The 60,948-nt window shown below is 55.1% G+C and overlaps 1 protein-coding gene across 3 annotated transcripts; it reads right to left on the bottom strand.

Annotated features, from left to right (window-relative positions):
• Positions 1-1,201: 1,201 nt before the first annotated feature.
• On the bottom strand, positions 1,202-43,691 carry LOC138829573 (DENN domain-containing protein 3-like). Of its 3 annotated transcripts, none has more exons than XM_070025923.1 (23): positions 43,463-43,691; positions 35,301-35,580; positions 34,251-34,366; positions 32,768-32,910; positions 31,391-31,502; positions 27,546-27,665; positions 26,588-26,806; positions 22,876-22,997; positions 19,656-19,811; positions 18,228-18,324; positions 15,643-15,746; positions 14,710-14,909; positions 12,954-13,475; positions 8,705-8,964; positions 8,310-8,480; positions 7,499-7,628; positions 6,503-6,610; positions 6,135-6,274; positions 5,529-5,686; positions 5,178-5,311; positions 3,977-4,095; positions 3,769-3,906; positions 1,202-3,136 (listed from the first exon to the last, which is right to left on the bottom strand). In XM_070025923.1, exons 1-23 carry the CDS (start codon positions 43,562-43,564, stop codon positions 2,936-2,938), a joined length of 3,852 nt encoding a protein of 1,283 aa, XP_069882024.1. In that variant the 5' UTR covers positions 43,565-43,691; the 3' UTR covers positions 1,202-2,935. The 3 variants fall into 3 exon arrangements, with proteins under 3 accessions (XP_069882024.1, XP_069882025.1, XP_069882026.1); XM_070025924.1 differs by having other exon boundaries at positions 3,769-3,903; XM_070025925.1 differs by lacking the exon at positions 43,463-43,691 and having other exon boundaries at positions 32,768-32,890; positions 35,301-35,446.
• Between the last annotated feature and the right edge of the window lie 17,257 nt (positions 43,692-60,948).

The raw sequence follows: 60,948 nt of genomic DNA, 5'->3' as shown, positions 1-60,948 counted from the left end.
AAGCTCTTAACACTTGAGACCAGCTCCCCTCCCCCCCCTCCCCCTTGCTGTCTACCCACGCAAGAGTCTTGCATTCTTGCCTGAAGTCCGTCAGCCTTGGGCCACAATCTTCCTATCTATAGTCACCTACAGCTGGGATTACAAGTATGAACCACCTCACCCAGCTTCTCTAGTGAAGATGGAGTCTTGCTAGCTAGTTCCCCAGTCTTGCCTCTCCCACCCCACCCCCGCCAGCTTGAACTCTGGGCCTGGGTGCTGTCTCTCAGCTCTTCAGCTCAAGGCCAGCATACTACCACTTGAGCCACAGCGCCACTTCTGGTTTTCTGGTGGTTTATTGGAGATTAGAGACTCACCAACTCTCCTGCCCAGGCTGGCTTTGAACCATAATCCTCAAATCTCAGCCTCCTGAGTAGCTAGGATTCTAGGCATGAGCCACTGGTGCCGGGCTTATTAATTTTTGAATGTTTAATCCATCTAGTATTTTCGTAGTACCTGGGACTAAAGGTATGTGTCATCATGCCTGGCCGCGTAATGGACATAAATTTCTTGAAGGTCACTATCCTGGCCCACGCTAGTGGTTTGTTTTGTTATTTGACAGGATCTCACTATGTGGTCCAGGCTGCCCTTGAACTCTCAATCCTCCTGCCTTAGCCTCCCCAATGCCGGGATGACAGGCATGTACCATCACACTCGGCTTTTCTTGCTCTAAATACTGTTAGGAGAGTCCAGAGAGTCCAGGACAGGCGCCCTGGCTAAGCAGGCCCTGGTGTCCCAGGCTGAGGGGGACCCGCCCTGCCGTGGAGCTGTAACCAGCCAGGCCGGGCCTTGGGCCTCACGACCCTGCTGCCTCTGTTCCAAGGTGCAGAGCCCCGCTGTCACCCGGAGAACCAGCTGTCCCGAGCACCGCCCTCGGTGCGTGGCCTCAGCGCAGCGAGGAGGTCCCCTCGCTGCTCAGCTCCGCATGGAGGAGCCCCTTACCCTCCTGGTGATGTTGGTGGGGGTGAGGCGGGGCGCTGCCGTACCCCCCACAGGCCCACAGCTTGGTTAGCGCTGGCTGCGGACAGCTGCTAGGGCTGCATTTTCACCCCGTAAGCGGGGTGCCAGGTGGTGGGAAACGGAGGCCTCCCTGAGGCCCCCCTCCCAAGCGACCTGACAGCGGCCCCGAGTGCAGGCTGGCGCAGGCGCGCCGGGTGCTCCGTGCCTCCGGCCTCAGCCCCACAGCGGAGGGTCGGCCAGTCCACAGCTGCCTCAGACTCGGGCCGTCCCGGAAGCACCAGCCCAGGACGGGGCCGGCTGGGTCTGTGGAGAGGCCTACACGCATCCTCCAGCAGACAAAGCCACGGACGCGCGGGTCACATGTCATGGCCACAGCTAAGTCCAGACGCTGACGGCTCCCACCTGCAACCCCAGGAGGCTGAGCCCTGAGGATCACGATTCAAAGCCAGCCCACGCAAAGAAGCCTGTGAGACTTTATCTCATTACCCAGCGGCAAAAGCGAGAATGGAGGTGCGGCTCAGGGTAGAGCGCCAGACTAGTACAAAAGAATGAGGCCTTGAGTTCAAGACTTAGTACTAGAACCAAAAAGCACCTAGACAGTGACCGGCGGCGACCATTCTCACAGCCCCCAGCCAGACACTGAGGCCCGCGTGACACGCGCTGCAGAGCTGTTAGCACGGCCCGCTTCCCCCAAGGCAACACTGGGCACCAACTTAACTCACGCTGCTAGAGCCAGGCACAACTACGCTCACGCCTGCCCTTCCTGGGGCTCCTTCAGAGGCGGTGGAAGCCCCCCAACGCGGCGGGGTCTCCTTACCCCTGCCCTGGTGAGAGTGCTGCTCACCATGCCTCCTCTTGAGGAATCTCACACTCACACACTCACACCTACACACACAATCACAGACACACCTACACACACACACCTACACACAATCACACACACTGACACACTCGCACATACAAACACTCACACTCACACACACACAGAGCTGCTGTGCCCTGGCAGCTTCAGTGCTGCTTCCGTTGCTGGGAATCGTGTCCAGGATGAAACTCGAAAGTCTGTCTGTCTTGAAATAACTTGACGAGGCGAATCGGGCAATCCACACCGGCCTTGGGTCACATCCAGAGCGCTGCCCACTGGCAGTGGCTACAATAAGGAAGCGGACGTGAGCGCGCGTGAGCTCAGACGGCTAAGCCGCCCACTCAGAGTTTCAGGGTTTCCTGGTGCCGTGGATTGGCATCGAACGATGCTCACGTGAGTCTGAGGCCTGCGCCGCGGGGCTCCGTGCACTCAGCTAAGCCCCGCCCTTCGCAGCCACCTTCCTGCCAGCCGTGAGTGCTCCCACGCAGAGACCCTGGTGTTCCGGGGAGCCAGCGCCCCCACAGCCACCCCTGGGAGAGGGGGGTCGGCGGCGAGCACCATCCACCATCAGCAGCGCTCCTTGCAGGCACCATGTGCCCGGTCAGGGACGGGCGGGCACCGGGCAAGTCCTCTGCAGCTCCGCCCCGGTCTGCGGGCCACGTGCTGTCCAGCGGTGAACGGCTCCTGCCTCGGTGGCAGCAGCCTGCAACACTGGGACACGTGGCAGTCGGGCTAACAGCAAAGCGCCGCTCACTACGCACGCGTCCTGCGCAGCATGCGACGCACCCGGCAGGGAGGCGGCCGCACTGGGCGCACTGTGCCCTTTAATAGAAAAGCCCGGCGCTTCGGTGCCCCGGGTTAGGGCTCGCCAGGACGTGAGCAGCCACCACCGCGCCGTCAGGTCCAGGTGTGTGAAGAACAAATGCTGAGGTCATGTGATGCAGCCAAGATTGTGGCTCCAGTGCAGGCCCTGCTTGTGGATTCTGGTACATTCTGGAAAACCCACTGGGTAACTGCAGCTGAGGCCGCATCTGTGAGCGGAGGCCGGCGGGGCGCGGCAGGCGGGCGGGCGGGCACTCACTCCACCTTCCAGATGGCGATCTTGCCCTCCTCCGGCCCGGACCCGCTGAGCACGTAGCGGCCCTCGGCGGAGCACAGCGTCCGAACGCAGTCCACGTGCGCCAGCAGCTCCTTGGCCACCGTCCTCTGGTCCGCGTCGATCACATAGATCTTCCCCCGGGGCCGTCCCTGCGACGGGCCAGCGCCGCCCACCCAGATCTGCAGGGAGGACGGGCGTCAGTCAGAGGGGAAGGGGCGCCTCAAAGCCGATGCTCTGCAGGTTCCCCAAAGCACATGTCCTTGCTGGCCAGGTCTCTGCTTTCAAGAGGCTGGGCCTGGAGGACGGGGCTGAAGCCCAGAGGCCAACATGACCCGTCAGTGCTGGACGGTGCCTGGGGGCTGCTGAGAGGAGGGAAACTGTTCTTACACTAGGACTCGCACGCACACACACACACACACGTGTGCGGGACAGGCGAGAAGCTGGCTGTGGCGGTCAGGTGTGGACCGCGCGTGAGAGCATCCAGTGGCCGCAGGAAGCACGCCCGTTCTCGTTAACTACAGGCCGTGCAGCGGGGCTCGGGAGGGGCTCGAACCTCCTCCTCCCAGTGGACGGTCCCGATACCAGCGCCAGGGGGAAGCCAAGGTCGCCGGGGTCGCCGGCAGTGCTGGGACTCAGAGAACAGCAGGGGACGCCTCCCCCCGCCCCGCCCGGGCTGTGAACTCCACCGCCCACAGGGCCTGTGAGGCCGTGGCGACCCCGCGCCGCAGTCACACGGGAGCCCGAGGCTGACAGCCCACACGTGCCCACCCCGGGGAGGGGCCCGGAGCACGCAGTGGGGGGCACGGCGCACCTGCCTCTTCACCCGGATCATGCAGCTGATCTCGGAGCAGTGTGGAAGGCGGACGCTCTCGGGGGGCCGGCCCAGGTCTCCCAGGCTCCAGATGTACAGCTCGCTGTGTCCCGCGCAGGCCGCCCACAGCTGCTCCTGCTGGACAGACAGACGCCACCGTGGCACCGCGGCCACGGCGCCTCCCACCCGCCCCGCAGGCCCTCAGTACCTCAGGCAGGATCTGGAGGCCCAGGAAGGAGGCCTGCACTTCTGGGTGGCCACCGTTGATCCTCAGCTGCTGCCGCAGGACGCCGTGGGCCGTCACCTCCACGATGCTGCTCCCCGCGCCTGCAGAGCCGCGGCCAGCCCAGCATGGGCGTCCTCGCCTGACCCGGCCCCCCGTCCTCCCGTGACCACCAGCCCCACGCTGTCACGTGTCCTGTGACTGCCACACCCCACACGTGTCCCCTGCCCCGTGTGACTCGGCACGTGCTCCCCCGTCCCATGGGACTCAGCACGTGTCCCCTGTCCTGCGGGACCAACCAGCCTCAGGTGACAAATGAACCCCTTGGTCCTCAGCCAGCCTAACCACTCAGACGCTAGCCTGAGTTTTCCTCCCTCCCACTACTAAACACAAGGAACCCCTGCCCTCTAGGCCAGCACTGGGGGGGGGAACCCCTACCCTCTAGGCCAGCACTGGGGGGGGGGGGTGCCTGCGCACGGGGCAAAGCCCTGGGTCGGGAAGGGCTGGCTGCCGGGAGGGGCAGCCACAGCCTGAGCCTCAACTGCTTGGCACCGTCACCGGCCCACCGCACTCACGCAGCGCGGGCCCCGCACACAGGCGACGGCGTTCAGACTGGGTGCTGGCCAGGTAGGTGCTGGCCAGATGGCCAGATGGGCGTTGAAGAGCACAGCTGTGAGTGGGCCTCGCCGTGTCCCCAGCCGGCCCCACACTTGGGAGAACCACATGGGAAACCTAAAATCACTGTTGGAGCCGGGCACTGGCGGCTCACGCCTGTCATCCTAGCTACTCAGGAGGCTGACACCTGAGGATTCAGGTTCAAAGCCAGCCCAGGCAGGGAAGTCCATGAGACTCTTATCTCCAATGAACCACCAAAAGGATGAACGTGGATCTGTGGTTCAAGTGGTAGAGCACCAGCCTTGAGCAAGAGAGCTGAGGGACAGCGCCCAGGCCCCGAGTTCAAGCCCCAGGACAAGCACACACACAAAACGCCCCACAGTTGGCTGTGGCTCAAGCTCTGAGTTCAGGGGCGGGGAGGGGGGGTAGCTCCCCAAGGGCGGACCGGGGTGGTCTGCACTCCATAGGAGGGCAGGAGTCTAGGGGAGGCCCAGGGAGGGGAGGCCCGGGGAGGGGAGGCCCGGGGAGGGGAGGCCTGGGGAGGGGAGGCGGTGGCGGCGCGGGCACTCACAGCACCAGAGGCGGCTGCTGTGCAGGCTGATGGCCGTGAGGCCCCCGCAGGGCAGCTGGAAGCGGCCGGTGACCCGCAGGCTGCTCACATCCCAGGCCAGCACCGTCCCGTCCACACTGCAGGAGTACAGCTCGCTGAGGGTCAAACACGGCACAGTTAATGACGGGGGGGGGGGGCCCCGCAGGGGGTGGGGGGGTCGCCCACACCAGGTGCCCAGCCCAGGCCGGGGGGGGGAGGGGCGGCTCCCCAGGGCTCCGCGCCTCCACCCAGGGCTGAGGTCCCCCGCGGGTCCAGCAGGAGCACCGCACACCTGGGCCTCCCCGCCCCAGCGCCCCGCTTCCTGCGGCCGACCTGGGCCTCCCGCCAGCCGGCGCGGCAAGCCCGGTGACGGCCGCACGGTGCTCGGTGAGCTGCTTGTTGCAGGACACGCTGTGGACGTTGATGATGTAGATGACCGCGTCCTCCGAGCCCACCCACACCTGGCTCTGGTCTGCCATCACCATGCAGTTCTAGGGAGAAGCCCGAGTCAGCCCACCAGCCTCCCGCCTGCGGGGGCGGGGGCGGGGGCAGCTCCCCACCCCCCCTCCGCATGCCCCCTCTCCCTCCCCCCTCTCCCCCCTCCCAGCTCAGGCCTGGGGCAGGGTTAACGGGCTGAGACAGGGTCTTGCTAATTACATTTTGCTTGGGCTGGCCTTGAACCTCAATCCTCCCAATCGCTGCCTTCCCGGCAGCTGGGATTATACATGTGCACAACCACACCTGGCCCATGGTGAAAGGTAAGATCACCCACCAAAGGCACAAGAACGTGAAAAAATGGGGTACCCAGGTCGCCACAGAAAGGACACCTGTCAGAGGTTTGAGGCGGTCTTCAGGTCTCCGTCTTCTGAGTGTCTGGGACTGCAAGTGTGAGCTGGATTCTGGGTGCTCCCGCACACAGCCAGCAGGGGGGTCACTTACCACCCTGGAGGAGCCCACTCTGAAGCAGTGCTGGTGCACGGTCCAAGAGGACGCGTCGAACACGATCACTTTGCCTCCGCTCAGGGCACACCACAGCTTGGGGTGAGCGTCCTCCACCTTCTCCGCTGGGTCCAGATGCCCTGGGAGCCAGCGGCGGCCGGTCAGACAGCTGAAGGGACGGGGCCTAGCATCTGCCGTAACCCCTCGGACCCACCCCGGGCGGGCTCAGCACCCAGAGCTGTGAGCGGGAGGCCACGCTCCGGGTGAGGACACGGCTGCAGGCCCGGCGCCCTGCGAGTCACCAAGGGCCTCAAACCTGCTTCCACCCACACGGCCGTCCCCAGGCCGGAGCAGACAGGAGGGCTCACCTGGCGTGTACAGCAGGACCTCCACAGCCTGCGGGCCCGTCTCCCCGGCCGACGGGTTGATCTTGTGTTTTAGGGTCTCCGAGGTGGTCTTGGGGACCTCCAGGGGCACTGGAGCGCAAGACCACTGGTCAGTGGAGGACGAGGACCGCGCTGGCCCCTGGGGGAGGACTGGGAGGAGGACTGAGGGGCAGGCTCCCACGCAACATGGCGTCACTGGCAGGAAGCCAGCGAAGGCTTCAGTCTCCAGCCCCGCCCCACCCGCGGCGGCTGGGCCCTGAGGCCCGTGACGTGAGCAGGGTGGACACCAGGCTGGGTAATGGAGCCAGGCGCCCGCGCACCCCAGCAGCCCCTCTGACCCAGCCCCGGGCCCCCCAGCACAGCTGAAGCCTCCCCCAGAAGTAGAGTGCCGCCCTCTTCACCCCGCCTCTGGTTACAACTAGTTCCCAACAAACAGCTGCATCCACTCCACCCTGAGTCCACTTGCGGCGAGGTTAGGAAGGGGACGCCGGGAAAACGGCAGACAAAGCAAAGAAACACGCGGGCCCCGGGCCCCTGGCTCCAAGGCCCTGAATCCACCTGTGGCGCCCAGCCACGCACAGGCCGAAGCTGCCGGACCACAGCGCCCAGCGGCCAACCACTTGCATGCACCACCTAACAGCCTTCCAGAAGTTTCTAGTCGGCTTGCATCAGCCAGAGGAATTTCTGTCATTAGTGAGAAGAGGACCGGGGAGACCCCTGACAACGCTCCGCAGAAAGAGCAGCAGAGGGAAGCGGCGCAGGGCGCCACGCAGACGCAAACTGCAGCCAGGTGTGCGCCCGCGGGCCGGGCAGCCCGCGCTCGGGAGGCTTGAGGCAGGAGGACAGAGAATTTGAGGCTGGCCTGGGCTACAAACAAGCCTCTGTCTCAAACAGAATGAAAGGTATACAAACAAGAGCTTGGAGATGGGGCTTTGCCAGTGAAATCGAGGCCCCCCAGTAAGACCCGGCGGCTCTTACTTTCGGTCCGCATCTTGTCGAAGTAGGACAGCTTGGAGGCGGCGTAGATGGCCCCGGGGGACTGCAGCGTGCCCACCACGGCGTCCATGAGCAGGACGTTGGTGAGCGCTTGCTGGACGAACTGAGGGTCCTGGTGGAAACCGCGATTCAGTGCCGTCACAGGCGCGCCTGGCTGAGCCCTTGCCAGGCGGCACAGTGGGGCCGGCAGCGGTGGTGATGGCTCACGGCAGGCCCAGCACACTCTCTGGAGAGCCAGGCAGAAGAGCTCTGGCTGAGGGGCCACATCATGCCTGCGGCCACTGCTGTACATCCAGAGTCAACATGGAGGCGGGAGCTGCAGGCGCTCCGGGCTGCACAGAAGCCAGTGCACGGGGCCTGCACCGTTGTATGGTGCCGCCACGGGCTCAGGCCCAGCCCACAGCAACACGCTACCAAGCCTGGCGCACCCAGCCCCGGGGGCCAGGACCAGCCGTCCCAACGGCACCTGCCCGCTGCGCTGCGCACGCTCAGCTCGCCACTCGCCGATACAACGCCCCTCACACCCCTTCCTTGGTGCCCAGCCCCCGTCATCTCTGCGAGCGTGTCATCGGGTGACTGGGGGAAATGAGTGACACGCGTCCCCAGGGCAAAGCCGGTGCCAACTCCACGCAGTTCCTGATCACGAGATGTGGGAGGCTGAGGCCATTTGCTCGCCTGCCCGCCGGGCAGATGGGCGCAGCGCAGCCCAGCCGGTCTGCCACCCACTCTCCAGGCCTCCCGGCAGGGCTGGCAGCCAGCCCTCACCACCCACCCTGTGCCCGCGGCTGCCCACCTTGTAGTCGTCGGCCAGCTTCCTCCCGGCCCACATCTCCTTCACCATCAGATGCCACAGGTCACACTCGGACTTCAGGTTGGCCTCAAACACTTCTTTCTTGGACACCATTTTAATTTTCAAGGTGGGGATTCTCAGGAGGAGGAAGGCCACCATGCTGTTCTTCACCTCCTGTGCGGGCACAAGACCCACCATGATGAAGCGCCCGGCTCCTGCCTGGCTGGAGGGTGGCGGCTGGCCTTCCTTCTCCCTTTTCAGCCAGGGAGGGGCTCTATGCCTGCGCACGCCGAGCCTCCTCCCTGCTCTCCCCCCCCGGACAGGAAGCAGCCTCGGCCAGCAGAGGCCAGGTACAGGAGGCCAACCTTTGTACCCTGAACCACCCTAGGTGAGCTTACCTCTATGTTCCTGAAGGTAGAAATCTCCACATAGCCCGGCCTCCCCTCTGTCAGCAGGAAGAGGCGCTTCTGGGTCATGGCAATCTTGCCCACACCGTGGCTGGTCTTCACAGAGCTGGACAGCTTGTAAACGCACTCGTTCTTGTCCAGGTGGTCCATCACCAGCGAAGGCAGGCTCACCTCCTGGGCCTCTGCTTCTGTCTCTTTCCAGCAATTATAGAAATCCTTGAATGTTTCTGGGTCAATTTGCTTCTGCTGGCCTGTGTTTTATAAGAAAAAAGATGACTTAGGCCACATGCATCACCTTACGAAATAGCACAATGCCCAGAGTCAGGCAGCAGGTGGCGCTGGTGCTCAGATAGTTCGACCTTGGCCTTTCCAGACAGCAGAGGGGAGGGTTCTGTGGTCCAGGACAGGTTGTCATGGTAACCCTGGAGAGGAAACACTGAGATCAGGGCACTTCTTGTGGTGCTGTGACCTTCACCACTGGACCAGAGAGAAAGTAACACTGAAGAAATCAGGATCACACCTTGCCTGAAACCAGCCTACTCTGCTCTCTGTAAGTGAATGATGTATTTGTTTTTAGCCCAGATCACCTTAGCAGATGCAGTCTGTAAACACTGAGTAGTCACCATGCCCTTGGGTGAGAGGGAGCCCCACGCAGATGCCCAGCTTCTCCTCAGCCCTGCACACCCCACCCCTAACACCGGCTGGTCCCTGCACCCACCCCGGCCCGCTCCTGACTTCCATGCCTCCTGAGTCTGCCGGCCCCTCTGGCCTCGAACCTGCAGTACTGGGAGATGCAGACACAGCTTGGGGCTCCTGCTACCCCTGCCACCCTCTGCGGGGTGCCTAGCCAGTGCCAGGACTTCTCTAATGTACAATGGAGTCCTGATTCCTTGCTAAACAGGGGACTGCTGTCCCACTCCAGCCCCAATGTGGCGCCCCCAGGCAAGCCTCCACCTTCCACCCTCCATCTCAGACAAACCAGGTACACCCCAGACACCTCTGCACCTGACTACCCATCCAGAAAACACACGCTTATCCTCAACACCCCGTGTGTATGTAACCGTCTCCAACCAAGTGGGTGAGCATGGTTGGGACCAGCAAGTTCTGTACAGAATCACTGCTCACGGTCACCACTGCGCACCAAGAATCACACTCCACATTGTCCAGTCCAGGGCCCTCGTGACAGGCAGGCTTGGATAGAGCTGGGAAACTGGGGCATGAAGAAAGCCAATTGCTAGCTAGGTGCCAGTGGCTCACACCTATAATCCCAGCTACTCAGGAAGCTGACATCCGAGGATCATGGTTTGAAGCCAGACCAGAAAGGAAAGTCCATGAGATTCTAGCCTCGTGCAACAAAGCTTAGCAACACTTCTGGCTTTTTCTAAGTAATTTACGGGAGATAAAGAGTCTCACAGACTTTCCTGCCTGCACCTCAGACCTCAGTGTCTGGAGTAGCTAGGATGACAGGCGTGAACCACCAACGCCGGGCTATACAGATCCCTTTGATGTGAATTTTTTCTTTCCTGTTTGGTTTCAGTGACTAAAAGAAATGTGGCTGGATGTAGCTAAGTGTGCGCGCTTGCCAGACATGCATGCAGCCCTGAGCTCCTCCCCAGCACTGCCAAGAAATAGCTGTTAACTATACATGATGTCCAGCCACTGTGAAACACCTTAAAAATAGAGGGGAAAAAAATAGCAAAAACATCGCCACCTGGTGGAGACTGACACGAACATCGGGTACCAGTACCAGTGTACATAGTGCTCTGTGTGGAAAACACAGACGTCAAAGAAGGCTCTAGAACTTGCTGCAGCACCCACTCCCTGCACAGAGCTGTCCCTTTCTATGTTGTCCCAATGCCAATGTAACCACGATGGAAAATGCTCCAGAGTACATGGCTGCTGATCCTGTTAGTGGACAAGAGCCAGGATGCCTGGCTGGGACTTTGGCCTCCTCCGATCCGGGTTCTTGGCCCAGCTCCTGCCTGCGTCGCAGCCAGCAGGGAAGGTGACCTGCGAACACAGAGGCCCACGTGCTGCCAGCAAGGGGCTTGTTGTCGGTTTTGGTGCCAATCAGTCCTGAGGCTTGAACCTAGGGATTGGGCACTTGCTAAGCAGCAGCTAAATCCCAGTCCCCTTTTTACTCCTTTTCAAGAAAGGATCTTCCTTTATTCACCAGGCCTACCTGGACTTTGATCCTCCTACTGTGCATGCCCATGGTCACACCACTGCCGAGCCATTGGCTGAGGTAGCCATATCATTTCATTTTCTCGGGCTGGCCTCAGATTGCAACCTACCAATTTTTGCCTCCCAAGTAGTAAGGACCGCAGCCTTGAGCCACAGTACCTGCCTTTAAACGTATTCTACCTCACGCGTTTATTCCAAGCCAGCGACATCTGGCATTGAGGAAGACTGACATTTTTCGACACAGCCATTTCGCCAACACACAGATTAGATGCTGCTCTATCCGGCAACCTCAGGCGCCCAAAGGGATGGCATTTCTGGGCTGATCTGCCATGCAAACCAAACAGCAGGGCTGGTGGGAACCAGCCAGGCCTCCCAGTGCCTTCCTGCATACCCTTCCGGTCCCATGACCACAGGTAGCACAGCCAATGCGAGCCTGGTCCCCATGGCGCCAGCCCTCCAGGGGCACAGGCTCCTCCCGAGGCCTCTGAGCCCCACGCCTCCAGGGCTCTGTCCACGCCCTGTGCTGCCTGCACCTGACTCCTGCCCACCCGGCATGGCCTACATGGGAATGTGCCCACTGCACCCGGCTGGACAGACCTCACATCTTACTCTTCAGAGCGTGGCATGGGGAAGTGACCACCCGCAGTACCTATGGAAACTGGCCCCAGACCCCACAGCCCCAGCCTCCGCTCACGCCCGCCCCTTCGCGGCGATGGAGCCACGTGTTACACACGCACCGACACCTGCAGACACCCAGGCCACACTGCTGCGTGGTCTCCAGCATTCAGTGCTATGTGGGACTAGTGTGCAACAATGTCGGGCAGGCCCACGTGTCAGTATAGGAAAACCCTGATCAGCGTGGAATAAAGCAGACCCCATCACCCAACCTATGGACAAAACCCACGTACTGTTCTGACGCATCGAACTGTAGTCATAGCAACGCACAGCAAGAGGAGAGCAACAGCCCCCTTGTGGTGGCGACAGCAGGGACCCCAAGCAACCTGGGAAGCGAGGCCAGCAGTAAGTGGGAAGATGAGGCGGTTGTAGATGTGCTGAGTGTGTCACACTGAGTGCTTTGTGTGCTGTGTGTGTGTGCACGCGCACACATGCATGCATGTGTGTATGTATTGTGTGCATGTGCTTGCTTGTGCATGTGTGCACAGCACTTCATCCTAGCCAAGCTGTCCAGATGACGGGTCACCTCTTGAATTGAGCTGAGCATTGCAGAAAGGGCCTGCCCACCTCCCAGCCCTTCCTGCATCCTCCCAGCCCGTGATGCATCCACCTAGAGCCAGCCCAGGGGCGTGTACCACCACGCTGCCATGGGCTCCATGACCTCCGCTGCCCGGCCTCCTCCTGTCACCACTGTGTTTAAGCACAGCCAACTCGGCATTTGTGGGGGACAGGTTCTGGGAGCCATGGGGTACCCAAATCCCAGACAGTCAAGCACAGTGTGCAAATTGGCGTGTGCTTCCCACTTGCATGCCTGCCCGCGTCTCAAATGACTTCTCACCCCGAGCACAGTGGGGCAGCGCTGTAGTGACAGGTAGCATGGCTGCACTCACTAGCACAAACACAGAGGGTTTCTTGGTAGCCTGGCATTTGAACTCAGGGCCTCATGCTTGTGAGGCAAGCATTCTGGGCACTTGAGCCAAGCCTCCCACCTATTTTTTTCCTGGTTATTTTGTGGCCAGGGTCTCATACTTTTACCTGCTGCTGGCATGGGACCAAGTCCCTCCAACACCCAGCATCCTGCAAATCTAGGATTAGAGGTGTGAGCCTACCCACCAGGCCCAAGTCATTCCAGGTTTATTTTCAGTTTTGGTTTTTGTTTTGGTAGTACTGGGAATTGAACCCAGAGTCTTGAACATGCGAGGAAGATATTCTACAGCTACACCCTATCCCCCATACACAGTTTTAGAATACGCCTTTTTTTTAGGTGGTGCTGGGTTCTTTCCTATCTATTTTTTTCAGTGTGCAGCAGAATCACTGGCACAGGACCAGGGCCACGCGGGCGCCCGTACTTGAATAGGAAGCGGTGGCGTGGAAGTCTTACCGACAGTGAGCGCGGTGAACAGGCGGCAGATGATGTCGGTGTCCTTCACGATGCCGGACTCCTGGACCCTCTTCACGAAGTCGTCCAGCTGCATGTGCTTCTTGGGCAGCTCGAAGTTCTTCACGGTGTCGTCGGCCTTCGGGGCCTGGCCGAGCTTGTCCAGGACCTCGGTGATAAGCCTCTTCAGCTCGGGCGTCCGCTCGGCCTGGGCGCGCTCGGCAGTGGACATGGCTGCCATTGTTCCCTTCACAAGGTCGGCCGGGAAAATCCCCAGGTCTGTCTTGTACAGGTTCTGGAAGTCCAGGAGGGCGCTGAGCAGCTGCCCCTGCATCAGGTGCATGATGCCCCGCAGGTAGAAATACCTGGCCAGGAGCAGAGAGTTGTCGGGGGCCAGGAGCCCCATGGCCTTGCTCAGCAGGCCGGCGAAGTCTGCGTAGTAGGCCTGCACACACTGCCTCACCAGCGGGAAGTGGATTTCTGGAATCTTGAAGGTATATGTGGACTTAGGGGCCACGTTCAGGGCTGAAAAATCAAGGGACAATAGAAGGTGATTGTCAGGCATGGACCTTCAAAGTGAACATCTACACCAGTCATGTCAACACTTTTTCCAGAATGTTCTGTGTACCTTGAGAGTTACAAGAGCCCCTCACTACCCTTCTAGAGTGAGAAGAGGTAGCTTCCACTCAACAGCTTAATCTGTATAACCACCCAGGCCGCGTGGAGTGACTGCTCTACAGCCTGAGGGCAAAGCTGCATAGGCACAATGCACGTGCAGGAGGCCGAACCCCTCAACCAGCAGCTGTGGTGTTGCACGTCTCCCATCTTATATGGAAGGCGAGGCTGTGGAGCTCTTGCGGGCCAGGGAGCTCCCTGAAGAGGCCCAGAAAGCAGAAGGTACTCCCCAAGCTGCACAGGGGGTCAAGGGGCTGCACAGGGGGCCTCGCACCGGCATTCACCTCCACGGCTCACTGGAGCGCTGACGCTCCGCTTCACACCCTCCCCCACCAGATCGCAACCCTCCAGGGCCTCAATGGCCAATCACAAGGCCCCAGGCACGGACCCCGCAGCCGGGGCCAGCAGCCACGAGAAGCCCACGTGCAGGGATCTCATAGGTCTTAGCCCCTAATAACCTCTCCTGTCCACGGAGGATGGGGCAGAATTGTACACTGGAAGTGCACGGAAGAGCCCAAGCACAAGGACCACACAAATGTGGAAATGAGACAGGAGCTTGCACACGTCCAGATGTGGACTTAGCAATTCGTGCACTGGAAGACCTCCAAGCTGACATCTTTCCCAGCACCAGGGCACCTCCACTGCCCCCTGCTGGAGAGCCTCTGCACAGTGGCCTTTCCATTCAGCCTCCCCTGCATTGAGAGCCCCTCTTGACCCTGACTCCACTCTACCCCAACGTGTGTAAGGAGAGCAGGGCACTCACGGGGGCCTTGCTGTATCTCACAGATATCTACACACCTGAGTATGTACTTCATACACACACATTCCTGTGCACGTGTGCGCACATACAGACTTCCTCCCCCAGGCCTTCTCGGGCGATGTGAGCTGCCCGTGAGCACACACATGCAGGCACACACACTTGCAGGCATACACACACAGGTGTGCACACACACTGGTGCACATACATGTACACAGGCACACACATGCACACAGACACACACTTGCAGGCATACATGCTCACAGGCATACACGTGCAGGCAGGCACACAGGCACATGCTCCCAGGCACACCGTAAACACCCTCACCCAGGCTGCTGCTCTGGCAGTGTGAGCTGCCCATGACACGAAGAGACAAGTTCCTGGGTGGCAGCTCGGGCAGGGCGATGTCCTGCAGGTTGGGCATGCTGACCACCATGCGCCGGTGGGCGAGGGGCAGGGCTGGGGGCTTCCGCAAGGCCATCTTCTCCACCGTGGGTCTTCTGGGGCTTATCAGCATTCCGTTCTCCCTGGACAGAAGAAAGCAAAAGTGCACTTGGGAGACGCCATGACGCTTCACTGTTCCTCCCTAACCAGAGGGGGAGAGCAAACCGCGGCAACAACTTGAATAAATCCCACCTTCCGCAGACCCTCGGGGAAGGACAGCCAGCGGGTCTCACAGCTGAGCAACCCCCAGGCATCCTCTGTAATGAACACATGCCCGAGGCTAAGAGAAGCACTTAGAAAACAGGCCGTGTGACGGGGAGCGTGTGAATGAAGATAGGGAGAGAGGAGTGGGCAGAGCAGGACTCGGCACAGGGCACTGGTGGCACACGCACCCCAACAAGCAGGGACATACAGGGCTTGCCTGTCCCCACCTCACTGTGACTGTGTGTGTGATGTGTGTGTGTATGTGCCAGTTGTGAGGCTTGAACTCGGGGCCTGGGCATTATCCCGGAGCTTCTTGTACTCAAAGCTAGCTCTCTACTACTGAGGCACAAGTCCACTTCTGGCCTTTCTGGTGCTTAACTGGAGATGAGTCTCACAGATTTTCCAGCCCGAGCTGGCTTTGAACCATGAGCCTCATATCTCAGCCTCCTGAATGGCCAGGATCACAGATGTGAGCCATCAGTGCCTGGCTCTCACTGTGAATTTCCTAGTAACCGGCGCTGCCCACAGAGTATATCATTCATCATCCGGATCAAGCTGTCACCAGAGCACTGGGACCCTGAGTCGTGTACATGACACCCCAGAACAGAGCACCTGTCTTCTTCCGACTGCGTATCGCGGTCCATCCGGGCAAAGGCATCCATCGTGCGGCTGAGCCGGGCCTTCAGGAAGGAATGGAACATGTAGGTGTCCAGGACCTGCGGTGGACGAGAAGAGGTGGCCCCATGGCCTCAAGCCCCGCTCCCGCCTCTGATCCAACCCCTGGCAGCTACCACCGGTCCCAAGGGGCAGAAACCCCTGGAACAGGAACATCCACACTCTGATTGCCTCTGTTCAGCACCCACACTCACCTATGGGTCTCAGATAAGCAGCTGCTCTGCAGCTGGAAATCCTCACACGCAAGAGCAGAGAACCCTAACACGGAGACGCCTCTGTGTGACAATAAACTCAAGCAAAAGGGGCTGGGACACGGCTCAAGAGGTGGAGCTCCTGCCTGGCAGGTGACACCCCAGGACACAGGTGTGCTCTGGGGCTCCCTGAAAGCTCTCCTGCCCCAGCGGGGGCAGCGGAAGCAGAGGGGACCACCACCAGGAGCGATGACATCAAGAACGTGATGGGAGGAGCGGTCTGGAGAGGAGGCACTGCCCCTGCCGTGCCACGCTCCCCTCTGCTTTGTATTTCTTTGGCTCCCCAGGTCTCCTGTCGTGTGAGCACTGTGTGACAGTGTCCTGAGTTCTCATGGCCCGTGGACCGATCCACCGTGCAGTGTTGGGTCACGAGTGGAGGGAGGGAGAGCCAGCAGCTAACGTCTACGTTTGGCTGCAGAGCCCACAGGCTGTGTGGAGGAGGGGAGGGGGGCGTGGCGCATCCCGGAACGTCAAAGCCCAGGGGAAGCCGGGACGGGGAGGGGACTGGCTGGAGGCCAGTGGACTGGTAACGTGACGGGTGTGGGGGCCATGGTGCAGGAGGGCTGAGCCCATCGGAAACGGCCATAGCCTTAGGTCAACATGTCACCTGCGGTCACGAGGCATTGTGCGAGCCATGCCCGCTTGTGAGCAATGCTGCCCTTCTTATTTCATTTTCCCAACAGGAGCATGGACTCTGGAAAACTGCTGAGGAATGAGAGAGACAGAGACAGAGAGAGACAGAGAGGAGAGAGTGGAAGAAGAGAGGAGACAGAGGAGAAAGAAGAGATAGGAGAAAAAGGAGACTAGAGGAGAAAGGAGAGAGGAGAAAGGAGAGAGGGGGAGGCGGAGGGCGTTCACCACGCGGTTCATACGATGAGTAGGGTGCACGTGGGCATCTGTGCCGTGCTGCCCGGGGCTCTGAGTCGGCACATGGCCTCATCTTCCGGGGTCCCAGCTGACAGAGGGGTGTAGAAGCCCCACAGGGAAAGGCCTCCCCAAGAGGTGGCAGTTGGGACCCAACAGGTGAGAGGCGCCCCGGCACGGCCTCTGCACACTCCCCACGGGCTTAAAGGTCATTCAGGTGCCTGCCAGCCATGCTCAAATGTCCCCTAGGGCCAGCCCCTCTCCAAGCTCCACGCAGGCCCAGCATCACGAGCTCCACACTGCCACCCGCGTGGGACACCGGCACCTCCACACGGCCCCGAGATGCCTGCAAAGGAAACTGCGCAGCCAGGTAAGGCTGGGAGCGGCGGCCTCCCCAGCCCACAGGGGAGCCAGCGGGCCTGGGAGCACCAGAGGCAAACCCGCAGAGCCTGGAGAGAGGCAGCCTTCACCCCTCACCAGGGTCCGCACAGGAGCACGAAGCCCAAGACAAGCACCTTGTGTGACGGACGAAAACAAAACCCCCAGGGCTCCTTGCTGGAGTGGACATGGTAACAGAGCTGCCTCCAGCCAACCCCAGAGCGCCGCCAGCACCGAGGGGGAGACGCAGCTGTGGAGACACGTCCCAAAGAGAGGGAAGGGGCTGGGGGAGCTCCGATCAGGATGACGCTGGCAAAGGACCAACCTTGTCCCCAGGGACAGAGGCGTCACAGGCTGCTCTGGGATGACAAGGAGGCGCACTAGTAACATCACACAGGGGTGCCCAGGTGGAGGACATGGCGCAGCTGTGCCCCTCTGCCAGGCTAATGAACTGTAATCTGAAAATGGCGTGTCTTATTATACATATGTTATACTCTAAAAGATGACTTAAAGCAAGATAGGGAGCCAGGCACTAGTAGCATCTGCCTGTCATCCTAACTACTCGAGAGGCGGAGCTCCAAACAATCACAACTCAAAGTCAGCCTGGGCAGAAAAAAGTTCGTGAGATTCTACCTCCAAAATAACCAGGAAAAACTGGAGTAGAGGTGTGGCTCAAGTGGTAGAGAACTAGCCCAGTGTGCTCCAAGCCCTAAGTTCAAACCCCACTGCCACGGAAGTAGCACTATGACTCAAGTGGTAGAGTTCTCGCCTTGAGCTGAAGAGCAGAGGGACAGCGCCCAGGCCCAGAGTTCAAGATCCACAACTGACAAAAAAAAAAGAAAAAGAAAACCCACTGCCAGCAAAAATAATAATAATATAAAAAGGACCCGTATGAAAACAAGCTTCTTGAAAAAGCAAATATACTTCCTAAAATATGAACAGATCTTGAAAACCTGTATTTGAGAAATATTTAAGCAGAGAAAAGCTGGCCAGACTAAGCAGCAGCGACCTGCTGCGCACACCTCTCACCTGCCTGTAGAACGGCTGGTCCCCGGCCGCTCTGGTCTTCAGAAACTCTTCACTGTTGAAGACTCTGTGCTCATAGTTCAAATGATTCTTCACTTCCCTAACAAAGACAACGACAGCCTAAGTGCTGGGTGCTGGAAATACATGAAAAAAACATCACTTCTAGAAGCAGTAAGAACAACGGCAGGAAATACACACTCTGGAAGCCTGTCCCCCCAGTGCTAACGTGAATCCCGAGGCACGAGGGTCTGGTGAGCAGCTTGGTCAGACATGACTCTCCCTGGCTAGAGAAGAGCCCAGCTCACCAACTTCTTCCCCTTGATAGTCAGCCTCTGTGTTGTGGAGTAGTAAAGTGCAAGGGGAGGCTTGGGGTCATGACCCCCAGCCAGCCGCCCCAACAAACCCCCTCACCCTGCTGTGCCCCTGCTCCTCCTATGACAGTAACCCCTTGGGGGTCTCAGGGTACGGCCTCCCGGGCCTAAGGTGCCATCTACAAACAGGACTAGCACCCTGCCAGGACGTGGTCGGTGCAGGCCCTGGGTCTCTCTTCTTTTACAAGCAAGCAAATCATTCCATCTAGGGGACATGAAATCTTATAGTCCACGGCCATATTTCTGTGGGCTGGAGGAATCGCTCAAGCAGGAGAATACATGCCTAGCAAGTGTGGGGCCTGAGCTCAATCCCCAGGCCTAGAGAAAAAAAGGAGCAGAATTATATTTTCTTTTCCTTTTTTAGGTCCAAGACTGGGACCTTCCACTTTTGCTCATTGGCTACTGCTCTACCAACTGAGCCATGCCCCCAACCCCTATCACTCTATTTTCTTGCTTTTTAATGAACTCATCAATACTGTAAAGTATTTAAACAACAACAATAAAAACCCAAACCCGTCATGGAAGATTTGTTTCTAAAGAACACAAGCAAACAGGACCACACTAATGACATCACTGTGAGTAGTAGAGGTGATGACGCCTGCCTGTGAGACACCATCCTGCCTTTCCCTAGAAATCGTGTATTTATGTAAGTCATGACATTAAAAATCTGCTGTAGAAATGACCACACAAAGTACGGTGAGTGGGCAGCGCCACAGAGCGGACGAGGGCTGGCGCGGGCACCTTCTTTGCTATGGGCCAGCAGAAAGCAGTGAGGAGAGAGAAAGGACACTGCAAGAGAAAGAGGAGAGCGCGTGGGGCGAGAGGAAAGGTCTGCAGGCCCTCCACCCGTGAGCGGTGCCCGCGTGTGACACAAGACCTTTGAGTACTGCAGAGGCCGAACAGCGGCAGCAAACGACTCCACTCCTCCACGCCACCCGCGCAGGACGCGATCCCACACTAGGGGCGGCTCGGCAGCGACTGTGGCAGGAAGTCTGCACCTCCAGGGGTGCTGCAAGGGCACGGCCGGCCTCGCCTACATGCCCGAGCCCGTGTGAGGTACCTGAAGATGCTGACGAGCAGGTGCAGGGTGATCTGCTGGACGCGGCAGTTGAGCGTCTGCTGCCAGGCGCGCCTGCGCGCTCGGCCCTCGTTCAGGTCTGTGCTGGAGCTCAGGTGAGCAAGGTGCAGCTCCCGATGCAGCTGGAGGCTCTGCACCCTGGGGGAAGGAGACGAGGCTACAAGGCCCAGCACAGCCCTGGGGCTCCCCAACACGAGCAGCCGCAGTGGGGAAGGTGGACGCCCTAGAACGCCGCAAACGCCCGGCCACAGCAGAGGCCCAGGTCAGCGGGTCCAAGATTGTTCACCTCCAAAACTCACAGCACTGACGTCTTGTCCTAGGACCACACATGTTTTTATCTCAGGTCTGTCACTTCAACCCTGGGGCCTACCTGGATGAGAGCAGGCTCCCTTCCAGGACCATCAAGGGGAGCTTCCGGTTCAGGCTGCTCTTGTCTTCCATGGCTGCCACGGGGGCAAGCCTGGCTCCCAGCAGCTCCCCCTTCACACGCGCTGCCCAGGCAGGGCCAAACGCTCCTGGGAGCCCTGCTCCCAGCACCAGAGGCCGTGGAGGGGGCGCAGTGAGCTTGCAGTGGGACCAGGTCCCGGGGCCACCGCAGCTCCTGCAGCCCGCACAGGGCTCCGCATCCTCCACTGGGAAGCCAAGAAGCTGCCCTAGTGTCTCAGTAACTTTTGACCAAAAGCTTGCCACAGCTCCTGAAGTTAAGGCTGGGGACCCCAGCACAGAGCTGGGCTGGCCAGCGTGGCTCCTCCCCTCTGGCCAAACACGCACATGGATGTGGACCCACAGCTCAAGACACCGTGAAGAGACCCTCCCAGCCACAGCCTGGGGGTGCTGAGAGGCTGGGACAGGCCCCCCACCCCACCCACACAGAACAAAGGAGCCATGGTGAGCTGTCCCACAGCCGTGCTGGAGGACCCACCAAAGGGGCCCCATGTACATTTACATCTAGAATGCCAATAGCACAGGCACAGGCAAAAATCTTTGGCCAAAAGAACCACCAGGAGTTGCACAGAGGGCAGCCACGGCCTTCTGGAATGCCTGAGCACCAGGGGCGGCCACTGCTTACCAGGAAGTAAGCAGACAACCAGGCATGTCTATTTCCCCTCCTCCTAGCCCACAGGGAAGTCCCTAGCAGAGCTGCCTGCCACAGCCCAGACCAAACTGTCTGAGAAGCCTGACCAAGCCCCCAGGCTTCTCCACTCTCAAAGGGTCTCAGTTTGGGGCCCCTTACGGTTATTATAATAGATGAAACAAGGATAAAGGTGTACCCCTATGTCGATGAGGGCCCCGTCACATGGTCGCAGCACCTGTATGTGTAACTCAGCAGTAGGCACATGCCTAAAAGAGGCCCTGGGTTCCATCCCCAGCACCACCCAAAAAAAAAAAAAAAAGCACAGGTCCATAAGTGTTTCAAAACTAGATGTCAGCGGGTGCTAGTGGCTCACACCTGTGAACCTAGCTATTCAAGAGGCTGAGATCTGAGGATCACAGTTCGAAGCCATGAGACTCTTATCTCTAAGTAACTCGGAAACCAGAAGTGGTGCTGTGGCTCAAGTGGTAGGGTGCTAGTTTTGAGAACAGTGCCTAGGCTCTGAGTTCAAGCTCCCACAAGTGACCCCCCCCCAAAAAAAATGCACACACAAAAAAACCAGATGTCAGATTTGGGCTCTTTGGGGGACGTCATAAGACACCGTAGGAATGGAAGCAGGCTCTGGCTTACGTCTCAGCACAGCTTCCACACACAGACTGACAGGGATTGTAGGGACACTGAGGTTTTGTGTGACCTGTCCCACAAGGCCCAGTGTAGAATTTTCCACTGTGGTATCATGGCGGTGCTCAACAGAGCTGCGATTCTGGAGCACTGAGAATTTGGCATTTTCAGATTAGGGATGCTCAGCCTGTATTTTGCAAAACCCATCCAGGAAGAAGAATACCAGCACTGAGGTAAGCCTGTGGGAACGCCCAGTTCAAGGAGTCCCAGACCAAAGCTGCCTGTCCTTCCCACCATCCCCTGCTTCCGCTCACTTGGCTTCTGACCCCCAACAGGAAGACACAAGCAGAGAGCTAGCTACCTCTCACATCTGCAGACACTCCCAGGCTGGATGTCTGCAGGGCCTGAGCAAGAGCAGCTGCTGTTTCCTTGCCCTCCCCCACCCAGGTCAGAAGACTGAAAAGCAGGATCTCTCCTGCCACCATTTTAACACTCAATGAAAACAGCACCATGTCAGCCAGCAGAGGGCGTCTGGTTCTATGACTGGTGGCGGTGTCCACAGCGACTGTCACAAGAGGAGCTGGACCCCCGCCTGGACCAGGGCCAGGTAGCCAGAGCCCTAACACAGGCCTCACCCTGACATAACCAACAATTCATCTCTCACTTGCTCCCCGGCCCCGGGAGCACAGGAGGACAAACAACTTTCCAGCCTCTGCCCCACAGACCGCAAGCTCTTTTTTGATCTGTCCTTTCTTGGAAGAATTGTGCTGAGCCCTATTGTGGCTAACAAAGCTGCGTATTCAAGATGGAAGAAAACAAAAACATAGGAAGAAAAAAGAGAATGCTCAGGTGAAAAGAGCCAGTGTCACAGAGCAGAGCTATTTAATAAATATTTAATATCTGTATTTAGTAAATATTTAATATTTAATAAATATCTGACATGGTGCATGAATGAGCGGTTGGATGGATGGGGAGACCAATGAATGAATCAATGGATGGATGAGTGGAAGGATGTGTGGATGAGTGGATGCATGGATGATGGATAGATGGATGAGTAGATGGATAGCTGAAGTCGATGGGTAGGTGAGTGGACACATGGATGATGGATGATGGATAACTGGATGGATAGATGAAATGGATGGATGCATGGAGAGATGGGTGGGTGAGTGGATGGATGGATACATGGATGGATAAGTGGATGGATGGGTGATGGATGGATGGATAGATGAATGGACAAATAAATAAAGAACCTAAAAAAAAATATCAGTATGGATTCTGAGACAAAAGTCAAGAGGTTTCTCAAGGGTCATGACTGACCCCCAACAATTTTGGGCCATAATTTGTATTTTGACAAGATTAAAATATTTATCTTAAAATATTCACAATGTCCAAACTAAACGTGTAGAACAGCAATATAATGGAAAAGGCACTACAGGTGGTAAATACAGAGTGTGACCAAGATGCTCTCACACACACCTTTCTCGTTACCTCTGAATAAATTCCTGTGCCGCGGCAAGTGGAACCTCAGGAGTGCCCAGGTTGTTGTTGGGGAACTCGGGACAGGTGACGCTCCCACGGTCGATATCTATCAGGACTAAGCCATCAGCTTCCTAGAAAGCAAAGACAGGCATGAGAGCCGCCTTTCAAAACACCCAAATACAGTTCTGATTCACTAGGACAGCATCAGCATGTTTGCCCATGTAGCGTGTACACATTACCCACAAAACACACAGTAGAGGACTGGGGTGTGGCCCATTGGCAAATCTCTTGCCTAGAATCAGCTACACCCTGAGTTCAATTACCCACACACACACACACAAAAAAAAAAAAAAAAACTATAGTATGCACAATAAGAATGGGCTAAGTCTGATTAAATGTCTTTTTCTTAGTCTCTTTAGTTGTGTTAATGTACACACAACCGCCAGGCACCCATGCTCACACCTGTAATCCTAGCTACTCAGGAGGCTGATGTCTGAGGATCATGGTTCAAAGCCAGCCCAGGCAGGAAAGTCTGTGAGACTCTTTATTTCCAATTAACCACCAGAAAGCCGGAAGTGGCACCGTGGCTCAAGTGATAAAAGCACTACCCTTAAGCTGAAGAGCTGAGGGACAGCGCCCAGGCCCAGAGTTCAAGCCCCATGACTGACCAAAAAAAAAAATTTTTTTTAAAGATATCCAAAACCTGCCACTGACCACCTGGCTGTCTCAGTACACAGTGGGGCAGACATTTTATACTCATCTAGCTGCATGACTCTTGCATGACGGGTCTCTAGAAGCTTCTCCTGCTTCCATCCTGAAACCCCACATCCACAGAACACTGCCGCCCCATCGATCCTCCTCTGCCCCCGGGGAACCGCCATTCCTTCTTTCCCTACAAGCCGGGCTCCTCTGGGGACGCCGCCAAGTGCAAGGGAGCGGTGTCTGTCTTTTCAAGTCAGGTCACGGGTCACTGTGGTCATCAGAGCCTCTCCTCCTCAAGTCTAGACACCAAGGCATGCTGCAAGTGTTTAATGACCCTGATCCAAACACTGCACGCACAACTTCATGAAATCTTAGGGAACATTCCAGAACTCCACCCACACTCAACACTCAATGTGTCCCCCAAATGCCCAGCCAGCTTGACACCCACTGGACCAGAGCAGAGGCAGGGTCCTAGGCCAAGTGACCACAGACAAGTGGAATTTGGGAACTATGCAAGTGGCAACTTACACAGTCTTATCTGTGACAAAACCCACAGCGAGCCGGCACTGCCCTGGGGCTCTGACCAGCACCTTTGTCTGGGCCAACTCTCCAGTGGCACGTGAACTGTGCAAACACCAGCTTCTTCCTAGGACAAGTGGTATGGGGCAAACACACAGAATCCAGGCCCAGGCCTGCCCTGTGCAATGGTTTTGTGCCGTAGGTCCCCCGAGAATTCCACCATCGGCCCTGAAAAACAGAGCATCAAAGCAAACCCAAGGGTTTCCACCGAGGAGCAACTACCACTTCGGGAATTTTCCAGAACACGTAAATCACTAAGTGAGCTTCCTGCATGACAGTTGTCCAGAATGGTTAAGCAAATGTGCCAAGGAAGTTTCCCTCCTGAGGAGCCAAGAACAAGATGGCTTTTCCCCCAATGGCAAAAAAAAAAAAAAAAAGGAATCCCAGCTTTCAACCAGAGCGCGCAGCTACACACGCAGCACTGACATCCTCCCGCCCCTCCCAGGGGTCTCCGAGGCCTTCTCCTAAAGCCTGACTGTCCCTTTCTGACTCACAGAAAACACGCTGTCCCCTGCAGGAAGGATGGGTCAGTCAGGAGCTGCCCCCTTGCTGAGCCCCTGGGGGAAGGGCTGCGTTAGCCCCCCAAGAAGTGGAGCTGTGGGGACAAGGAGTCAGATGCTGAACGAGATGAGGGGCAGGACGGGCTCCCTCCTCTGTTCTTCCACTTCTGTGGACACTGGACACGCCCAAAATTAAAAAAAAAAAACAATTGAAGGCTGGGAAGGTGGCTCAGTGGTAGAGCGCTTGCCTTGCATGCCTGAGGCCCCGGGTTCGATTTGCTAAGCAAAGAGAAAAAAACCGGAAGTGGCACTGTGGCTCAAGTGGTAGAGCGCTAGCCTTAAGCTGAAGAGCTGAGGGACAGCGCCCAGGCCCAGAGATCAGGCCCCATGACTGGAACCCCCCCCCAAAAAAAAAAACAGCAAAAAAACAATTGAGTACATGGTCATTCATGCCTGCAACCCCAGCCCTTGGGAGACTGAGACAGGAAGATCAGGAGTTCAAGGCCAACTTGGCTACACAGTGAGAGCTCTCTAGCAGCAAGCAAACAAACATGCACCTGCCATGGTGAAGTGCCAGTGTGCCCAAGATGCACACACTCCCCAGCCCGTCTCCAAAAGTAAACACACCAAGCCACCAGGTGCCGGAAGAACTAGAACTGAAACAAACCTAACAGTACCAAGTGCTGCTGCCTAAGAACGCAGCAACACGGCCACTTCAGAACAGGCTGGCGCCCCACAGTGAGGGGCACCCACCCACCCACCCACCGCCCTCTGTGCCTGCTCCTGTGGATACACACACACACAGGAAGACACGGGAGGGCACCCAACCCTTGTCCATGAGTGGCCGTGGCAACATTTCCCACCAGGCCAAAGGCAAAGCAACCCCAATGCCCATCAGCAATCGTCCAGTTGGCAGGTGGCCACTGAGCAGCCAAAGTACAGCCTGGCAGCGATGAAGTGCTGACAGGCATTGCATCGCAGGGGGACCTCAGGAGCGCGGGCTGAGTTAAAGGGGCGGGGCGGACACCAGGGAGCTGTGCCGGAGCCCACTAATGACATCAGAGCCTGTGACTCCACTGGCAGCCACCAAGGCTCAGGGAGGGCACTGCTCCCCCATATCACAGGCTCCTTGCTGAAAATGTCTAATGAGGCAGCGATGGTCGTGAAGACTATGAACTGGACATTGTGCTCTGGTATACTTCGTGGGATAGTTGTTGTATCTCATAAAGGTGTCTTTGAACTAAAAACCCTGCCTGCTACCTGCTAACATCGTCACAGCATCTAGCACAGACCCACAACAGATGGCCATGGTGACAGACAGTTATTGAGACAGATGGTCATTTCAACAGTTCACCTCTACAACAGATCAGCACAACATCAGATTTCCATGGCGATAGCTTGCCATGACAACAGATGGCCATTGAGACAGGTGATCACTGTAACAGATCACATCGACAACGGATCTTTACTACAGTGACAGGCACAACCAACAGGGCTGGCAGCGTCCCCACCATGGTCCCACTGGCCCTCAGAGCAGCTTTGCAACTAAGCGGACTGAGAGGTGGCATGAGGCTCTGCCCCTTGCCAAGCGGGTGCCTTAAACTTACCCCACGATTCACTGAGGGTTGGCATGAGTGCACATGACACAGCGCACAGTGAGTGTGCGGGGCTGCAGCAGGGGCGATGGCACACGGGGTGTGGGCAGGGCTGAGGCGGGGAGACGGCGCCCAGTGTGTGTGTGCAGCACACAGCGTGGCATCCAAAGCACCACAGGCATCAAGGACAAGGGTGCACTGTCAGCACTGCAGAGCCCTTCCCTTCCCTTCGCTTGCAATACAAGGCAGAAGCCAGGCCATGGCATCTAAGCTCGAGCCCTTTCCCATCCGTCCTTGCAGGGGACTCCCCGAGTCTAATTCTCCCAGCCCACCGTAGGTGCTCACCTTGCTGACTTCCTCAAAGTGGTCGAGATGGCAGCCCATGAGGAAGGATGTGGGCGCCATGACGAAGTCGAGCATCTGGCGGGACAGGATGGGCACGAAGGTGTGCTGCCACTGCAGCGGGTGCAGGTACACCATGAAGCACTCTGCGACCAGCGTCAGCAAGGCCCAGTCCGAGGAGAAGAAGACGATGCGCTGCTCTGTTAAAATGCAGGTCAGGATCTGGGGGGACAACAGCGCCATTTGCACCCTCTGATTGGGCACAAGACACTTAAAACTCCATAAACCACCATCCAATACAACCAGAACGCATGTCTTCCCCAACCTCCACAATCCACTGTCAAAACCATGGCCACCCAAGATCCCACAGAACATGCAAAGCAGGGCACAGTGGCTTAGACCTGGAATCACAGCTACTTGGGACAAGAGGATCATGAGTCGAAAGCCAGCTGGAGCAAAGTCAGACCCTATCTCAAATTAAAGATAGTACCACACTTGACTAAGAAGCACAAGTTGCTGGGGTCAGGCATGCTAGAGGTATGGCTCAAGTGGCAGAGAACTGAAAGGCCTTGTACTCAGTCCCAGTGGAAAAATAAAGTGCTAAAAGCTGCTATTTGCAAACAACGTGCACCGCTGTAGAAGGCGGCTCTACGCAATAATAAACATTTCAGAGATCCTGGTTCTATAGGTTGGATTGTTTTGAGTGTTTTTGCAATAATGGTGTTTTGAATCAGAACCTTGCAGTTGCCAGGCAGGTGCTCTACCACTCGAGCCACAGCCCCAACCCTTCTGCTTGAGTTATTTTTCAGAGTAAGTCTCACACGTCTGCCTGGGCCAGCCTGAGTCACAAGTGTCCTAATTCTGCCTCCCACAGAGCTGGGATTACAGGCATGGCTCACTAGGCCTCGCTTGGCTCCACACATCTAATGCCCCATTAAGCCGTCAGCATGATGCCCCCTACCTGCAGAACCTTCTCGGGCCTGAAGCACAGCAAGGGCAGGTGAAGGTCTAGATCCACAATGGGGCTCTCGGGATCCACTCTCGAGGGAAACACAACCTGTAGCGGCTTCATGTTAAACATCTGCGGTGAACAGGACTACAGTTAGTTCAGAGCTGCTCCCGGTGGAGGCTGAAATGCCTACTTTTCCACAACCTGGTGCAGATTAGTATGTGAAACCATTCTGGAAGATTCATATGGCTGAGTCACAGAATAACAAGTCCTGCTGCCCCTAGGTTCACAGAAATGGCACACCCCTTGACTGCATCCTGGAAGCGGGGCCCCTTCCAGCTCTGCAGCTCACCAGCCAACTGCTCATTGAAAGTCGAAAACTAGCCACAACCCAGACACTTGTGCCAACTGGCTCAAGCTCTAAATGGAGCTTGTTCAAAGGAAGTATTCTTGGGGCCAGGCGCTGGTGGCTCACGCCTGTAATCCTAGCTACCCAGGAGGCTGAGATCTGAGCATCATGGTTCCAAGCTAACCCAGGAAGGAAAGTCTTTTTTTTTTTTTTCCAGGAAGGAAAGTCTGATCTCCAATTAATCACAAAAAAAGCCAGCAGTGGTAGAGCACCAGCATTGAACAAAAAAGATCAGGGACAGCGCCCAGGATTTGAGTTCAAGCCAAGGACCAGCACCAAAAAAAAAGAAGAAGTAAGGACTGGGAATGTGGCTTAGTGGTAGCATGCATAAAGACCTGGGTTCAATTCCTCACTACCACATACACAGAAAAAGCCAGAAGTGGTGCTGTGGCTCACGTGGTAGAGTGCTAGCCTTGAGAAAAGAAGCTCAGTAACAGAGCCCAGGCCCTGAGTTCAAGCTCCAGGACTGGCAAAAAAAAAAAAAAAAAAAAAAGTTTTCTGGATGATGTCATAAAATTATTAAAATTATGTATTCTAAGTATTTCCACTAGATAGCCAAAGTTCCTTTTAAAACTTGTCACTCAAAACATTTAGGCTGGAGATATGGCTCAAGTGGTAGAGCACCTGTCTAGCAAGCAGAAGGCTGAGTTCAAAACCCAATACTAAAAAGAAGTATCTTTTTAAATTTTTGTTACTATAAAGGCGATGAACAGAGAGGTTACAGTTTTATAAGTCAGGTAAAGAGTATATTCCTTTTTTTTCTTTGCCAGTCCTGGGCTTGAACTCAGGGCCTGGGAACTGTCCCTGAGCCTCTCTGTTCCCAATGCTAGCTCTCTACCACTTGAGCCACAGTGCCACTTCTGGCTTTTTCTGTATATGTGGTACTGAAGAATCAAACCCAGGGCTTTATGCATGCTAGGCAAGCACACTACCACTAAGCCACATTCCCAGCCCAAGAGTACATTTCTTTTTCTTTTTCTTTTTCTTTGGGGGAGGGGTCCGGTTGTGGGGCCTGAACTCTGGGGCCTGGGCACTGTCCCTCAGCTCTTCAGCTCAAGGCTAGCGCTCTACCACTTGAGCCACAGTGTCACTTCCGGCTTTTTTCTTTTTGCTTATGTGGTACTGAGGAATCGAACCCAGGATCTCATGCATGCAAGGTAAGCACTCTACCACTGGGCCACCTTCCCAGCCCCCCAAGAGTACATTTCTTTTTGGACAGTATCGCCCCTTCCCTTGCTCTCCTCCACTTTTTCCCTCCTATCTCCATTCACAACATAGAAGAAATCATTTTTAAAGGCCATTTTCCTAAGTGACATTGCTTTGAGATAGTTCATCAGTTCAGCTTCATTTCCCCAGAACACCTGTGCAGTCAAGACAAGGGTAGTGTGGCTCCTCCCGGGACAGCCTCCCGGCCACGCGAGGAGATGGACTACTGGACACACTCGTTCCCAACAAGTGTAACGCCCTGAACAGCTAATGCACTATTTATCAAAATGAATTTGAGGAAGGGGAAACAGGTTTTGAGGAAAGGACAAGGAGGAGGCACAGTAATGGGAGGAAGGGTGAGCAAATGCAGTCACTGTATTCAACATACACTATGTAACAAATGAGCTATGTAACTTGTGGGTAGACCACAGGGGGAATGGGGGAGAACAAAGGAAGGGGTGACAGTGACAAGACACACTGTACTTCTAACCTGACTTTTGACATTATAACCCTTTTGTACAACTACTTGATGATAACAATAAAATAAGGAAAACCATGCACCGGTGGCTCACGCCTGTAATCGTAGCTACTCAGGAGGCTGAGGTCTGAGGATCATGGTTCAAAGCCAGCCCAGGCAGGAAAGTCCGTGAGACTCTTATCTCCAATAAACCAACAGAAAACCGGAAGTGGTGCTGTGGCTCAAGTGGTAGAGCGCTGGCCTGAGCTGAAGAGCTGAGGGACAGCGCCCAGGCCCAGAGTTCAAGCCCCACGGCCAACAAAAAAAAAAAAGAAGAAGAAGAAAAATAAGGATTTCCCTGTACTCTCTACTAGTAAAGCAAAACTAGACATTCATCAAACACTTCAAAACATCTGACAGATGTCCTTTTGTGTTGCCAGTAGTAAATATCAAGATTTGAACATAGGGTTTCACACTTGCTCTGGGCTGGCACTCTACCACTTGAACCATGCCTCTACACTGGCTTTTTTCCATTTCAATGAATAACATTGTTTTGGTTGATCATGGGGCTTGAACTCAGGTCCTGGGCAGTGTCCCTGGGCTCTTTTGCTCAAGGCTAGTACTCTACCACTTTGAGCCACAGCACCACTTCTGGTTTATGAGTGGTTAATTGCAGATAAGAGTCATGAAGAAGTGGTGCTGTGGCTCGAGTGGTAGTACAGCCTTGAGCTAAAGAGCTGAGGGACAGCACCCAGGCCCAGAGTTCAAGCCCCACGACCAACAAAAAAAAAAAAGTTTAAAGAGTTTCATCAGAACTTTTCTGCCTAGGCTGGCTTCAAACCAGATCTCAGATCTCAGCTTCCTGAGTAGCTAGGATTACAGTTGTAAGCCACTGGTACCTGGCAGGAACTAATGTTTTTTAATGTCCAGAGAAGTAACAGCTTTGTGCTCCTCCCGTAAGGGTATCCTCCTTTAGTCTGAGTATGTGTGAATGTCAAGAGTCCTGTATAAGTCACTATGTCCAGTTAGATTTTAGATCTAGCTTCCACATATGAGAGAAAACATATGCCATCTGTCTCTCTGAGCTTGGCTTACCTCACTTAGCATGATTTGTTCTTAGTCAATCCATTTTCCCTGCAAATGACATAAGCTTATTCTTTCTCATGGATGAGTAGAATTCCATATTGTGTGTATGTGTGTATATGTATGTATATATGTGTATGTATATACATACGTATATATCACATTCTATATGTATGTATATGTCACATTTTATTAATCCACTCATCTGTTGTAGGGCAGTGGGGCTGTTTCCATAACTTGGCTGTTGTGAACAGTGCAGCAATGAACATAGGTGTGCAAGTGTCTTCACTACATCCTGACTTGTAATGATATGCGTAGATGCCCAAGAGTGGTATGGCACAGTCATAGGGAAGACCAATGTTTAGCTTTTTGAAGAATCTCCAAACCTCCTTCCAGAGTGGTGGTACTAGTTTACATTCCCACCAACAATGCAAGAGGATTCATTTTTTTCTCACCCCAGTTATACTGGCTACCTGGCTTCTTGCTCATTATTTTTGGTGATGGAGTCATGGAATTTTCTGCCCAGGATGGCTTTGAACTGTCATCCTCAGATCTCAAATCTCCCAAGTGCCCTATGATTACAGGTTTTAGCTACCAGACCGGGCTAATAGATGTTTTCAGAAAAGCAAAACAGCTGGGCACTGGTGGTTCATGCCTGTAATCCTAGCTACCCGGGTTCACATGATTCCAGGATTAACTCACCAGGTGCAGTGGTCCAGGTGGTGGGCTGGGAATCAGCGACAGTCTTGCAGCAAAGTCTTTGATATGATTATCAACTTCAAAGTCTTTACAGAGCTTCAGATGGGTCAATAAGCTGAAATCAAAACACAAGATTCAAGTCACAAAAATCGAAGTAGCGTGTGTGTGTGTGTGTGTGTGTGTGTGTGTGTGTGTGTGTGTGTGTGTGTGTGTGTGTGTGTGTGTGTGTGCGCGCGCGCGCGCACGCGCACGCGCGCGCTGCTCTTGGGGCTTGAACTTAAGGTCTGGCACTGCTCCTGAGCTTTTTTGCTCAAGGCTAGTGCTCTACCACTTGAGGCACTTGAGGCACAGCTCTACTTATGTCTTTTTTGGTAATTGATTGGAGATAAAGAGTCTCACAGACTTTCTCCTGCCTGAGTTGGCTTTGAACCACAATTCTCAGATTTCAGCCTCCTGAGTAGCTAGGATTACAGGTGTGAGCCTTGGGTGCCCGGCTCAAAGCAACATTTCTATTGTCATCCTCAGTGCTGAGACAGAGCCCCAGCCTCAGGCCTGCCAGGCACCGCTCGCTTGCCCTCTGCAGCTGAGCTCCACCCAGTTTTGCCCCTCAGCATTTCTAACCAGGCTGAGCCCTTCCTGGGGCCTTTCCTCCCCAACTCACAGGGAGAAGGCTGGAGGGTGGAAGTACCTGAAGGGGTGTGAAGACCTGGGAACGGGTGCGGCCATGTTGTTCCTTGCTCTAGACACTGGTCATGGGGGTCTGTTCAATGTGTGAAACAATGGCTGGATATCATGCTTTTCTGTGTATTAAGACTTCAGTATGAAATAGACTTTGGCCACCCCGAAGGAGACAGCTTGAAGAAGCTTGTTTCCAAAATGCATTCAGACTTAAGTAGATGACTTTAAGAATGGAACAGGCATAGCACACACTTATAATCCCTGCACTCAGGAGGATCACAGGCTTGAGGCCAGCCTGGGCGCCAGGGCAAGCTCTTGTCTCAAACATAATAAACAAGCCAACAAATAATGGGGGAGGAGAATGGCTCAAGTGGTAGAGTGCCTGCCTGGCAAGTCCAACCCTAGCACCATGCATGGAGTAGGAGGAGTGAGTGGGTGAGCGAGTGGGTGAGCGGCGTCCTGACGGCAGGGCAGGGAGCGGGCTGTGAAGGGGAGGCACCCGGTGACCTGTCCTCCTCCACAGCAGGGAGTCGCACAGAGGCACAGGTGTTGAGACAATGAACAGAATACTGAATCGGTGAGTTTTAGTTCAGTCCACGTAGCGCGCCTCAACCGAGTGCTAGCACCTCCAGTGTGAAATCACAGCAGCGCGAGTCCCTCTCTGGATGGGGCCACCCATGCCGCCAGGGGGCCCCGGCTCACCAGGAGAGGCAGTCCTTGAGGGCGTTGTAGTACGGGAACCTGGACACCACACACACTGCGAAGGGCACAAAGCAGCCGGCGGTGCCTGCGCTGGGCCGCGACAGCTCCCAGTGAGTCTTCCCGCTGTAGAAGCAGTACTCGTCCTGAAGAAGAGTAACGCCAGCCATCGCCCCGTCACCTCCCACAGAGGCTCAGGCGCCCCACACCCAGGCCAAGGGACACGGGTGCCCTGGGATCTCAGTGCCCCAGTCAGAGGCAGCCAGGCACACACTGCCCTGGGTGGGGTAGGGACACCTAACACCACAGGCACGCGTCTCCCTATGGAGACATGCCACGGCCACACGCCACATGCCACACAGGCCAAGGGCGATACGAGGGGATCTCAACCTGGGTGACAGCACAGCCAGGGTCCCAGCAGGGGTGCATGGGCAGGCCTGAGGGAAGGGGTTATTTAAGGCTTTGTGTAGGGAGGGAGACAGAGTCACAAACACAGCCTCAACCAGACAATACTCCCAGCTGTAATGGAAGACAAGTGCTTGGAAGTCAAAAACCAAGCACCTTGCACGGCAGGCAAACTGTAAGCCAAACACACTCACCAGTCTATCAATGACACCCGTTCGTGGAGAAATAGAAATCAAACAGGCCCACAAATAGTAGAACATTATTCAGCCATAAAAAGGAATTCAGCACGTATCAGGACATAGATAAGCCTCAGAACTATCAAGCTGAGGGAAAGAAACTAGCACAAGGCCACATATTGTACAATTTCACATCCTGAAATATCCAGAAGAAAAAAATCCAGATAGAAGGCAGCCTAGCAGTCTGCCAGTACTCAGGGGTGGGGGGGGTGGCTAGATTAGAACATGGGGTCTAGGAGGGATAAAAATGTTCTGGAACTAGGGCTGGGAAGGTGGCTCAGTGGTAGAGTGCTTGCCTTGCATGCCTGAGGCCCTGAGTTCGATTCCTCAGCACCACATAAGCAAAAAGAAAAAAGCCAGAAGTGGCGCTGTGGCTCAAGTGGTAGAGCGCTAGCCTTGAGCTGAAGAGCTGAGGGACAGCACCCAGGCCCAGAGTACAGGCCCCACGACCGGACCCAAAAAAAAAAAAAAAAAAAAGTTCTGGAACTAGTCAAGCATGATTGGTTGTTGCCTATAATCCTGGCTGGTTAGAAGGTTGAGATCTGAGGATCATGGTTCAAAGCCAGCCCAGGCAAGAAAGTCAGTAAGACTCTTATCTCCAATTAACCACCAGAAAATCAGAAGTGGAGGTATGGCTCAAGGGGTAAAGCACTAGCCTTGAGCAGAAAAGCTTAGAAAACAGTACCTAGGCACTGAGTTCAAACCCCAGGACTGGCACACACAAAAAAAGAACTGGAGCCAGACAGTGGTGGCACAACACTGTGAACACACAGTGGGTTAATCACACCATTTAAAATGGAGAATTTCAGGTATTTGATCATTCTCCACCAGGTTCAGTCACCTACGTGCAGGGGCCGGTGGTACTGGGCGACCACGCCGTAAGTTCTGTTCCCGCAGACGTCAGTGAGGACCAGGAAGTGCACGTGGTCCTCCTTGGGTTCCCAGGCCGCACACACGCCCCCTGCAGGCCAGGCAGAGAGAGGGTAAACAGATCCACCACCACCCAAAGGCCTGTGCTACCCACCAACCCCCTCCTCCCATGTACACAGATACCCACCCCATCCTCTCCCTCTGCAGCTTCTCCGCCATCACCCAAGCCCATCCAGGTGAGTGCCCAGGGGAGGGGCAGCAGATGCCTACCCCACACCTGTCCCCAGAGAGCCCCAGGAAGTCCCTGGGCCAAACTCTTGGTCTAAGGGTCCAACACCAGCCACTTGATCATTTCATAAAACTGGGGATAAAAAGAAGCCTGGGTTGGGCTGGGAAGTTGGCTCAGTAATAGAGTGCTTGCCTTGCATGCATGAGGCCCTGAGTTCAATTCCTCAGCACCACATAAGCAGAAAGAGCCGGAAGTGGTGCTGTGGCTCAAGCGGTAGGGTGCTCGCCTTGAGCTGAAGAGCTGAGGGACAGCGCCCAGGCCCAGAGTTCAGGTCCAAGACAGGCAAAAATAAATAAATAAAATTTAAAAAAATTTTTAAAAAAAGAAGCCTGGGCTCACCAGTCAGTTGGCACTGGAGCACATGGGGACAGAAGGGGGCCCTGAGCTTCTTGTTCAGTGACATAGAAATGGGAGGGGAGAGGCTCAGGCACTCTGGGACCCAACCCACCCCAGGGCGATCTTCTAACCATCTCCAAGCCCTTCAGTACTTCCTTTCCAGTCCAAGCACAGAGACCTTGCAAAGCCCCTTCTCGTGCGGACCCTGGAGGTCTATGCCTCCTGCCTTCCAGGACTCGGCTGCTGGGCACGGCGGACACCAAGTGACTTCAACTTCCCTATGGCTTTAGCTTGCCCCGACACTATCCCGCCGACGGCTGGGATGTGCCATCCTCCCCACGTGGACACATGAGCCTCTGGCACAGACACCACAGGCCCCCCCCCCCCCCACGCGGCACACCTGGAAAGCACAGCTGGGGCAAGGCAAGGAGGTCCACGCCGCCCGGGATGCTGACATCCTCCAAGTCTGGCCCCTTGGAGTGACCCTGGAGATCCCTGGGGGGCTCGGCTCGGGGCTTGTCTCTCCTCTTCCGGAAGGAGCGTCTTCGGCCCTTGCCCAGCGTGCCACTGCCGGCGCCCGCCACCTGGCTGTCCTCTCCACTCGTGAAGGGAGGCACAAACACAGACAGCACCTCTGGCTCCAGGGAAGAAAGGCTTCTGCCTCCCCTTGTCGGGGCAACCTGAGCAGGGGAAAGAAGACTGGTCAGGTGTCTGCTCCTGTTCTTCAATGTCCCCCCTACCTGGACACCCTCAGCCTCCCCTCTGCCTCCACCGCCCAGCACACAGGCCCAGTAGCTCCGCACTGCCCTGGGAAGGGGTCCAAGTGAGAGGCCAAGGAGCTCACGTCGGTAAGGACAGCAGGGAACATTCTTTTAGGAACTTACTGGACCTGGGAGCCACCAATGGCCCACGCCTGTCATCCTAGCTACTCTGGAGGCTGAGATCTGAAGATCGCAGTTCAAACCCAGCCTGGGCAAAAAAAGTACCCAGGAGACTTTTTTTTTTTTTTTTTTTTTTGTCAGCCGTGGGGCCTAAACTCTGGGCCTGGGCGCTGTCCCTCAGCTCTTCAGCTCAAGGCAAGCACTCTACCACTTGAGCCTCAGCACAACTTCCGGTTTGCTAAGTGGTTTATTGGAGACAAGAGTCTCACAGACTTTTCCTGCCCGGGCTGTCTTTGAACTGTGATCCTTAGATCTCAGCCTCCTGAATAGCTAGGATTACAGGCGTAAGTCACCCCCAGGAGACTCCTTTCTCGAAGGAACCACTCAAGGGCTGGGAAGGTGGCTCAGTGGTAGAGTGCTTGCCTTGCATGCCTGAGGCCCTGGGTTCGATTCTTCAGCATCACATAAGCAAAAAGAAAAAAGCCAGAAGTGGCGCTGTGGCTCAAGTGGTAGAGCGCCAGCCTTGAGCTGAAGAGCTGAGGGACAGCGCCCAGGCCCAGAGTTCAGGCCCCACGACCAGACCCCCCCCCAAAAAAAGAGCTGGGGGGGGGATGGGAGGGAAGATGAGAAGGGATAGGAAGGGGAAACAAAGGAGGAGGCAACAATGCTTGATAAGAAATGTACTCATTACCTTGCCCATGTAATTGTAACTCCTCTGTACGGTATTTTCACAATTAAAAAAAAAAAAAAAGAGCCAGGCGCTGGTGGCTCACGCCTGTAATCCTAGCTACTCAGGAGGCTGAGATATGAGGATCGCGGTTCAAAGCCAGCCCGGGCAGGAGAGACCATGAGACTCCTATCTCCAATAAACCACCAGAAAACCGGAAATGAAGCTGTAGCTCACGTGGTAGAGCGCTCGCCTTGAGCTGAAGAGCTGAGGGACAGCGCCCAGGCCCAGAGTTCAAGCCCCACGGCCTACCAAAAAAAAAAAAAAAAGAGTTTCAGAAGGACTTTTCTGCCCGAAGCTGGCTCTAAACCAAGATGGGCAGATCTCAGCCTCCTAAGTGGCTAGGATTACAGGTGTGGGCCAACTGCAGGGACTCACGATGCCTTTTTTAGCCTTCTGCCTGCCCATTCTTCCCCAAGTAAGATAAAGAGCATGGGCTGAGCTTTGAGCGGCTTCCCTAATTACAACGCTAACCGTGAGCTCCCTGAGCCCCGGCACTGCCTGCTGGCTTCAGATCTTCCAAAGAACATGGGGAAAATGCAGCAAGTCCGCAAGTGCGGCGTGATGGCACACACCTGCGACCCCACAACTCAAGAAGCTAAGGCAGGGGCATAGTGAGTTCAAGGCCAGCCTGGGCCACACAGCAGACCCTGCTGTCTCAAAACAAAACGTAATTCTTGAGGAAGAAGGAAATGGCTCAGATGCTAAGCTAACTGAAAACAGAAAGGTCTCAGCCGGGATAGGCTGGGTCCACAGCACGGGGAAGACAGGAGGAAGGGGAACTGCACTCTAGGAATGCAGGCTCTCAGCCAGCAGAAAAGGACAGCCGCCAGCCAACATGTTGGTAAGAATCAGAGAAACCCAGAGCCTTCCAGCACCTCCCGCACTCCCGTGGCAAGCCAGGCTCCAGCGGTTCAAAGGCTATGCTCCTGCTGGTTTCATTATTTTAAAATGCAATGAAAACATGCCATCTAGATTCCCTGTGGGAGAAGACTGCACTGCGTCTGCCAACCTGGGACTCCACCTCCACATCCCATCTGTAAACCATGCCCGGGCGGGGCCAGGCCAGGTACCACACACCAGCTCCCTGATGTGCAGGGCCTGGAGATCCAAAACCCCAGCCCCACACAGCCTGTGGTTCAGAGGAACCAGGAGCAAACACTTCCAGGGGTGAGGCCGAGAACCACAACACCCCAATCCACATAGGCCAAGAGGGCACCCCCTGTTGAAAGAGCACACCAGTGGGGTAAGGCGTGGCTCAGCTCTCAGAGTGCCAGCCAATGAGCCAAGCGTCCTGCTGGAGTCCTGGTCTGGGGGTGGGGAAGAGAGTGTATCAGGTACCGAGGGACCAAACCTACCCTGCTCCCCCAGCCCCTCCCTTCAGTGTCACCATTACTGCGATCTTCCCCTGGGCAAAACATGTGTGTGCTGTGTGCATCACAGGATAGATAGCATGTCCCAGAGCTTCCCCAGACAAGGGACCTCTAAGGCATCCAAGACACCCACCACTCCAGAGTCCCAGGCACACAGCACCTCTGCAGTGAGCAAGCTTCTCTTCCTGTGCACCCCCAGGTACACACTCAGCCCACACCCCACCAACAGAAGGCCTTCCACTGAGACAGATGGGCTCAGAGCTCCCCCTCCCGGGGGTCATCCCCTATGTAAACACCTCCTGTAGCCTCCTACCATACCTCCCCTCCCCATCCATCACCTCCTGCGGGCCCCCTCCCACCCACCCCTGTCTTTTCTGATTGGATAAGCAATACCACCTCACTTTCCACAAGGAATAATATGTACACATGTAATAAAGAGAATACTTTATTTATATTTATTGAATATTTACTTAATGGGAAGGCCCTCCCATTAATTCACCACTCAAAGGTAGCTCTACCAGCCCCACCCTGGATACTTCCTTTCTTTCTTTATGCAAATGTAAACTTGTAACATTTTTTCACAATGCAGTCATCTGACTTAAAACTGCTCCCAAGCCTTCTGAGTTCTCCTTTCACAGCTATAGTACTTCACTGTGTCAGAGTCCAGGAAGTCATCTACCCTCCCCTTTCCAAGGCACCTGGGTAGCTGTGAAAGACTCTTCACGCCAAACAATATATGCATAGTTTCACCCATGCACAGTTGCATCTATCCAACAGAAAATTTCTTGGAAATGGACCGGCCCAAGAAGAGGAGGTTTATTAGGTTATCCAGGTACCAGTGACTCAGACCTGTAACACTAACTACTTGGAAGACTAAAATGAGGAGAATCAAGGTTCAAGGCTAGACTGGGCACAGATTTGAGACCCCTTCTCAACCAATAGCTGCTACATAGCAACAAAGATGGAGAAGATCCTGATTCCTGGCCAGAAAGGGCAGAAATGTCTGTGAGACTGTATTACAATGGAAGCTGGGTGTGATGGCATGCAACTGTCAAATCAATTATATAAGAAAGCAACAAACAGAAGGACATGATCCAGGTTCCAGTCTGAGCAGGAAGTGAGACCCTTATCTCAAAAATAACTGTTTAAAAAAAGCTAGAGGTGGGCTGGGATGGCTCAGTGGTAGAGCTCTTGCCCTGCATGCATGAGGCCCTGGGTTCAATTCCTCAGCACCACATAAACAGAAAAGGCCAGAAGTGGTGCTATAGCTCAAATGGTAGAGCACTCACCTTGGGCAGAAAAGCTGAGAGACAGTGCCTAGGCCCAGGATCCAAGCCCCCAGACTGACAACAACAAGAACAAAAAAAAGCTAGAGGCAAAACTCAGTGGTACAAAGCCCTGAGTTCAACCAGTATAACCAAAATAATAATAATAATAATAATAATAATAATAATAATAATAATAATAATAATAATGCTCACTGATCACTTGGTGTCACACATCACACCGCCCTTACCCTCCAACTGAGAGGACAGGTGCAGGGCTGAGGCTATTTCCTCCTCTTCTGTCCCAAGTGCTGACTTATTAAGCTCCCACCCAATATCTATCTTTCCTGTTTTCCTAAAATAAAAACCTAATCAGAAAGTTTTAAAACCACAGCTCCCTAATTGGCTATCTCAAGTTACAGATCCAGAACTGGCCATGATGAGTGAAATACGACAGAAATCCACCTTTCCTCAGGGCTCGAGCCAGGCCAGCCGACACAGCTGCAGTCTGTGGCTACTGAGATGAATACGATGGCTTCAAGGTCTCAGGGGCCCCCTGTGGCCTGTGGCTCCTGCACTAATGGCAGAGTGGGGGCACAAGAACTACCATCCAGGATGTCCTGTTGGCTGCTGCCACCCCAGGAATGGAGAGCCAGGTGCTCACCACTACTGCCACGACAAGGTGACTCCCACAGAGGAGTACTGGGGACCCACACCGGGAAGCAGCTGGGAACATTTCTCGGCTACTCTCCGAGGAGTTCATCCCAGACCCCTCACATCGTAGCTGCCAAAAAAAGGGGGTCTCCTACAGTCAGGAGGTAGGGGAAATGTAACTCACCACAGTAACTCACCTGAGCCTCTCTTATTCTGGAATTCTGTCTTAATGCTTACCACTACCACCACAACTAAGAAAACACGGAGTTAAGGCTCTATCTTAACCTGACATTGAGTGTGTCTCATACCTCGGCCATCCTTGTTGTTCTTGGTGGTGGTGGTGGTGGTGGTGGTGGTGGTGGTGGTGGTGGTGGTGGTGGTGGTGGTGGTGGTGGTGGTGGTCATGGGGCTTGAACTCTGGGCCTGAGTGCTGTCCCTCAGCTCTTCAGCTAAAGGCTAGCGCTCAACCACTTGAGCCACAGCACCACTTCTGGTTTTCTGGTGGTTTATTGGAGATAAGAGTCTCATAGACTTTCCTGCCTGGGCTGGCTTTGAACTGCGATCCTCAGATCTCAGCCCTCTGAGTAGCTAGGATTACAACCATGAGCCACCAGCACCTGGCTGTTTGTTTGTTTTTTTTTAAGTAATATTCATATTTACTTTTAGAGCCTTAGGCATTCAAAAGAAAATTGCTAAATAAATAAATCTCAACCAGAAACCAGTGGCTCAAATCTGTAATGCTAGCTAGCTTATGAGGCTGAGATCCACAAGGTTGAAGTTTAAAGCTAACCTGGGCAGAAAAGCCTGTGAGGCTCCATCTACAAAATAGCCAATATAAAACTAGGCTAGGGCTGGGAATGTGGCTTAGTGGCAGAGTGCTTGCCGACCATGCCTGAAGCCCTAGGTTCGATTCCTCAGTACCACATACATAGAAAAAGTCAGAAGTAGTGCTGTGGCTCAGGTGGTAGAGTGCTAGCCTTGGGCAAAAGAAGCTCAGGGATAGAGCCTAGGCCCTGAGTTTAAACCCCAGGACTGGCAAATAAATAAATAAAAATAAAGCTAGGCTAGGGAATGGCTCAAGTAGTAGAGCACCAGCCAAGCAAACCAAGTGAGCTGCAAGGTCGTGAGTTCAAACCCAAGTGCCACCAAAATTTTTTTTAATTAAAAAAGTAAAATTATGTTTGGTTAATTGCAATGTTGATGGTGTCTTGTTTTGTTTTGTTTTTTGTCAGTCATGGGGCCTGAACTCTGGGCCTGGGCGCTGTCCCTCAGCTCTTCAGCTCAAGGCAAGCGCTCTACCACTTGAGCCACAGCACCACTTCCAGCTTTTTCTGCTTATGTGGTGCTGAGGAAATCAAACCCAGGGCCTCACGCATGCAAGGCAAGCAGTCTACCACTGAGCCACCTCCCCAGCCCTTGCTGTTGTCTTAAAAGTAGGAGTATACCAGAAATTCCATCTCCTCTTTTTTTATTTTTTGCTAATCCTGGACTATTTTTTCAGTACTCTTTGCCAACACACTACCAGAATTAGAGTTTAGAACAAGGGAGATTAAAGTTAAATACAGAGGCACAAAGTCTCACTTGACCTAGGGTGGGCTGCAGCCTCTTTAAGCTGGGAAAGCAGCCCTGTAAACATGCCTCTCCTCTCTCAGACACATGCCTCAAAACACAGGGAGCCCACTGCAGCCCATAGGCTGCAATGCCCACAAAGCAAACCTGGTGACACAATGAGGAGGCCGCACGTGAAAACAGGTCATTTTCTATTCTAAGGAAAAGAAGGCAACTGCCAAATAGCCAATCAGAAGGAGAGGTCTAGAGAGCAAGGAGACCAAAAAGGATCTGCTGACCTGGGGGTGGAAGGGAAAAGAAAGACAGGAAGGAGAAGCAGAAATCATTTCCATATTCAGTGATACTTTTTACTGAAGTCAAAATTGACTTGGTAATAAAGCCTAGCAGAAGAAACTCCCCGGACATTCACAAATATTTATTTGGTTATTTTGAGCAACAGATTTTCTTGGTATCAACCACTGTGCTTCCAGTACCCATTTGAATGGTAGACTGCTGTCACTAAAATAATCAGACCTTCCTCTACCTTCCAGTGTGAATATGTGGAAAGGCAACACTTGCACACATACCTTGGCTGAACATTAAGGGCACCTCTGGGGAAAATGACAGTGTCCTCCTGGGCATAGTAGATCGGAGAAAAACAGGGCCACAGAAGGGTCTAAAAAGAAAGTCAGCTTAGCCCAGTGCTGGTGGCTCCCGCCTGTAATCATAGTTACTCAGGAGGCTGAGATGTGAGGATCATGGTTCAAAGCCAGACCTAGCAGGAAAGTCCATGAGACTCTTATCTCCAATAAACTACTCAGAAAAATCTGGGAGTAGTGCTGTGGCTCAAGTGGTAGAGCACTAGCCTTAAACACAAAGAGGCTTACAGAGAGTGCCCAGGCCCTGAGTTCAAGCCCCAGGACCAGCAAATAATAAAATAAAATAAAATTGATCACTTAAAAATATCTAGGGCTGCCGGGCGCTGGTGGCTCACGCCTGTAATCCTAGCTACTCAGGAGGCTGAGATCTGAGGATCGCGGTTCAAAGCCAGCCTGGGCAGGAGAGACCGTGAGACTCCTATCTCCAATAAACCACCAGAAAACCGGAAGTGGCGCTGTAGCTCAAGTGGTAGAGCGCTCGCCTTGAGCTGAAGAGCTGAGGGACAGTGCCCAGGGCCCAGAGTTCAAGCCCCACGACCGACCAAAAATAAAATATCTAGGGCTGGGAAGGTGGCTTAGTGGTAGAGTGCTTGCCTACCATGCTTGAAGCCCTAAGTTCAATTCCTCAGTACCATATAAACAAAAAAAAGCTGGAAGTGGCACTGTGGCTCAAGTGGTAGAGTGCTAGCCTTAAGCCAAAGAAGCTCAGGGACAGTGTTCAGCTGAGTTCAAGCCCCAAGACTGGCAAACAAACAAACGAACAAAAAAGAATATCTAGAAAAAGAAAAAGAAAGAGAAGCCAGGGCTCTGGAATTAAGAAAAAAAATGAGAAGCGGAAACAAAGGGGAGAATGTAATTTCCTAAAAGTGTTGTTTTCCTGGGGAAAGAGAAGTGGGGGGGGGCTTTGGGGTGTCGACGAAGGAAAGGGAGGAGGGGCTTTGTGCCTCACCTCACCACTAACTGCAGAATGTTTAAAGCTCGAAATCTCCTTAGTCCATATTAGTCTCCACGGCATACTCAGGAGACAGCCAAGCTGGGAAATGAAGGAAATGATCAAATCGCCAGGATTTGGTCTATGACACACTCGGGGGGGGGGGGGGGGGGCGGGGTGAGTCCCCTTGAGTCAACACTTCGAGAAGAGTGGGGATGGGGGGACACCCGGAGCCAGAGGGGGGGCTATAGCCAGCGCCCCTCTGCATCGCCAGGTACAGCCCGGGTTCAGGCCCGGCCGGCCCGCGCCCCGGTCCCCGGGGAGGACGCCCCTTCCCGCACGGTTGGGCAAGCAGCCGTCGGCCGCCGCCAGCCGCCCGGCCCGCCCGGCCCTGGGCTCCGCGGGCGCGCGCGGACCACCGCAGGCCGGGGCTCGCGGTGCACCCGGGCGCCCGCCCGCGATGCGCCCGACCCCGCTCTCGGGCCGTCACCCGAACCCCGCCTCAGTTTCCCTCGCAGACCTACCTGCTCGAGGCCGCGGAGCTTGTCCTGAGGGGCGCCCACCAGCGCGCACAGCTCCAGCAGCCCCGAGGGCAGCGACAGAGGTTGCGGCGCGGCCTCCGCCATGGCCGTCCCGCGGCCCGCCGAGCACCGGGCGCTCGGGTGCCCCGGGCCGCCGGACCCGATCTCACAGCCCGCCACCGAGCGGCGTCGAGCCCGCGGGAGCTGCCGTGCGCAGCCTGTAAGGCGGGACCGGCAGGGGGCGGGGCCGGACGGGGGCGGGACTCCGTAAGGGGCGGTGCTCAGTGGGCGGAGTCGGTATAGGGGCGGGGTCTGGAGAGCAAGGACTTGAGGGGCGGGGCCTGCAGGGTGGGAGCTGGCTTGGCGAGGCGGGGACTGAGGGGGGCCGGGCCTTGGGGAGAGGTCTGAAGGGTATGGGCTGTGGGGGCGAGGCCATATGGAGGCGGGGTCTGGAGAAAGTGGACTATGGGGGTGGGGCCTGCTGCGTGCGAGCGGGCTCAGCGGGGACGGGGGCGGGGGCGGGGCCCATCGGAAGGAGGCAGAGCTGTGGGGCGGGGCCTCCCGCGCGGTCGTCTTTTCTGAACACGGAGGTGTTGTCAGGCGCACGCGCGGCCACGCCGGGCTCCCCGGTGCCCCGCCCGGCCCTCCGTCCCCGCCCCTCCCCTCGCGATCTGCGGAAGGAATGGGCGGGGTCCCCGGGATCCAGGCCACGTCACCGTCCTGGGGCTCCGCGGGTGGGTCCCGGGCCGCGCCGGCGCGCCCACCGTCCCCGCTCGGCCAGCCTCGCGCCCCGGCCTCCCGCCCGGACGGAGGCGGCTGCGTGGACGCGCAGAGACTGGTGGAGGAAGGAAGGTCAGGACGACCCGGTCCTGGTTCGCCTGAAAGCCGGCAGGACGCAGCGGGACCCGGCCCGAGCGGCGCAGGAAGCGGGGCGGACGGGCTGCTGGAAGGCGGCCAGGGGCTTCCGGACTCCGGATGGGCCGCGCCGGGCCGGGCCCTGGTGGGCCGTGGGCGGGGCCGGCCTCCTCCGGACCCGGGCCTCCGCGGCCCCCGCGGTCCCACCCAGCCCCGATCCTCCCAGGGCCTTGCCCCACCCCGCCTCCCGGGCTCTAGAAAATAGGGGCTTTGTGGATCTGGAGTGCTGGGGGAGGCCCCAAGAGGAAACACCAGCCATGGAGGGGGAGGCGCATTTTCTGGGGAGCAGCATGGTCAGGGCAAGGCTGTGGGACAGGCCCGTGCGTGTGCGCGCGTGTGTGTGAATGTGTACGTGAGTGTGCATGCTTGTGCGTGTGTGTGCCCAGCAGCTGTGTGAGTGAGCTGAGGTCTGGCCTTCTCTTCCCTCCCCTGTGGTGGGAAGGGGGGTGGCAGTTACAGTCATAAGGGTGAGCAGGGTGGGCGCTAGCCAGGGGCAAGCCTGCCCTGTTTGGTAGAACTCGTTTTCTCTTAAAAAACTAAGTGTTGGTGGCTCAGGCCTGAATTCCTAGCTACTCAGGAAGCTCAAGATCTAAGAATGAAAGACAGCCAGGACAGGAAAAAGCCCATGAGACTCTTATCTCCAATTCACCACCAGAAAACCAGAATTGGAGCTGTGGTTCAAAGTGGTAGACCGCTAACCTTGAGTGAAAGAGCTTAGGGACAACACCCAGGCCCTGAGTTCAAACCCCACAACTCACAAAAAAAATAAGGAGTTTGAGGCATGCCTCAGCTGTTAGAGTATCAGCCAGTGAGTAGAAGCGTCAGGTGCTGAGAGTCCTGATTTCAGACAATTAATAATAATAGCTAGATGTATGAAAACGGCATAGAAAGCCTCACTAAAAGCTGTTCAACAGCATGTCGTGGGAACGGGGTTGGGGGAAGGTAAATCTGATGAAAATATAAAATATATGCACATGTGAAGCATGTGAGGAGACTCCTTGGTATGTATCATACACAGGAAGTGAAGCAGGCTCTGTTGACAGCGAGTATTCAAGTCAAGAGGATGCACAGCTAACAAGGTGAATGAGGTCAAAGTAGTTTACGTTATGAAAATAGAATGAGACCAGCTGAAATTGCTTTAAGAAGAGAGAGGAAGGGAACAAGGAGACTGCTAGAAGGGGTGCAGTTGATGGGGGACCTTGCTTGCATGCATGCATGGAAATGTCTTAATGAAACTCCCCTGTGCAACTAACATAGGCTGAAAAAGATGTTTTAAGTTAGTAGTCAATAGTGATGTTTCATGCTAGCTGCAAGAAGGGGAATAAATCCGGAGGGTCATGGGTCAAAGCCAGTTGAGGCAAGAAGTTATCTCTATCGGTGAGCTGACGGTGATGTCCTCCAGCTATGCAGGAGGCCATGGGTAGGAGAATCACAGTCCAGGGTGGCACAGGGCAAAAAACAAGACCCTATGTAAAAAAGTAATCTTAATATGAAAATCTAGAGATCAGCTGGGTGTTGGTGGCTCACGCTTGTAATCCTAGCTACTGAGGCGGCTGAGATCTGAGGATCATGGTTGAAAGCCAGCACAGGCAGGAAAACTCCATGGGTCACTTATGTCTAATTAACTATTAAAAAACTGGAAGCAGCTCCGTGGCATAAGTGGTAGAGTGCTAGCCTTGAGCAAAAAGAGATCAGGGACCCTGAGTTCAAGCTCCAGAACTGGCACATGCACACACACACACACACACACAAAAAAAAAAAAAAAAAAAAAAAACCCTAATGCAGCAATGGTACTTACTGGACACTATGTTGAAAATGAACTATACAAGTTCTGGTTGGAGATGGGAAGGAAAAACTGGGAGAGAGTGAGGGGAGGGATGACATTGGCCAAAAAGAAATGTACTCATTGCCTGACTTAGGTAAGTGTAACCTCTCTGAACATCACCCTTATAATAACAGTAATTTTTTTCTTTATATCTAGTGGTGTGACTCAAATGGTACAGCCCTTGCTCTTGCAAGCACAAGGCCTTGAGTTCAAACCCCAGTACTGAAAAAATACCACAAGCACAGCTAGGAAGAAGGCACGTGTTGGTCCACACGCAACGTGGTGCAAGCTCTGAGCTCAGCATCTCACGGGGGAGCGGCTAGCAGGGGCAAATCCTTTCTCAACCCTGGGCCCGGGCCTTGCCACAAACAACGGGGAGCCCTCAGCCCCAGGGGCCCAGAGGCTGCGGAGCTGCTGCGCGCTGTCATGGGTGAAGCAGAAGTCCTTCCGCATCCCCTTTCACAAGAAGGGAAAGCAAGCCTCAGCTGGGCTCCGCAGCCGCTCTGGGGGCACTCTCTGTGCCAGGCTTGGCTGCCTTGAAGATCCCAGCACTCAGTGGGGCTACACTTGCAGGGGTGTGGAATCCACGTGTACACGATGCCCCCCCCAGGCTGGGAGACCCCCCACCCAGGCTTCACCCCATGGCCATCATTTCCCGGTGGTTAGCTCTGTGCAGAAACACAAATTAATGCTTCGTGAACATATGAAGAGAAATCATGTGAAAACTGACAAGTTTGGGGTGTCCGCGTGGGTATAGGGGTGCAATCCTGCCCGGCCCGGTCCCTCCCGTGGGTGGGGCAGGGGCGTTCGTGTTGTAATGCCAGACGGGCTCTTTGTAAATATGAAATATGTTATCAGGATAAAAAAAAAAATCAAGGCAGCCAGTGCTTGGACCTATTTCTGGAACCTATTGTGTTTAAAACAATGCGGCTTCCCCAATCCAGCAACTATCCCACACCCCAAGAAAATGACCTAGAAAGGGCTTCGGAGGTTGGAACACTGAGACAAAAAGGGAAGTGGGGCCTCCACCTCCTCTGTTACCGAGCCCGAAGGCCGGCTGTCTGAGGCCACTGGGAGGGTTTTGTCTCCTAGGAAAGCTTTTGCTTAAGGAAACCAGTAGGAATGGAATTTGGTCCGAGAGGGCGGCGGGGCCTGTGGTGTGGATCAGTCTGGGCTCTGGAGTCTGAGCCGGCATGGTGGCGGCCTACCTCATCCTCAACCTTTTCATCGTCCTCCCAGTGAGGAAAGACAGGAAGCTGTGGTCTGTCTGGGCCTTGTGCTCTGCCACAGAGGAAGAGGACGGATGTGAGAACTCTCATAGTCCATCCAGACTGGGAACCAAGACCAATAAAAATAGACCACTGCCTGTAAACGGGAGGGCACGGAGGCAGGCGCCCGCCCCGCCAGCCCAGGGCTACGAGGGAGGCTCACGCGCCCCAGGGTTATTCAAGGCTGCTCTCTGCACCAGGAGCACCCCCTCCCCTCACCTCACCTCCCCCCAGCCCCCACTGACTGGTCACAGGCTGATGCCGTCCTCCTTCCTCCGCCCAGGCTGGGGACGCAGGCCGGAGCCCTCCCTGGTTTCTGCTCCAGGACCCCTCCCGCATGCCCAGTGGAAAGGACGCAGGGGACCTGCCGGGGACTGCCTCCACCCCTCTCTAGCTGCAAGGTGGGTGTGGGCTGGAGGAGCCACCCCAGGGGAGGCCTCTTGCTCCCACTGCGGTGGCCAGGTGCTTTACATACACACACGCGCGTTTTCCTTGGGTTTGAAGTTGTTGCACACACTGGCTAAGCAGCAGCTGTACTGCTGAGCCATGCCTCTAGCCCTTTTGTGCACTGGTTATTTTGTTTTCCCCTCTACCCCCACCCCCACCCCCAGGCCTATGCCTCGAACTGTGATCTACATCCTCCTATTTCACACTTCTCATGATAGCTAAGGTGACAGGAATACAATGCTAGCCCAGCTGCTTCCATTGACATTGGGTTCCTTGGACTGCTTTTCTGCCCAGACTGCCCTGCAACTATAGCCCTCTCAGTCAGCCTCCTGCTCAGGTAGGGTGGCAGGCATGTGCCACTGAGCCCGACAGGCATGGATCCTCTCAACAGCCCTATGAGGACATGGCTCCCCATTTCACAAATAGAGCACCTGAGACTCAGCCAGGGCAGCCACAGAGCCCACACAGCCATCTGTGTCAGATCCGCAATGTGTGCCCCCCCGAAATCCCAGGCTGTACCCCTGGAGATGCCTCTCCAGGTATGACCAGAGCCCTTCCCTCTGGACGCCTAACCCTGCCCTCCTCCCTCACTGCCTTCTGTGCTGTTACCCCTTCCCTAGGGACTTCTAAAATTTGCTAAAGTGGAGAGCTGGTGGCTCCTACCTGTAATCCTAGCCACTCAAGAGATCTGAGGATCAAGGTTTGAAGCCAGCCTGGGCAGGGAAGTCTATGAGACGCTTATCTCCAATTAACCACCAAAAAGCCAAAAGTGGAGTTAAAGTGGTAGAGTGCTAGCCTTGAGCAAAAGTAAAAACAAAAATGCTCAAGGACAGTACTCAGGCCCTGAGTTCAAACTCCAGGATCAGTGCAAAAAAGAAACAAGACTTGTTTCATGGGTAACAACAGCTCCGCACTGGAAAGCCACTGCTAGGAAAGACCTGTCAGGCCGTTCCAAGCTCACACAAGCCCACTCCTGGCCTAGAAAAAGTTCAAAGCAGCTTCCTCTGATTCATTCCCACAGCAGGTAGCAATCGCCCTACTGTGTGAATCATTGGCGGAGGGGTGCTTGGAGGAGGGGGGAAGGGCTGCCCCCCCCCCCGGGCTGTCCCCCCCACTCCACCCCACCACCACCACCACCACCACCACCACCACCCCGCCCTGTGGTATGGGAATTCCAGCTGGGTTCTGAATTCAGTGGCAGAGAGAGGGGTGAGGAGGCCTGCATGGCCAGCCTATGGCCAGGCTACAGACTTACCAATGCGTTTCCCAGGGAGCGGGTACCCTCTTGTGACCTTTAAAGTGTCCAGCCTTGAGAGGTCAGGGGCCCCTGCTGGGCAGAGCCCCAAAAGGCCATCCTGCAACCACCCCACATAGGAGATAGCCTCCCTGGGCCCAGAGGCAAGGGGGAGGCTGGAAAGTCCCTGGAAGGCCAAGCCTCTACCACAAACGCGTGTGTGCAAGGTCGAAGCCTCAACCTGAGCTGTGTTCCTGCTGCTCCTCTTACCTCCAAACTCCAAGCCAGGCTGACCCACGGCGGAGAGCAGAGATCTAGTGGCCAGGTGGATGGCCAGGCCTGGTCAGGAGCAGAGGCTGGAATCCCAGTAACACCAGCTCCCCCATTCATGCCTGGAGCCCTTCCAGGAAGACACGCGCGCGCTCACAGAGCCCAGCGCACTTCCTCATCCTCTAGGAACCCTGCCTCTGGGAGGGAGGAGGCTAGGAAGGCACTCTGCAGGGGTGACCATGAGCTCAGCCTTAGAGAAATTCCACGAACAGATGGACAGATGGGAAAGCCGGGTGTGGAAATCCACAAAGGCTGGTGTTTGGTTTGGTTTGGGTTTTTTTGTCACTCGTGGGGATTGAACTCTGGGCCTGGGCGCTGTCCCTCAGCTCTTCAGCTCAAGGTGAATGCTTTACCACAGCACCACTTATGGTTTCCAGGTGGTTTATTGGAGATAAGAGGCTCACAGACTTTCCTAACCAGCTGGCTTTGAACCGTGATCCTCAGATCTCAGCCTCCTGAGTAGCAAGGATTGAAGGTGTGAGCCACCGGCATCTGGCTAAAGGCTGGTGCTTTTTAAAAAATTCAGTAAAGACTTGAGCCCCGGACATTTCCACTCCCCCACACCCAAGCCTGGCCCTGCCTGGAGTGGCTCAGACCAGCATTTTCTATTTTCTGACTGTCCTGCCTGCCCTGGAGAATGGGGCTGGGGGAGAAGGGAACGCACTCCGGTGCTCTGTGGCTTCCAGGACAGGAGACTGGGCTCCCATGGGCAGAGGCCCAGCAGATGAGAACCCGCCCCCTCCCCACTCCCAGCCCCCCAGGCAGTGGGCACCTCCCACCCAGCCCGGCCAGCCTGGCCTTTTGCTTCTTCCACACAGTGTCACCTCAGGGAGCTGGGGGGCAGAAAGCCCCTGAGGACCCTTGGAGGGGAAAAGTGCTCCTGGAAATCAGCATACTGGATTGAGTCCTCGCAGAGAAACAGGGAGATACTTGTGAAGGCAGAGGTGGGGCTGGGAGAGCTGCCAAGAGAGAGGAATAGAAGATGACAGCCGCACCCACTACATACCCCAGCGGGGACACAGCCCTGTGGACACCTTCATTTTGGACTTCTTCATGGGTATGTCTGGTGCTGTGGTGGAGAATCAGAATGGATGGATGGATGGACAGATGAACATATGAACAGAAGAACAGATGGATGGATAGATGGATGGATGTATGGACAGATGGACAGATGAGCAGATGGATGAATGGATGGACAAATGGATGGACGGATGGATGGATGGATGGACATATGAACAGATGGATGGATGGATGGATGGACAGATGGACAGATGAACAGATGGATGAATGGATGGATGGACAGATGGATGGATGGATGGACAGAGGAACAGAGGAACAGATGGATGGATGAATGGATGGATGGAAGGAAGGATGGGTGGGTGGAGGGGTGGGTAGGTGGTTGGATGGATGGGTGGGTGGGTGGGTGGATAGATGGATGGGTGGATGGATGGAAGGAAGGATGGGTGGGTGGATGGGTGGGTAGGTGGTTGGATGGATGGATGGATGGGTGGGTGGGTGGGTGGACGGACGGATGGATGGATGGATGGATGGATGGATGGATGGATGGATGGATGGATGGATGGATGGGTGGATGGATAGATGGACAAGTCATGCTCTTGTGTTCTTTTGTGTAAATCACAGAGGTCATAGTTACTCATTCAGCATCCACTGGGGCTTCTCTGGCCAAGGGCTGCACCAGGATCTGGGCTGTGGGGCCCAAGTAACAGATAGGGACCCAAGCACAAGGTTGGTCCACTGACTGGCCAGCTACAGGGTTCAGGTAAGGAGTAGGAGGCACGTTTGGGCCCCCACAGCCCTGGTGTTTCTGTCACAACATGTCAGCTGATCTGCGGGCCCCTGATCCACCTGCCAACCAGGCTTCTGCTTCCTCCATCCCCAGGGGAGGCGTCCCTACCCTCCCCAGCCAGGCTCCCACATCCCTGCCACCAGCACCTGCCACCCTCTTGCTCATCACTCATGATCCCACAGCCAAGTACTAAAGTCAGTTGTGGGACCTGAACTCCGGGCCTGGGCACTGTCTCTCGGCCACCAGTGCCCAACAGACAATATCTTATATATGGAGTTAAATAAAATGGAAAATTCAAGTTACTTTTCCCATTTGTTACGTATTTTTTTCTTTTCCTTTTTGTGGTACTGGGGTTTGAACTCAGGCGTTCTTGCTAGCTCAGTAGATGATACTTTATCGCTCAAGCCATTCCTCTAGACCTTTGTGCTCTAGTTATTTACAGAGTTGTGTCTCACTTTTTTGTCCTGAGTATACCTGGACAGCAATCCTCCTATTTATGCTTCCCCCTGGAGCTGGAATGACACACGCACATCACCACACCCAGCTATTGTTTGACAGAGGGAGGGAGGGTCTTCCTTAACTTTTTACCCAGCTTCCCTTGAACCATGATCCTCCTGATGTCTGCTTCTGGAGAAACCAGGATGTTCAGGCTTGAATGCAGTGCCCAAACCCATTACATTTTACTTAATATGATTTCTAGAATTCCACTGAATACCAATCCTGTATCTTTGGGTCAACACTAGTCCATATTTAATGAGTCTCTGGAAAAGAAAATCTCAGAGAGAAATTCTCTATGTACCTCATCTGTCATTAATCAAGCACCTACTATGTGTCAGAGATCTGGAAACAGGTCAACCACCCAAGGGATCAGGTAGCCTCCTCCACGCTGCAACCCAGGGTCAAGAGCCCACAGGGTCACACCCAGGTTTAGGAGCCCCCGTGTGCTCCCCCCTGACCATGCCAGAAACTTGCTAAGGGCCAAAGTTGGTTTTTCCTTCCTGGATGTAAGGTCCGCTCCTGGATGGCGAGCAGACTCCACCCTCCTCACAGCAAAGTCTCCACCCAGTACCTGCATTACCTAGGCAACTGGGACACCTGGAAGAGGTCACATCTGCATCCGCTGAGGTCACATCTGAATTTGATGTGGCCACACCTTTCCCCACCCATACCCTACATAAGGGCTAGCCCAGGCCCAGACTCCCCTCTTTTTTCTCTCTGTTCGTTTCTAGCTCTTGCTGCTCTTTTCTTGCTCTCTTGCTCTCTCTCTTTCCCAGCCACGTGGAGTGCCAACCTTGCCTGGTCCCAGCAGATCTACCCCTTACCTGAATACCACGTGAGTGCTACTGTTCTTACCCCTCTCTCTGCTCTTTTCTGGCTCTTCTCTCTCTCTTTCCTCTCTTCCCAGCTCTCTCTCATTCCCAGGCCTTTCCCAGCCACGTGGAGTGCCACCCTTGCCTGGTCCCAGCAGGTCTACTGAATAAACCTACCCCTTATCTGAATACCACGTGCGTGGTGCAGTTTCAGTTCTTACTCGGTCACCTCTTTTTAAAAACCTAACACTGGAGACTCCCTGTGATTGACAGGGAGAGCCCAGAGCTGGGTGGAGCCAAGCCCAAAGTAGGCAATGTGTAGCCCAGTGACTTTCAAGTGCCGTGATGCTTCTCTGAGTCAGACTGCCCTGGGCAGCTCTGTGTCTGCAGAGAAGGAAACAGCACTGTGGGAGATGCACCTGCTAGGCACTGACCCCAGAAGCCCATTGAGTCATGACCCCAGTTCCAGGGCAGACCATTTTGGGAGAAGGATTTACCAAGAAGCCTTCTATGGTTTTGTATTTACAGGGGGTTTTCCTTACAATCATTTTGGACCTATTGTTGTCGAACTCTTCTTAAAGAAATGCAAATGAAGTACCAGACATCCTGTCATTCAGCTCTTCCTTTAAAAATCTTTCTTTAGACTCAAGTCCATTTATGTAAAATAGGCCTCAGACCAAATGTGTTTTCAGACCCTTGACCCCTACACCACCTTGTGCTCCTCAAATTCTTCAGAAATGTACTTGTTACCAGACGCGTGTGGATGTAACCCCTCTGACGATCACCTCTATAATAATGATAAAGCAAATTAATAATCAAAAAAGAAAGGGCTGTCCTTGTGCCTTCACCACAGAGACAGTATTTGGGGGACAGAGACCGAGTTCTTGGGTTTAGTTTTCCTGAAAGCATTTTGTTCTTACTTGATTTTCAATATCTAACCGTGGGGATTAAACCCCTGCTCTCCACACCTAGGTTCTCAGTCCACGCCTGAGTTGAGACCGGTGCTTGCTCACAGTCTGTGAAAAGCACTCATAGGAGCAGCAAGTGGCCATGTTTGGGCCTCTCCCCAATCTAACTTGGCAGAGTTCTTCTTTGTGTCAGTATTGGAACTTGAACTCAGAGCCTCATGCTCCCTTTTTGCTTTTGTGCCCATGGCTAGTCTCTACCCCTTGAGCCATGCCTCCAGTCCTGGCTTTTTGTCAGTTAAGTGGACATAAGAGTGTCAGATTTGCCTTTCTTGAGCTGGCTTTGAACTCTCATCCTCAGGCCTTCAGCCTCCTGAGGAGCTGGGATTACATAGGTGAGCTGCCAACATCTGGATTCCTAACAGTGCTCTAGTGTCAGAAGTGAATAGACATGCAGGAGATAGAGGAGAATCCACCCAGGCAATTAACTTTTAAGCAAAAGGGTCAATATCATTTCTCTACCTAGAGCTAGGCAGGCACACCGGGCAGGACAACTTGCCTGTTTGTTTTTGTTTTTGTTTTCTCTGTTATGGGGCTTGAACTCAGGGCCAAGGCATATTCCTTGAGGTTTTGTTTTGTTTTGTTTTGTCGGTCATGGGGCCTGAACTCTGGGCCTGGGCGCTGTCCCTCAGCTCTTCAGCTCAAGGCTAACCCTCTACCACTTGACCACAGAGCCACTTCCAGCTTTTTCTGCTTATGTGGTGCTGAGGAATCGAACCCAGGGTCTCATGCATACAAGGCAAGCGCTCTACCACTGAGCCACCTTCCCAGCCCCTTGAGGTGTTTTTTTTGCTCAAGGCTAAGGCTCTCCCACTTCTAGGTTTTAGGTGGTTAATCAGAGATAAGAATGTCACAGATAGGGCTGGGAAGGTGGCTCAGTGGTAGACTGCTTGTCTTGCAGGGATGTGGCTGTGGGTTCAATTCTTCAGCACCACATAAGCAGTTTAAAAAAAAAGCCAGAAGTGGAGCTGTGGCTCAAGTGGTATAGCACTTGCCTTGAGCTGAAGAGCTGAGGGACAGCACCCAGGCCCAGAGTTTGGGCCCCACAACCGACAAAAAAAAAAAAGAATGTCACAGACTTTCCTGCCTGGGCTGGCTTTGAACCCTGATCCTCAGATCTCAGCCTCCTGAGTAGCCAGTATTACAGGGTGAGCCACCAGTGTCTGGTCACAGTTTGCTAGTTTTGTTACTGTTGTTGTTTGTTTGTTTGTTGTCGGTCATGAGGCTTGAACTCTGGGCCTGGGCATTGTCCCTCAGTTCTTCAGCTTAAGGCTAGCACTCTACCACTTGAGCCACAGCACCACTTCCAGTTTTCTGGTGGTTTATTGGAGATAAGAGTCTCACAGGCTGGGAATGTGGCTTAGTGGTAGAATGCTCACATAGCATGCATGAGGCCCTGGGTTCAAATCCTCAGTACCACATACGCAGAAAAAGCCGGAAGTGACACTGTGGCTCAAGTGGTAGAGTGCTAGCCTTGAGCAAATGAAGCTCAGGGACAGTGCCCAGACCCTGAGTTCAAGCCCTAGGACTGGCAAAAATAAATTTACAAAACTATTAAAAAAAAAAAAGAGAGAGAGTCTCACAGACTTCCCTGGCCTGGTTGGCTTTGAACCATGGTCCTCAAATCTCAGCCTCCTGAGTAGGAAGGATTACAGGCGTGAGCCACTGGCGCCTAGCGGTTTGCTTGTTTTTATCCCCGTCCAGACTGTCCTTCCTTCTTGTCAAGGAGTCAGGCTCACATTCTAAGGTTGAGGGGGCGGGGGGGGGGTGCTATTCTTTTATTTTTCTCAAAGGTTCGCTTTTTTCTGGGCTGCTGGGAGCGGGCTGGGAACGGAGTAGCTGGCAGACAGTGGGAGGAGGTTGATGAGGTCAAGGGAAAACTCCCACTCAAAAGGGGGTCTGACTCCCTTCAACTCCATTGATAAAGAGTTCTCTTTTTTAATAAGTAGCACACTTGGTAGTTGCAGTGTTGTTCTTCTAACTCCTTTGATAATGGGTTCACCAGTCCCAAGCAGCATAGCTGGTAACTAGAGTTTATTCTTTTAACTCCTGTGACCCAAGATTCGCATTCCTCTCATGGCTGCTGATCACCAACAGAGTGATAGCAGTTACAATTAAAGTCCAAAAGCAAGTAATCCCAGGAAATAGCCATGCCAGGCAATAGCAATGTTCAAGGCAGCGGCAGGCACTTTGCGTTGACAGAAAAGACTGCTTTTTCCCATACTGCCCTTCTTTCCCCTGCTTCCCTTTCTCCCCAAGGCAAGCCACAGAAACCAGAATCCTCTCCTCAAGGTGAGTCCTAAGAATTAGAGTCCCTGCTGGGCGCTGGTGGCTCACGCCTGTAATCCTAGCTACTCAGGAGGCTGAGATATGAGGATCATGGTTCAAAGCCAGCCCGGGCAGGAGAGACCGAGAGACTCCTATCTCCAATAAACTAGCAGAAAACCGGAAGTGGCGCTGTAGCTCAAGTGGTAGAGCGCTCGCCTTGAGCTGAAGAGCTGAGGGATAGCGCCCAGGCCCAGAGTTCAAGCCCCATGACCGACAAAAAAAAAAAAAAAAAGAATTAGAGTCCCTCCCCCCATATCAGCCATAAAACCCACAACTGTGACTGCAACCTTTCCCTGTCTCTCGGTGAGGAACCGAGGCCAAGTTCTCACCTGAGTTGTGTGAGAGTACCTCCAGAATCATTCTAGAATGGGGCTGCAAGGGTTTTCTATGGGAAACTGCCTTGTGGCCTCCATTAGCTTCTCTTGCTAAAAGTGAGGTTCAGGGCTCCTGTGGAGGCCCTGACCCCCACAATGAGGCCTCCTACGCCCTGCCTGCCCCCCCCCCCCCGGTCGCCCGCTTGTGGGACGGTGTGGCCAGGTAGAAAGGGACAGAGCAGAATGGGGTTTGGGTCCAGCAGAAATGGCTGCTGCGTGCAGGGGGAATCCCGGTGCATAGGCGGGTGCCCTGTGCTGGGGGAGGGTCCAGGGGAGGGAAGACCTCTTCTCTCCCAGGAGCTCTTTTTGTTTTGGTGCAGCTCCTAGGGCTTGAACTCAGTACCCCGGGCACTGTCTCTGAGCTTTATTGTTGTTGTTGTTCAAGGTTAGCACTCTACTACTCGAGCCACCGCTCCACTTGCAGTTCTTTTGGTAGTTTGTTGGAGATAAGAGTCACACAGACTTTCCTTGCTTGGCTGGCTTTGAGCCGCAGTCCTCAGATCTCAGCCTCCTGAGTAGCTAGGATGACAGGCGTGAGTCCCCCACCCCCAGCACCCAGCAGGAGCTCTTAATCATTCGGCCCCATGTCAGGTGTTGGATGTGGGCTGCATGGTCCCTTTTCCCGGGGGAGTAGGCTGAGGCTCGGCCTGGTAGACAGCCCCAGTGGAGGATAGCGTTTGTCAGAGGAGACATCAGGTATACAACAAGAAACCAGAGAAACTTCCAGGCTGCCCCAGTGCCACTGAGTAAGGACCACAGAGAGAGAGCCATGTGTCACCAGTGTCCATGAGCCGCCTGCCCTGGAGTCATGTTACCTGAGACTCGGGGCAGTAGGGGAAGGAGAAGGGGGAGGGGGGAGGGGGTGGGAGGAGCCCCACCCCCCAGAATTCCAGCGCTGTCCACTGGCCCGGTTTGTTTGCTCGCTTTGAGCCCTTTCTTCCTCGCAGGTGGGACAGCCCCAGTGGATCTCTCTGAGCCCCGGTCCAGGCTGGACAGGATACAGCTCTGCAGCATGGGGAAGCGTCTGGAGCAGGCAGAAGTGAAAGAGGAAGTGTCCTGCCGTTTACCTCCTTGAGTGAGGTCACACTTCCGGGCTTTGTGCAGAGCTGCAGGGTGGTGGTCTCCCTCCCCTGGGAGCACCTAGCTGCTCCCACAGAGGAGCCCCTCCCTCTCTCCTGCAGCAGCGGGTGACCGGAGCTGGGCCACCGCCAGAGGCAGGCTCCCAGATTTTGGGCACCTAATCTACCCTTCAGGTTGTTGGCCAGGCATGTCAGGGGCCCTGGACTCACTGACCAGTCATGCACGTCTCTGGACACCTGTCTCGACCACAGGCTGCACTGTGGGGGCTCACAGAATCTGGGTGTTTTAAGGACATAGTAGGTGCTTAATGATACCTTGCTCAAACGCAAGTCCTACTTCTGACATCCTAGGTGTGGTCTGGTTGATTCTAGCTAGCCAGGGCTCTCTCCAAAGCCTCCGCTTCCCCAGCAGTGAAGCGAGGGGCCTGAGAGTTCCAGGGTTCCTTCCTGGGCTGACATGTGACTCCCCTGCTGGTGGACCCCAGCAGCCTGGGGTCTGGGGCCCGTGGACCCACAGACAGAGTGCTTCCCTCTCTGGCTCCAGGATCTGCCCTCTGGGAAGGTTTGGGTCACAGTTTCTGACACCAGATCGTCTGACCACCCTGTTCTGGCTCTGGCCAAAGCCAGGGCATGGCGCAGGGACCTCTGAACAGACGTCCAGCCAGGACTGCACCAGGCCCAAGGACAGGGCACAATAGGCGCTAGGCAGGAGCTGAACTCTGTGGGGCCCTGAGGCAGCAGCCATGCTGGTCTCTCCTGGCCCAAAAATCTAGAGAAGAGAAGGCCATCTGCAGGTAGAGACCTTTTCTCTCTGAGAGAGGGGTCATGGTCTCCCCATTTTCCACCTGTTTATGCTCCTCTAACCCTGTGGCTCACAGCTGGGGGGAATTATGTCCCCAGGTATAGTTGGCAGTTTCTGGAAACCTCTTCCATCTTCAGAGCCTTGGGGAGGGGGCTGTGCATAGAGTGGGTTGAGTCAGGGGCTCTGCTCAGTACCCCACAGTGTACAGCCCCAAGAATTACCCAGCCCCAATATAAAAAAAAAAAAAAGAATTACCCAGCCCCAAGCCAGGCACTGGGGTTCACTCCTGTCATCCTAGTAACTCTGGAGGCTGAGATTTCAGGATCACAGTTCAAAGCCAGCCCAGGCAGGAAAGTCTGTGAGACTCTTAGCTCCAATAAACCACCAAAAGGCCAGAAGTGGAGCTGTGGCTCAAGTGATAGAGCTCCAGGACAGTGCCTAGGCTCTGAATTCAAGCCCCAGGATCAGCACACACACACACACACACACACACACACACACACACACACACACACACACGCAGAGCTGAACTAATCAAATAGATACCATATATCATAGTTGTTTTTGTTTGTTTGTTTTTCACTTGTTTGTCGATCGTGGGACTGGGAGCTGTCTCTCATCTCTTCAGCTCATGGCGAGCGCTCTACCACTTGAGCCACAACACCACTTCCAGTTTTCTGGTGGTTCATTGGAGATAAGAGTCTCACAGACTTTCCTGCCCAGGCTGGCTTTGAACCTTTATCCTTAGATCTCAGCCTCCTGAGTAGCTAGGATGACAGGCGTGAGCCACCAGCGCCCGGCTGGCTCTGCTTCTTTTCTTTGCTCATCTCCTGGAAAGGCATGAGGCTTAGCAATGAGTTGCCCTGACTTGGGGTCACTCTGTTTCTCACCATTCCCTCAGGGCTCCCCAGCTCAGGGGCGGTCACCTGCTCCCTTACTGACAGGTGACAGCCCCGGGGCCCTAAGGGAGCCATCATGCTGCTCCCACCCCGGGGCTGTGGCTCCACTGCCCAAGTTCAGGAGCTCACTCCACCTCCTCTAAGGTCCCCACAGTGTCCAGAGCTCTCCAGGGCCCTCCCCACAGACAGGACCACCACCGCCTGGGGCGGCGGGGGGGGGGAGGGGGAAGGCCTCCTCCCACGCCTGCTGTCTCCTTCTCTACCCTCCTGGTCTCTATTGCACCAGGGCCGCAGTGTGTAGCCGGTAATCCCCAGACACCTGCTCCTGCGCCCGGCCCTGCCCGCCCGCGGCGTGCGGCTCAGAGGCTCAGGCTCTGCAAGGCAGAGAGGGCCACACGGCCACCTGGCTGCGATGGGGCCACAGCTGCTGGGGGGTCCTGGGAAGCTGAGCCCCTCCACCCCACAGTGAGGGCCCAGAGGAGACTGAGTCAGTGGAACCCAGCAAAACACAGGGGGAGCCTGTCAGGACCCAAAGCAGCTCAGAGCCTGTGTGGCAGAACGCAGGTCCTTGGTGGCCCCAAGAGGCACAACAGTGGCCAGTCCCCAGGGGCCTGGCAGCTGGGTGCAGAGGACACGGCCAGGCCTCGGCTGAACGACACTCAGAGAGACACCAGCGTGGGCCGGCGAGGACGTGGAGACCCTGTCCCCACAACCTCAAGCTGGTCACCCAGAGGCCTGTGCCCCTCCCTGGGGCCAGGCGAGGATGGAGGCCTGGGTCAGTGCCTTGTGACCCAGTTTTCAGGGTGTCAGCAAAGGATGCCCCCCAGCACAGGGGGACCTGCCCCGTCTCGGGTCCACCTCAAGCTCACCAGAAGGGAAAAGGTGGAGTCTCAAAACTGTTTCCCTGGGGGCTGGCCTGGGCGTTTGTTTGGAACCGGGGTCCTGGGCCACGTGAGTCGCTCTCCCGCTCAGTTCAAGCCCCAGCTGGCTGCCTGGAGCCAAGCACCGAGCACCGAGCCCCAGTGCCTGAGCACCTGCTGTGCCGGGCACGCGTGCAGTGCAGCGGAGTGTGAGCCTCAGCGGGTCAGGGGCCGGGCGAGAGCAGGCACCAAGGAAAACGCTTGCCAGGTGCCACTGCCTTTGTTCACAGCAAGTCACTCACAATGACAGCGGCTGCAGAAGGGGAGGTGGAGGAGCACCGGGGCGCAGCGGCTGCCAGGGAGGACAGATGAAGCAATAACATCCCCACCGCGGCCAGGCCTCCTCAGCACCCTCCACCGCGGCCAGGCCTGGGTGGCTCTCGCCGGCTGCTGCACCCAGAGCCCTCATTCCCCAGCCTCCTCTGGGAAAGGCCCTGCGTGTGTGTCTCTGCCTCTCAAGCCACTAGGCCCTGCCTCCTTCTGACTAGGCCCTGCACCCTGCCTCCCTCTGACTAGGCCCCGCAAAGCCAGGCCTTACCTCCGTTCTCAAAGGCAAAAACAAAGCCCTGTGTTATTATACCGAATCAAAAAGCTAAATATAAGGTAGAACGTGGAGAACTGGGCCCTAGACTGGCTGCCTCACATGGTGATCTTGTTATGACATCTTTGGAGGGAGACACCCTCGGCTTACTGGAAAAACTGTAAGATGGAGTTCAGGTTTACCATGTGCTGGCCAGTGCCAGCTCCTAGAGACGTCAAAACATATTGCTAAATGGATGAGTGGGTAGGTGGGTGAGCCAATGAGTAGACAGATGAATCAATGGATACATGAATGGGTGAATGGATGGGAAGATGGATAGGAAGATGGGTGGGTAGACAGAAAGATGGACACAGGAATGGCTGATAATAGAGGGATGAATCGGTAGACAGGTAGGTAAATAAATGGGTGGGCACATGATGGACAGACAGATGGATACATGGATGGA

Source organism: Dipodomys merriami, unplaced genomic scaffold (genome assembly GCF_024711535.1).
Source record: "Dipodomys merriami isolate MVZ:Mamm:240054 unplaced genomic scaffold, mDipMer1.0.p SCAF_174, whole genome shotgun sequence".
Lineage (NCBI taxonomy): Eukaryota > Metazoa > Chordata > Mammalia > Rodentia > Heteromyidae > Dipodomys > Dipodomys merriami.
Note: the sequence above shows the minus strand (reverse complement) of the source record. Positions and strands in the feature narration are given on the sequence as shown.

What these genes read in the sequence shown, in the direction of transcription:
- LOC138829573 (XM_070025923.1), bottom strand. Translation starts at nt 43,564, where the DNA reads ATGGCGGAGGCCGCGCCGCAACCTCTGTCGCTGCCCTCGGGGCTGCTG. An exon ending in CTCAAGGACTGCCTCTCCTG is followed by an intron (nt 31,503 to 32,767) that starts GTGAGCCGGGGC and finishes TTTTGATTTCAG; the next exon opens with CTTATTGACCCATCTGAAGC. An exon ending in CTACCTTCAGGAACATAGAG is followed by an intron (nt 8,481 to 8,704) that starts GTAAGCTCACCT and finishes GTGCCCGCACAG; the next exon opens with GAGGTGAAGAACAGCATGGT.